The sequence below is a fragment of the Fistularia commersonii genome, chromosome 35 (genome assembly GCF_037954325.1).
Source record: "Fistularia commersonii isolate RoL2024-O1a breed Wild chromosome 35, RoL_Fcom_v1.0, whole genome shotgun sequence".
Classification (NCBI taxonomy): Eukaryota; Metazoa; Chordata; class Actinopteri; order Syngnathiformes; family Fistulariidae; genus Fistularia; species Fistularia commersonii.
In genome coordinates this window covers 980,966-1,049,838 of record NC_141318.1, presented here as the reverse complement: position 1 = coordinate 1,049,838, position 68,873 = coordinate 980,966, and the positions used below count along the sequence as shown (strand labels likewise).

At 48.4% G+C, this 68,873-nt stretch overlaps 5 protein-coding genes across 8 annotated transcripts; 2 read left to right on the top strand and 3 right to left on the bottom strand.

Moving 5' to 3' along the window:
• Positions 1-21,828: 21,828 nt before the first annotated feature.
• mrpl22 (mitochondrial ribosomal protein L22) lies at positions 21,829-28,019 on the bottom strand. Its single transcript, XM_086142948.1, has 7 exons — positions 27,988-28,019; positions 27,855-27,897; positions 27,243-27,369; positions 27,101-27,166; positions 26,867-26,944; positions 25,140-25,209; positions 21,829-22,094 (listed from the first exon to the last, which is right to left on the bottom strand). The coding sequence occupies exons 1-7, from the start codon at positions 28,010-28,012 to the stop codon at positions 21,886-21,888; spliced, it is 618 nt and encodes a 205-aa protein (XP_085999074.1). The 5' UTR covers positions 28,013-28,019; the 3' UTR covers positions 21,829-21,885.
• A 341-nt stretch (positions 28,020-28,360) lies between these two features.
• On the top strand, positions 28,361-41,085 carry gemin5 (gem (nuclear organelle) associated protein 5). Of its 2 annotated transcripts, XM_086142643.1 has the most exons (27): positions 28,361-28,691; positions 30,718-30,872; positions 30,982-31,163; positions 33,235-33,383; positions 33,456-33,533; positions 33,608-33,743; positions 33,826-33,988; positions 34,065-34,277; positions 34,359-34,444; positions 34,530-34,612; positions 34,694-34,830; positions 34,901-34,974; positions 35,047-35,267; positions 36,121-36,432; positions 36,510-36,701; positions 36,781-36,834; positions 36,915-37,037; positions 37,122-37,217; positions 38,432-38,569; positions 38,643-38,790; positions 38,875-38,994; positions 39,073-39,283; positions 39,361-39,603; positions 39,706-39,868; positions 40,024-40,312; positions 40,412-40,493; positions 40,564-41,085. In XM_086142643.1, the coding sequence occupies exons 1-27, from the start codon at positions 28,553-28,555 to the stop codon at positions 40,717-40,719; spliced, it is 4,143 nt and encodes a 1,380-aa protein (XP_085998769.1). In that variant the 5' UTR covers positions 28,361-28,552; the 3' UTR covers positions 40,720-41,085. The 2 variants fall into 2 exon arrangements, with proteins under 2 accessions (XP_085998769.1, XP_085998767.1); XM_086142641.1 differs by having other exon boundaries at positions 33,235-33,533.
• Positions 41,086-41,188: 103 nt separating this feature from the next.
• Positions 41,189-45,784, bottom strand: cnot8 (CCR4-NOT transcription complex, subunit 8). The gene is made up of 7 exons (XM_086142644.1): positions 45,711-45,784; positions 44,251-44,477; positions 43,980-44,173; positions 43,504-43,665; positions 43,261-43,405; positions 43,006-43,116; positions 41,189-42,177 (listed from the first exon to the last, which is right to left on the bottom strand). Exons 2-7 carry the CDS (start codon positions 44,365-44,367, stop codon positions 42,049-42,051), a joined length of 858 nt encoding a protein of 285 aa, XP_085998770.1. The 5' UTR covers positions 44,368-44,477; positions 45,711-45,784; the 3' UTR covers positions 41,189-42,048.
• A 1,002-nt stretch (positions 45,785-46,786) lies between these two features.
• Positions 46,787-56,595, bottom strand: fam114a2 (family with sequence similarity 114 member A2). 2 transcript variants are annotated; one of them, XM_086142944.1, is made up of 14 exons: positions 56,473-56,595; positions 53,396-53,580; positions 52,025-52,124; positions 51,837-51,935; positions 51,657-51,760; positions 49,466-49,600; positions 49,227-49,391; positions 49,019-49,142; positions 48,849-48,934; positions 48,292-48,414; positions 47,894-48,018; positions 47,722-47,794; positions 47,120-47,173; positions 46,787-46,963 (listed from the first exon to the last, which is right to left on the bottom strand). In XM_086142944.1, the coding sequence occupies exons 2-14, from the start codon at positions 53,558-53,560 to the stop codon at positions 46,850-46,852; spliced, it is 1,467 nt and encodes a 488-aa protein (XP_085999070.1). In that variant the 5' UTR covers positions 53,561-53,580; positions 56,473-56,595; the 3' UTR covers positions 46,787-46,849. The 2 variants fall into 2 exon arrangements, with proteins under 2 accessions (XP_085999070.1, XP_085999069.1); XM_086142943.1 differs by lacking the exon at positions 56,473-56,595 and adding an exon at positions 55,567-55,791.
• Positions 56,477-57,722, top strand: LOC147213687 (microfibril-associated glycoprotein 3-like). 2 transcript variants are annotated; one of them, XM_086142946.1, is made up of 4 exons: positions 56,555-56,593; positions 56,664-56,716; positions 56,815-56,909; positions 56,980-57,722. In XM_086142946.1, exons 3-4 carry the CDS (start codon positions 56,828-56,830, stop codon positions 57,579-57,581), a joined length of 684 nt encoding a protein of 227 aa, XP_085999072.1. In that variant the 5' UTR covers positions 56,555-56,593; positions 56,664-56,716; positions 56,815-56,827; the 3' UTR covers positions 57,582-57,722. The 2 variants fall into 2 exon arrangements, with proteins under 2 accessions (XP_085999071.1, XP_085999072.1); XM_086142945.1 differs by having other exon boundaries at positions 56,477-56,593; positions 56,664-56,909.
• The last annotated feature ends 11,151 nt before the right edge of the window (positions 57,723-68,873 follow it).

Sequence of the window (68,873 nt, the reverse complement as noted above, 5' to 3'; positions counted from 1 at the left end):
TATTAAAAGTCGCGCCGTGCGCGGGTGATAAATGTTAATTGCGCGCCGCGTCGTAGCTTTTTTTAATCGAGCCGTGAGAAGGCGGGGCGTCGGATCGCGCGTTATACGTTTTTCGCTAGCAGGAAAACGAAAACCCTGACTTGGCTGTGCTCGAAACTACTCAACCTTTATTGATCCATCCATCTTCCATCGCTTATCTGACGTCGGGTTGCGGGAGCAGCAGCCGGAACAGGGAGGCCAAGACTTCCTGCTCCCTGGACACATGGTCCAGTTCTTCTCAGGGAGACCCTAGGCGTGTCCTGGATCCTCCCTGTGGCCTCCTCTCGGATGGACATACAAGGAATACCTCCCTCAGGAGGCGTCCAGAAGGCATCCCGACCAGATGCCCGAGCCACCTTATCCTGCAACGACTCCACTCTGGCGGACCTTCTCTTCCGATCTCTCAGGGAGAGTCCAGCCACCCTGCAGAGGCGACTCATTTCGGCCACTCGTATCCCCGATCTGGTTCTTTGGCTCACTACCCTCAGCTCGATCTACCGGTAAATTGAGAGCTTCGCCTTCTGGCTCAGCTCCCCCTTCCCGCTCCATCCTCCCCTCACTCAAGACCCCGAGATACTTGAACTCCTCCACTCGGGGCAGGACCTCTTCCCCGACCCGGAGTCGGCGATCTTCATCCCGGCCGTGAACCGCTCCAGTGAGAGCTGGAGATCGTGGACTGATGAAGCCAACTGAACCACATCATCCCCCAAAAAAGCAGAGACTCCCTCCAGTGGCCTCCAAACCAGAACAACCCTTGTTCCGACGTGTAAATCTAAATCTCGCCGGAACAGCGTCAGTCACTTCCTTCCTGCGATCCCGACAGGTTGCGTTCCTCCCGGTAAAAGGTAATCGACAGGAAACAGGCGCTTTGGTTTTCATCATCAAGCATCCAACCCGTCACCCTCTCATTCACACCTACAGACAATTGAGCTTCTCCAGTGTATTCTGGGATCATGGAGAACCTGGAGGAACCCCTCCAGTGGGAGTCCAACCAGGGACCTCCATGCGCCATGCTAATCACTGAGTAGCGCCTTCCATGCTCTCCTGTCCTCTCCAGGTTCTCCATCTTCCTCTGGTCAGTAACAGCAACTCCAGCGGATTAAAATGGAGCTCACGAAAGGGAGCGTGGTGTCGACCACGTCAATCCCACGTGGCTACTGTACTTTGGTGCTTCTGTGCTTTGCCTTGAGCTGGCCAGACACTCCTGGAATAAACATCTCCCCTCTGTCCACGAGCAGTAGGTGGCTCCCGGCCTCCGTCATTTAGTCTCTGCCCCGCAGAACAAAGTAATGTCCCAGTTGGTTTCCATGTGGGAGCCCCTCCTTCTCCACCCGCCCCCTGCAGCGCCGGCCTCTCAGACAGCAAGACTCTGAAAGACATCAAAGATTGGCCGCGGAGGGGGAGTGAGGGGGGTCGGGGGGTTTTGTCGAGGTCCACTTTGATTTATTGGCTCGCATCCGATGGATCCTGACTCTGAGCTCGGGGGGGGGGGGGGGGGGGGGGTTGGTCCACACAAGCACGGCGGGTGGGTGCAGAAACCGCTCTGCGGATGCACAAAACCCAAGGATTTGCACTTGTGGGGGAATCCAGGACAATATGAGGCTGAGAAGAAGACCGTGAGATAGGGAAAGAGGTGGATCGCAGCATCTCTCTACAACTGTTAGACTACATTCTAACCCCACATCTGGTGAAGATAAAGATCACGGATGCAAGAAGCTGAAACAAGTGTCTGGATTCTCCCTTGGAGGTCCAGTAGCCTTGGATGTCCTGAAGGGACTCAGACCTGCTGCTTCTCCAGCATCCAGAAAAGCCAAATGATTTGGCCTCCTGGAGTTCCAGGGAGGTCCCACCAAGCAGGCGAAGACCCAGGATATACCGAAAAAGGGTTTGTCTCCGGGCCGCCTCGGGAGTCCCCCAGAAGGTCTGGACCAGGTGGTCACGGAGAGGGGAGTCCAGACCTCTTTGCCGAGGCCGCTTCCCCAAGACCCCATCCCAGATAAAGTAGCAGAAGACGGACGAATGATACTACAGAGACTGGTGACGGTACAGCAGAGGCTCATGGGAATACTGGCCCTACCCAAGTAAACTTCATGCTCTAGTACTACCAGGCACCTGGGCAGCACTCCAGAAGGTTGGAGTACTGGTTCCTCCCCCCTGCACGCCGAGGTGCCATTAAGCAAGACGATGCTCCCCCTGAAAGTTGCCCCCCGACGGTATGCTTCTCGCTTCTACGTCTGGCACTGGACCGGGCATCATTAGAAAACTGTCGCTCCTCCATAAAAGATGTCCTGCTGTCCCGCGTCCGACCCCAGAGTGGACAGAAGAAGAGGGAGGTCCTCAATCAGACTGGGAAAGAAGGGGGATGAATTTTTAAAGCGAGCCCTTCCAGGGTCGCGGCAGACATGGACCTTCATAAGCCTGGTTTTCATTCATAAGAAATCAGAAGGGCGCTCTGGGCACGGACGCTCCTTTGTCCGAGCGGACCGCGAACGCAGCACCGGGTTTGGATACCAAACGGCGGATGTGACAAAGGACACACACACACACACACACACACACACACACCTCCGTAAACCCAATTGCAAGCCGGTAATTAATTATAATTGCTGCTCATTTTCTCTCTCTATCCGTCGCTCTCTCTCTCTTTCCACTGTTTTCACACAGAGGAAGTGGAAGTTTGGAAAATTCAGCCGTTGTTTTGTTTTTCTCCTTCGGGTTTCATCAGACTACATATCAGTGTGTTTGTTTCTTTATTTAATTACCATTTATTTATTTGCTTGTATTTTTTCCCCCCCATCTATTTATTGTCGGAGATCAATTTATTCTGGTTTCCTGTGTATTTTTTTTTTTTTTTTTTCATTTTATTTTTAGCTTATTTATCAATTTATTTTTTTTTTTTTCGATTTATTCATTCATCTTGAATTATCGGGCTCCTCCGGACTTTTCTGACATTTTTCTTTTTCTTTCTGATACCGAACCTGCCGTCAGGTTGCGTCAGCCCAGAGGTCCGAAGGAAAACAAATCTTAAAAAAAAACAAAAAAAAACGCTCCTCCGTCTCCTCGCCTGCCATCGACGAGGCTTTTCGGACGATCATCTCAACCTCCGCTGGAAACATCGGACTCGGACCAGCGGCCGTCGTGGTCCAGAGCGTCGGTTCAGAACTTCATCTTCCATCTCAGACCTTCATCTTCCACCTTGTCTGGGTTCTCCTGGAAGGACCTCTCTTCTTGGGGGATCTAGTCAAGCATTCCCGCCAATCACAGCTGTCACAGGGACAAGAGGCGGAGCTTATCCGGGTAGCGTCACCTGTCAATCACAGGGTCCGTTTTACCCTCTCATTCACTGACAAATTTGTCTTCAACGGACATTTTTTGGACTATTTGAAGGGAAACCAGTGAACACGGAGGTGCAACTCTGGGGTAAGTGGTGGCCACTTGAAGTCGCACTCCCTTCCATACGAGGCGCTAACCAAGGCCGTCTGGGGCAACTCTGGACTCAGCACTTGCCAAAGGACACTTGGGCATGCAGATGGGAGGAGCATACCGAAGGGAGCGTGGCCCCACGGCGACCCCCAAATGATCTCCGTCATGTGTCGTACTGGGGGCGAAAGTTGTACTCCAGCGCGTAAGCAATATCCGAACTCCAAATTTGGCCGTCTGACAATAGATGGAAAGCCCTCTGTGAATCTGTGAGGGCTCTCCGACAGCGACTCCGTCATTGTTACTCCACTGTCGCCGCTGTCAAAGAGGAAGATTGAGCCACGGGGCGACTGAAGTGGCATCCTCGAATCGAGAAGCGCGGGGGGGCGGTTCTTTCGGAGGGGTGATCTACGAGCCGTCTTCTTCCTAATTGTCTAATTCTCTCTATTGTACTTCATAAGTAGCCCGTTAATCAGAGGGAATTATGCCGGTTTTATTCTATTCTTTTAATTCAGTCGTAAAACATCCATGGGTGGTGTTGTTTTGGGGTATGGAGGGGCGGAGGGGTGGAGGCTCATTTTCACTTTCAGCTGATTTCCATCCGCACACAGCGCAGCATGCGCTTTCTTTTTTTGTTCACTCCCAGATGGGTAATTACATGAAGAGGCAGATAATCCATCCGCCTCGCCGGGGGCCGGGGCCAGCGGCGGCGGACTCGATGATAATCCAAACGTCCCCAAACTCTCTCCTCCTCCGAGTCGCTCTGGATCCACCACGGGTTCTCCGGACGTGCTCGGAATACCTCCGCCCCCCCCAGGAGGCGTCCGGATCGGATGCCGAACCACCACCGACTCCCGATGGGCGACTCCAGCGAGACACATGAAGTCCAAAAAAAGGAAATTCATCTCCGCTCTCGGGGTTGTGATGCAACCTCCGGTGAGCAGGTGAGGTAAGAAAGCTAACCTTCTCACTTCTACTACGACTACAAGCACTACAAGCACTACCACTACTCCTGCGCCCTGATGTAGCCTGACCTGTACACCCTCTGAGAATGGGAGTGGCTTACAAAAGAAGTGGTAGTTTTTCACCTAAAGAGTAGCAGATAGCGGTTAGCCACTCATTCGCACAGTGATGGTGGCAGAGCTAGACATTGCTAACCAGACCGTCGGGAACTGAACCAGCAGCCCTCCAATCAGAGCGTCGCCCACTCTTGCAGGAGCCAGAAATAAGGTGCAGAGTGATTGAAACATTTAAAATATAGCGACAAATTACATCAACAGTTGGAATGGATGACTGGATGACCGGGTGCTCAGCTCAGGACACGGCTTGAAATGTGTGAGAACCACAGGAAGTCCTGTTGTTGTCTGAAGAATCCATCCGGGCAGGAGCGCGGCGGCGGTTTCTCCCTGCAGTCGAAGTGCTATCGACTGCTCAGGTTCCAGGGTTCCTGCGCCGGAGAGTGATGTTCTTCGCTCCACGTGGGGAGCTAATGAGCCGGAACCGATCGGTGGACGATGCGGCGCTCCTGATGGACTGATTCTTGGTGCTGTTGTTTTGTTTGCAGGTCTGGGCGGTGCAGTGATGCAGCACTTAGAACCCTGATTCTGCACTCCTTATGGAACCTCCATGTTCTTCTGCCTGAATGAGAGCCTCTATATGGGTAGCCTATATGGGGTAGCTTATATGGGTAGCCTATATGAGGTAGCCTATATGGGGTAGCTTATATGGGGTAGCTTATATGGGTAGCCTATATGGGTAGCTTATATGGGTAGCCTATATGAGGTAGCCTATATGGGTAGCCTATATGGGTAGCCTATATGGGGTAGCTTATATGGGTAGCCTATATGGGTAGCCTACATGAGGGAGCCTACATGAGGTAGCCTATATTGGTAGCCTCTGGGATTGACAGCTAGCCCGTCCAGTTCAAGCCCTGCCTCTGGAGAGCTGTGATTGGCTCCACCACCTCCTTGACCCTGAGGGCTTCAGATGATGTTGGAGAGAGAATTTGAAGACAAACTCAAAGGAGAGGGGCCTCTCAGACCCTGGATTTAGATCTCCATCCACACTCTCCTTCACAGCTCTTGCTTACGAAGGGAAGGTATGCCCAAAGTCCGGCCCGCGGGCCAAATATGGCCCGTGTTCAAAATGTCCACCGGCCTGCAGCCTCTGCCGTAAAATCAATAAATTCTGGCGACACCTTCTTCTATTCTGTATTTTTGTTCTGAGTTTAAAATTAAAATGATCAAAAACGCTTTTTTCCTTTTAGAGATACAAGGATTCAAACGGCCCGCCATGTTTTGTCCTTCTGAAAATAAAACATTAATGATATTTTCCTCTTCACATGTTTTGAATTCAGAACTTCATTATGAGCATCTAATAACCTCATTTATAGATTTAATCTTTCTTTATTTCTCCTCATTTAATGTGGTATTGAAATATGATTTGGGTCAAAACTTTACATTTGTAATAAAACAAAAAAATGTCATAAAATAGTTTCAATTAGCCCACATTTTCACCTCACCAAACATGGCCTTCTTCGCTTTACGTTCGGAAACCAGACGTTTTCGGCGCCGCGTCTCGCGTTTTTTAAACGACGGCAGTGAAAAAAAAAAACAAAAAAAACAAAACAAACCGGAAAGAAGAATCGATCGTCCCTTCAGCTCGCCGCTAATCTCCGGATCCCCGGAGGGGACGCGGCGTACGACCCTCATCCTCTCACCAAGACGAGGGCTTGAAAAAGACAAACAACCGCGGCGGATGTTAAACCGGCGTTTAAACGGCGCCCGGGGGGTTTGGCGGTCGGGGGGGCGAAGGGGGCGGAGCTACAGGCGCCTTCACGGCGAGTAAATAAGGTCTCGGAAAGGAGGAAGGGGAGCTGAACCTTTGCGCCGAGAGGTGGATTAGAGCCAAATGAATCAATCGGGAGTTAATACCTTACCAGCCAGTCTTAACCCACCTCACACACACACACACACACACACACACACTCACAAACACACACACACACACACACACAATTGCCTACATTACTGCCAGATAACCCTGGAGTCGAGATTGATTCATGAGGCGAGTGTCAAGTTCGAAGCAAGGACGCCGGAGCACCCTGCTTACGGGCTGGCCGGGGATCACACACACACACACACACACACACACACACACACACACACACACACACACACACACGGGGCCGACCACCCGTGTTCATGATGATCACGTTACTCGAGTTGGTGACACAAGTTCATCGCGATACCGGTTTTTGTTTTTGTTTTGGTTGCAGGACAGTCGGGGGTCCAGAGCTGAGCTCGCTAGCGCCCCCTGCTGGATCCGCATCCGCCCGCTTTGCGAAGCCCTCCGATTGGACGGCGGTATTTTGGATTTATTGGCGCTTGAAAAAAACCCCGGCGGAACCCCGGCGGCGCTAAAGGACGAACGAGATACAAGTCTGTGACTCAGCAAAATAAAAGCCTCCCCCAGGAAGTCCGGGGACCTTAACGTTACGACCTCCCGAAGGCCGAGCCGCCGCGAAATTTAGGGTCCCTGCATCTCCAAGTCCAGGAGCATAAAAGTACTTGGAAAAAAATAAAAAAAACTCAGGAGATAGTAAATGCAGCTTCAACCTGAGAGATACTCCTGTCAGCTTGAATATTTACATATTAGCAATCGTGCTAGCATGTGCGCTAACACAAGCGCGAGATCCTGCGCTGAGTGAACCATACATTTCGAATAACGCCTTGAGTGTTGAGATTTGGAGCTACAGAGACATACCGGCTAATAGGTAGCATTCCAGCTTAGTCGGGGAGCTCTTGCTCAAACACGAGCTTGTAAATGTTTATTAGCAAGCCACAATGTACACAATATTGAGGATAGTACCTTTTCAGTTTGTGGATAACGACAGTGAGAACCAATTCCGGCATTTAAATCCACCGAATCATCTGCTATCACCTGCTAGCATAGTGTTAGCAGCATTCGCTCTTTAAAACTTTTGATTTTTATGTTAAAATCATCACTTCAGCCATCCGTAGGACAACGTGTTGGGCCTCGCGGTACCCAAATGCTAACGTGTTTACCAGCAGACGGTTGGAAAGCTAGAAATGTCTCTCACAAGTTGACAGACGTCATGCTAGTCCGTACAAATACGGCTATTAGAAGGCTTCACTTGTGCTAGCACGCCTGCTGCTAGCAAGAGTAGCTAACGTTTTTACGAGCAGACGGTTGGAAAGCTAGAAACGTTTCTCACAAGTTGACAGAAGTCAAGCTAGTCCGTACAAATACGGCTATTAGAAAGCGTCACTAGTGCTAGCATGCCTGCTGCCAGCAAGAGTAGCTAACGTGTTTGCGAGCAGACGGTTGGAAAGCTAGAAATGTCTCTCACAAGTTGACAGAGGTCATGCTAGTCCGTACAAATACGGCTATTAGAAGGCTTCGCTTGTGCTAGCATGCCTGCTGCTAGCGAGAGTAGCTTTTGAGCTCTTGTATGGGCTCCTTGGATCCATGCTAACACGGCCGTAAGAAGCTACAGCTAGCCGACGCGACTCAATTATTTCACTTCCTCGTGAAGCGCTACTCGTTTAGCCTCTGAGCGGAACCCTTGGAGTTCACCAAACAGATCAATAAGAGGAACCGACGGCGATGAAAATATAATAATAATAACTTGAAAACTTTAACATCCCGTGAAGACGGCGCCTTATTACCGTCTTAAAACATCGTAATAATTAAAAGGATTCGCGTCGAAGCGAAGACAGTTTATTCTTAGGAGGCGGTTGCGCCGCCGTCGTGGTTTGAGGAGGAAGCGGCGGGAATCAATCAGCCGGCCGCTGCTCATCCGGCGCCGCCAAACGTCGGGAGCGAGCGCCGCGCGCTACAACCGGCCCTTTAAATCACCGCCGCCGCTTCGGAGGATACGTTTTAAAACCCCTTCGGAGGATTTACTCCGGCGGCGTGGAGCGCCCGAGAGCGCCGGGGGTCCAGCGGGACGGTTCACAACTTTTACGCCCCAAAATAAATCGTCCCGTGACGGAGGAGATGGAGGAGATGGAGGTTTCGTTCGGCTCGGGGTCTGCTGAGGGGGCGGGGCTTAATCTGGTGAGGTCACCTGCCAGCTGTCAATCACAGACCTCCAACCGTTCACGCCTCCAGTGGACCGACTTTGGAGGAAGATGGAGAACCAGGAGAGAACCCAGTAGATCCAGTTCTGAAGAGTTGAGGGTTCTAACCACTCTTTTGGGTCTGTTGGAGGGGAACCTTGAGGGAACCCAGGCTGGAGAACCTGCTGTAGATGAACCCTCTAAAGTGGGCGCCGCCCAGGAGGTCGTCACCTTAGATGAACGAACCTCACAGAACATCAGGACTCCCAAACAGAACGGGCATGAGGACGTCTGGAGAACATCATTTGATGTTCAGGACTCTGACCGCTCCTCGCCGCGTGAACCTTCTTGTTTTCCTATTTTCCACCTCGTGACCTTCTGGAGCTCCTGGAAGGCGAGTCAGCTCGGCTTCTCATTATTTCAGGTGTCTACCTCCGCCGCCGGGGTGAAGGTGGCGAGGTGACGGGACGCCGCCGAATAAGTATGAGCTCATCTGGAATTCAGCTTCCGGTGCCGAAGCGGGAGGAAGGTGTTCTCCATCCATGAACCTCCTCTCTGGAAGCTCCAACCTCAGCATCCTTCTATTCAGATTTTCTCCATCCCTTCAACCCATGTCCAAACCATCTCACTTTGACATCTACCATGTGCTGTCCTTCCTGATCCTCTCCGTCCTCCTCACTCCACATCTTCTCCTCGGTATCTCCATAGCTTCTCTTCACCTCCATCTTCCACAACATTCCTTTCATACCCGTCCATCAGCTCCCATCCTGCTCTGCACTCTCGGGACTTAAAGTCCTCCACCTTCTGTACCTTCGCTCCCTGCAGCATCACCTTCACCTCTCTAGATGTTCCCCCAACCTGCTCCTTGCAGATCACAATGTCATCTACAAAGCTGGTGGTCCATGGAGATTCCTGTATGATCTTCACAGGAAGTGGCTCCCTGCTGCTGTCGCAGTTAATGTAGATGCTATGCTAGATGGCAGAAGATGTCTTACGCAAATCCGATTGGTCGCCTACGATGGTACAAGTCAGCACTCCTCCCGCCAACTGTTTTCTTTTTCTTCTCCTTTTTCCTTCAGGTTCTCCACAGCAAATCAACCTTCACCATCTAACCCTATTCTCTGGATCCTCCTCTCTTACACCAACTACCTTCATATCTTCTCTCGCGACGTCTCTCCATCTTCTCTTTGGTCTTCCTCTAGACCTCCTGCCTGGCAGCTCCACCTTCAGCATCCTTCTACCAAGATCTTCGCCACGGTTTGGACATGAAAAGAGGAGAGTTCATGTCCAAACCATCTCGGTCGTCATTTTGTCTCGGGCATACATGTCCTGCACTCCTGTGACAAAGTCTTCTTCTCCTTTGGGCTTTTCCCTTCAGGGGTCTCCACAGGGAATCCACCTTCTCCATCTCACCCTATTCTCTGGATCCTCCTCTCTCACACCAACTAACTTCATATCTTCTCTCACGACGTCCATCCATCTTCTCTTTGGTCTTCCTCCAGACCTCCAATTCCAGCATCCGTCTACCAATATATTCTCCATCCCTCCTCTGTCCATGACCCAACCATCTCAGTCTGGCTTCTCTGACCTTCTCTCCAAAACATCTAACATGTGCTGTTCTTCTGATGGACTCATTCCTGATCCTCTCCATCCTGGTCACTCCCAAAGAGAACCTCAACATCTTCATCTCTGCAACCTCCAGCTCTGTCTCCTCTCTTTTGGTCATTGTCAGTGTTTGTAGATCATCTAACCGCTGTCTCCTCCACCTTTCCTTTCATTCTGGCTGATGTTCTTCTATCTTTATGTACCCCTGACGCGTTTCTCCACCTCTTCTTCACACTCTCTGGACTGTTGACCCCAAGTACCTGAAATCCTCCAGCTTCTTGATCTCCACTCCCTGTAGCCTCACCGTTCCACCCGAGTTCCTCTCATTCACACACATATATTCTGTCTTGCTGGAGCTACCTTTCATTCCTCTCCTTTCCAGAGCATACCTCCACCTCTCTAGATGTTCCTCCACCTGTTCCCTGCTCTCACAACAGATCACAATGTCATCCGCAAACATCATGATCCATGGAGATTCCTGTCTTAAACCCTTCTTTTAATACCGTCAGAAATAAATCTGCCCACCTCAGCAGGCCGGGGAGTGAATTAAAGTCCACAAAAGGCGGAGCTCCAGGATGGGGTTGGGTTGGGGAGCTGCACCCTCTGGGTTTTGGCAGAACATATCAAGAGCACAAAGGAAACAAAACATCTGGGATCAGAAGAATCGCGGCAATTAGATTCCGACGTCAAAGGACGAGGAAGCTGCCAGTGATGAGTCAGAGCGCATTCAGCTCCTCTCTAAGTGACTCGGGCGAAGGTTTCCGATCATTTCTTCTCCCCGCTGGTCCGACAGAGAAGCCCAGACGTGGCGTCATCCTCGGCGATTCGGTTAGCCGACGACGCTACGACCGCGGATGCTACGACTCGCCGGAGCCCAGACGTCGCTTCGACTTCCTGGGGCGACTCGAGGGGTTCCGAAGTGCAACGTGTTGTGGCCTGATTTAGGCTACATGTCGGTGCCAGGAAGCATCACGCCGTTAGCTTGTTTCAGTGGACGACTTTAGCATCGGAATTGCTTTTCAAGATTTTTCCCCGCTAACGTTAAGATGCCGTGATGCGACCCGACCGGACCAGAGCTAACACGGCATTTCCGTTTCCGTTAGCTTCGGCTGGACACGCCGAACTAGCATCGCTGAGAGGAAGCACGTGAACCCTGCTTCCCTCGCTAGCCGATTAGCATTCACGGCTTCGCTCGAGCGGCATGATAGCTAAGTTAGCGCTCGACTTCGAATTCACGACTTTCCTGGATCCGCCGGGATTTATCATAAAAGTCCGCGCCAGTCATGTTAGCCAAGGGCTACGCTAGCTCCAAATAAAAAAACTTCCCGTCGTACAAATTGTGCAGTGCGGCTTTCTCCAAATTAACACCGTTTTTTTTATCGTTTTTACAACCCTGCTTTTGTTCGTCCGCCGAACTTTGGCTTCTGCAACCGCGGAAAGAGAACAAGTAGATACAACAAATAAAAACAAGGGAAGTGAATAAAAAAGCATCGGTACGAACGAGAGGGAGTGTAATATAGCAACAGTAGAAGATAAGGGAGGCTTAGCTAAGTACATAACAATAAAAACAATAACGATGCTGTGAATCAGAGCGTTATATTACCGTTATATTACCGCCGTCCGAGGGAATAAGTAGAGCTGCTAGCGCGTTAGCTACATCGGTGACGCTACGGCGGTTAGCGTTCCACCGGGAGCCTCTGCTTTGGAGCTCTCGTGAGGTTAGCGTGTCACGCTAGCGGTCATTTGTAGCGGATTTAGCATCTTCTGTGAAGCTTCCTTGTGTGTTTGGACTGCGGGAGGAACCCGGAGAACCCTGAGGAACCTCACGCGGATGTAGGAGAACGTGGAGAATCCACGCTGAAACCAACCATGGACTTTCTGGCCGCGAGGTCCAAGGTGCTAACGGCTAACGGCGAGCGGCTAGCGGCTAATGACATGTTGCCATTATTGTTTTTTAAGGTTTTAATTTTTTTAGCTGCTAACAAACGGACTCTGAGGAAGAGGAGGCGGCCATGTTGGATCAGAGAGGAGAAACATCAGGGAAGATCTCATGAAGGCTGCTAATGGACGGTGGAGGAGAAGATGGAGGAGAAGAAGATGGAGGACAAGATGGTGGGGGAGAAGATGGTGGAGGAGATGGTGGAGGAGAAGATGGTGGAGGAGATGGGGGGGGAGATGGTGGAGAAGATGGTGAGGAGATGGTGGAGGAGAAGATGGTGGAGGAGAAGATGGAGGAGAAGATGGTGGAGAAGAAGATGGTGGAGGAGAAGATGGTGGAGGAGATGATGGAGGAGAAGATGGTGGAGAAGATGGTGGTGGAGAAGATGGTGGAGGAGAAGATGGAGGAGAAGAAGATGGAGGAGAAGAAGATGGTGGAAAAGACCACGGTGGAGAAGTGAGGCTCCTCTGCGTCGTGTCATCAGGTAAGTAGCTTCACTGGAGTGGAGATCCTGGTGGAGCCGGTGTGAGAAGGTGGAGGAGAACATCTCCCTCCCACTCCTGCTCTGAAGAAGACCTTCACGGAGACCAGTATCAGAGGAGGCACCTGCTTCACCTTGGGTTCCTCCTCAGGTTCTCGGCCTGGAGGTTCCATCCATGTTCTCCTGCCCATCGGTCCAGGCTTTCAGAGAAGTCCACCTCCAAAAGCTCTTCTGAAGGATCTTCGAAGAACCTCAAAACAGGACGAATTTGGATTTTTCCACCTTCTTCATCCTTCGTCCAAAAGAAAAGTAAAATAAAAATAAAAGAGTTTGTTTTTCGAGCTGGAATCAAACATTCCAGCAGGAGGTTCTGGGTTTTTGTTTGTTTTTTCTTCAAGGTTTGATCCACATCTTCTCTGCAGGGTTGGACCTCCTGGAGACGGAGAGTTGGGGAGAAAAGACGAGAAGAAAAAAGAAAAGAAAAGAAAAGACGGAGCTCCGCGGCTGAAGATCCTCCAGGATCACGGCTTCAGAAGAAGAGAAGGTCTTCCGTCGGAGAGGAACGACCTCAGCGGGAACGACGGTCGACGCAGGAGATTCTGGAGGTTCTGAGAAGATGGAAGCTTCCGGAGAGTCAAGGAAGCTCTTTGTCAGGAACAGGAAGAGGTCGACGGACACGACCTTTCATCGATGTACGAGGATCAACTCCAAGATGGACCAGAACCTTCTGCACCCTCCAAACCACCAGGAGAACCACCAGGAGAACAACTAGGAGAACCAAGCCATGAGAGGAACCACCAGGAGAACCACCAGGAAAACCACCAGAAGGACCACTAGGAGAACCAAACCACCATGAGAACCAGTAGGAAAACCACCATGAAACCACCATGAAAAACCTCCTGGAGAACCTAACCATGAGGAGAACCACCATGAAGCCACCAGAAGAACCACCAGAAGATCCAAAGCAGCAGCACCTTGATGCTGGTGTGAGTGAAGTCGTGTGCGTCCGCCTTCTGACGGGCGCCGCCACTGATTGGCCGTCTGTATGTGTGTGTGTGTGTGTGTGTGTGTGTGTGTGTGTGTGTGTGTGTGTGTGTGTGTGTGTGTGTGTGTGTGTGTGTGTGTATTTGAACCCCTGTCACGCCAGGCACGGCGGCGGCATCATCATGACTTCGCTCGGCCTGAAGCACAAGTTCAGAGCGAGCAGCACACACACACACACACACACACACACACACACACACACACACACACACACACACACACACACGGTAGAAGATGGCAGATAGAGGCGTGGGGGTTCCAGCTTCTTCACGCCGCCGTCTGATCTTCCATCAGAGCAGGAAGGAAACTCAGAAAGAGCAGCTCATGTTCTCCGTCAGAGGTTCTCCAGAGGAACCAGAGGCTCTCAAGAGGAGCCAGAGGTTCTCCAGTGGAACCAGATGTTCTCCAGAGGAACCAGAGGTTCTCCAGTGGAACCAGATGTTCTCCAGTGGAACCAGAGGTTCTCAAGAGGAACCAGATGTTCTCCAGTGGAACCAGATGTTCTCCAGTGGAACCAGAGGTTCTCCAGAGGAACCAGAGGTTCTCCAGTGGAACCAGATGTTCTCCAGAGGAACCAGAGGTTCTCCAGTGGAACCAGATGTTCTCCAGAGGAACCAGAGGTTCTCCAGTGGAACCAGATGTTCTCCAGTGGAACCAGAGGTTCTCAAGAGGAACCAGATGTTCTCCAGTGGAACCAGATGTTCTCACCTCAGCAGCAGTGACACGCTGATCTCCTGATGGTTTGGGTGAATTCCTTCACAACAAGCTTTCCAACTTCATTTTTGAAACACAGCCAGCGTGTGTGTGTGTGTGTGTGTGTGTGTGTGTGTGTGTTTCAGCCCCAACTCTGATTGTTTTTGCCTGTTTTCTCTTCTCACCTCCATTTTCTATTATCATTAAAACATAATGAGGTTTCATTAGTTGACCCCCCCAACACACACACACACACACACACACACACACACACACACACACACACACACACACACACACACGTGACAGGTGTGGACAAGGACCGGTGGTTCAACGTCAGGAGAAGGTGGATCTGTTACAGCGATCATCCAGCGAGGGATCCAGGTGTGTGTGTGTGTGTGTGTGTGTGTGTGGGCGCCGCCATGTTACAGGATTAGACAGAGGCTACACAGGTGGTGTGTGTGGGTGTGTGTGTGTGCAATGTAGATAACACACACACACACACACTCTTTCCTTTAGTTGCAAAGGGCTCTCAATGAGACTCTCAGACGAATCAATCTTCAGCCATCCAATTTTTTTAGACCGGAGAAAAGCCAGCATCGATCCAGACTGTGTGTGTGTGTGTGTGTGTGTGTGTGTGTGTGTGTGTGTGTGTGTGTGCCACCCCCCCCCCCCACATGGCGGAGGCTCTTGGAAAGATAAATAAAATAAAATAAATAAAAGCGCTCCTTGTAGTTGAGCTTTACAAGCCGCCGCCGCATAATGAGACTGGAGGGCGGCGGGGAAATAAATGAGCGTCATGATTTTCAGGAGCCTTTTTTTTTCTTTAAAATATCATCACACACACACACACACACACACACACACACACACACACACACACACACACACAACAAGATGCTTTCCACCAGGAATCAGCAGGAGTTGGTGGGCAGTGGGCGGGGCTTATCATGAATAGTGGGCGTGGCTTGACAGATATAGGCGTGGCTTGCCGGGTGTGGGCGTGGCTTGTCAGATATGGGCGTGGCTTGTCTGGTGTGGGCGTGGCTTGTCAGACTCGCTGTCAATCCAACTCTTACGAGCACCCGGGTTGCGTGTGCCAAGAAACGAAGCGGCTGCTAGCGCGCGATGCTAATAACCAATGAGAAAGAGGAGGCGGGGCTAAAGGAAGATTAGCAGTTAGCAGTGCTATCAAACGACGGCGGCGGCCATGTTTGTTTACACTCTCGCGCCGCGTTCACGCGACTCCGTCCGCTCGGCCAATCGCATCGCGTGCACTCCGTCATCAACGGCCAACCACGTCGGTTCTACATCCGTTGCCATGGAAACGGTGTCACCAAGGTTTCACGAGCGGGACTGTATTTTTTTGTTTGTTTTTTTTACAAATTTTTATTGAACACAAATAGTATAAACAGATAATTCTGTTTTGTGTGCAATCAATTATCTGGAAGAGTGAACAGGATTGAAGGCTTGTGAGAAATGTGTCATTCTTGAAGAAAGAAAAATAAATTGAAATAAATCAATAAAGATAGATTAAAAAATGAAAATAAGATAAAATAAAATAAATAAATGGCAAGGAGAATACAATATAATATCAGTCATAAAACTGTATATATTTTTTGGTTTTTGGATTTTCCATAAGTTTTAAGGATTTTTTATATAATTCAAAATTGTTTATAAAGAACGTAAAACTAGCGGGTCACATTTCTTAATTAGCATGTGCGCGCTAACTTGGTATAATATAAATTGAACAAAATGTAAATTGCAATTTACACATTTTGGACATTTTATTTCAACTTTCAAATCATGAATGATCATATAAATGTCCCAATATTATTGTGTGTGTGTGTGTGTGTGTGTGTGTGTGTGTCATCATCCAAACAAAATTGAACAAAAAGAAAAAAAAATAAGGGGTTTCGTGATTCAATATTGATTGAAAAAAAAAAAAAAAAACACATTAAAATTTTCAAAGAAAATTGAAATGCCCAGGTCTGCTTGAACCCGAAAGTGTGTGTGTGTGTGTGTGTGTGACTGACGTGTTTGCAGGGCTGGCTTCTCCATGCATGGAGACTCCTGGACTCCTGGAGGTGATTGACAGGTCCAACCTGAGAGGAGAAGCAGATGAATGAATGAATGAATGAATGAATGAATGAATGAGCACAAAAAAAACAAGCCGCCTGATTTGACTTTTTCAGAGACTTTCAGGATTGTTTTGGCGTCTGGAACATCTTTGTGTTCCTTCATTCACGCTTGACTTCATCCCCGGTTCCCCTGTTTCCTCTATTTTCTTCTCGTGGTTTGTTTTGTCTCCCCGGCTTCCGCCCGCCAGACGCCTGGCCTTTTGTTTCCCGGCTCTCCGGCGACCCTCCTGAACTTTACTCGGGTTAAATTTGTGTTCGGGAGGCGTTCCGCCATTTCCCGGTCCCTCCTGCAGAAACTGCGGCGTCCTTGTTTTTCACCGCGACAGCGCTACGTGCTAGCAGCCGTGCTAACACGTAGCGCAGGCGTCACGCTACGACAGAAGTAGAGGTCGCCGGTTACGTTCCCTGAGGAGAAGAACCAAGAAGAACCAAGTTTTACGCTCCTCCATAAAACATACGGGTTTTATTTGAAGGTTCCTGCTTGTGACACAACATAGGCTAAGCTAAGCTAAGCTAAACTTTAATTATCCTCATCGGGGAAATTCTTTTGTCACAGCAGCGTAACACTAAATAAATAGTAAAAAAAAAAAATCAATAGCAAAAGATATCCGCAAATAAATTGACGGCAGAGAAAATAACAACAACAATAAAGATAAAAATGGACAATAGAATGGAAAATAAAAAATAAAATCAAAAAAAGCATGAAAACAGAGAAAAAGGATAGGAACGTAAACAAAAGCGATGACAAAAAAAAAACAAAAATAAAGAGACTGAGACAAAATATTAGCAAATTTTAGATAAATATATTAGCTTAGCGTTAGCGTACAGATGAAAACTTTTCTTCAATGCGCCTTGGGAGTCATCACTCGAAGCCCCGCCCCCCCCGAAGCCCCGCCCCCCGAAGCCCCGCCCCTCCAGAAGCCCCCCCCCGAGCGTCCAGGTTCTCTCGGCTTTCGCCCGGCACCGGAATCGGTCCCTCGATCAGATTTAAAAATCGCGGGCCCATTTATCTTTTTAAACCCCCGAGGCGGCGTCCCTAATCCAAAACAAACTTTCGGGCTCGACGTTCCCAAACCAATTAGGGACGTAATTAACGAACCCCGGCACAATCGGCGCAGGGGGGACAGTGAAAAATGTGGCAATCAAATTAATCAGGCGAGAAAAGGCCGATTCCTCCCAGAACACGGAGCGGCGCCCAAAACAGGCGATGGCTATCAGAAAATTGGAGGGGCGGCTGTGGAGAACAAGGAGAAGCTCAAGGAGAGCTTCTGGAACGGACCGAAGAGTCCACCGAGAGGAACCGACAGGAGGCCTCGGAGCTTCTGTTGGTGTCACCAAGTGCAGCTTCCTGGAGGAAAACGCTGAGCTGGAAGGTTCAGAAGAAGAAGAAGAAGAACCACCAAGAACCCCAGTAGCCGTTAGCTAGCTCAGGACGCATCCTGGTCCAAGATGCAGATGTTCCTCTGCGAGCCCTTCTGAGGTGAAGCAGGCCAGAAGAACTTCTTCGCCGCTCGCCGCTTCTGAACATTTTGTCCCAACAAAACATCCGACCAGCAGCACGTTCTTCAAAATAGCACCTCAATCCTCAAGGAGTTCACCGATCGCCTACGAGGTCCCGTATGAAGACCCTCGGAGAAGAAAGGGCCTCCTTCTCGAGAAGGTTCTGCAAGAAGCTCCTGTGGAGCGACTGCTCCAGGAGAAGTGACCATCACTTATTGGAGCTCCTGAAGAACCTCCCCGCTGGAGAATCGCTTCCGACCGGTTTAACAATACCGGGGATTTCACGCCTCGGGGGGAAGAACATCGATCCGCCGCCGGCGTCGTACCTTCTCGCGGGAGGAGCCGCAGTCCAACGGAAACATCCCAGCTCGGCGGCGGCGTCGGACCCGAGGAGATCCCCGGCTCCGACCGCCGCTCCATCAATCATCGTCTCCAGAACCCGTCGCGAGAAACTAATTGCCCGGCGAGGACCGAAATTTGATTAAGGCTCCTGACAGAGCGGCGGCGCTCTGGCCGGGTCCTGACGTGAAAGCAGAAGAGGCCGTGCGGGCGCCGCCGCCGCGCCTGCGGGCGCCGCCGCGCATTTCAATGGCGGCGCGCCGGGACACCGGGCCGCGGCGCTGATTAGTCTGGACATGTGTTACGGGGTTTCGGCCGAGTGGAAGCGGCTCTGACGGATGGCGCGTAATCAGCCGCGATGACCTCCCGCTAATCCTGCGCCGCCGCCTCAGGGAGGGGGAAGTCGGCGCCCGGAGGAGGCCGGACGCTCGCCGCCGCCGCCGCCGCACGCCACGACCACTTAAAACTGACGCTTTCAAATTCACACCGGCCACCAAACACAACCTTGGAGCGCAGAATGCTAGCAGCATTAGCGCCCGCGTCGGAGGGTAATGCTAGGAGATACAGCGGCTGAGAGCGAGGAAGCTAACCACCGCGACAGGAAGCTAATTGGAAAGTCGTCGCAGGCAGGGGGTGATCGCTGCCCCCTAGTGGTGGGCAGGGGAACTGCAAAATAACGTGCTAATTAAACAACACCGCTGAACATATTGGAATTTGTGTGTGTGTGTGTGTGTGTGTGATCAGTGTGTTTGGCGCGGTGGTAGCAGGAAGGCGGTGCGACTGTGGAACCCAAGCAATTTAGCGGAAAACAAAGTGCAGCGAAGGATGGCGTCCGCCGCCGCAACGGTCACTTTAAACCACCGCTGACCTCGCAGCCAATCAAACAGCTTTTAAGGAAAAGGTCACACACTTACTTTTTAAGAGGCTGGAAATTCTCAGCGCGCGGCGCGTCGACGCTTTGATTCCAGCGAGCGCGAGGGAAACGCAGCGCCGTAAACCCGAAAAGCCAGACGGAGGGCGAGGACCAATCAATCCGACCCAGGACTACAGATGGAAATTAGCTTCGAGCTACAATCTGGGACAAACAATGGAATTGCACACTGTCCTAATAAACTTTTTAAACAAAAACGAAGGGCTAACACGTGAAAAAGAGGGTGAACGGCGGTCGTGTTGATGTGCTAGTTAACACAAGATTTAAAAAAAAACATCACAATGCTACTGTGGTTAGCTCATTCGACATTAGCATCACCGTAGCACACGTTATGTTGCGATTAGCCGAGCTCCTCGCTAAGGCGATGCTTCGGCGATGACATCGCCCGGCTAATTCTGCTCAAGCTAGCACCCCGGCATTTTATTAGCATCTGCTAGCCTTTTTTTGTCGGCAGATGAGGACCAGGAGGCCGAGGAACAGAGCTAGCGCTTCGAGCTAACTGTTAAGAAGGCCGGCAGTGAATCTACCGAACCGAAGAGAAGGCCTATTTTTAAAACGGGAGGTTACAACCACCTTCATCTCCGCGGGGGAGGAGGTTTCGTCGCCGCGGTGACGCTCGACGACGCGGAGAGAAACAAAACGCCGCTTTCCAGCGCAGAGATTCCAAAATAAACGCAGGCCGGGCAGCAGCCGGCTGAATTTGCACGGGATTATTCTTTATCTGGAGCGCACAGACGGATCCCACCGCCGGCACGCATTCATATTTCTGTTTTTTTTTTTTGTTTTTATTTGTCTAAAACTTGGCCCCGGGCCCCCTCCCTCCTCCCCCCTCCCTCCCCAGGGGGCCTCGGAGACCGATTGTACCGAGTCGGGGCCGAAAAGGCGCCTTATCGGGCCCGTCTGGGTGAAACGACGAAAACGGGAAGGGGGCGGGGCTTCATCGATGTTGTGAAATAACATCATAACGTAATGGCGGGAGGCGCCGGTCGAGAGCGAGCGCTTTAAAAGCCCTCCGACGCCGTGAGACGCCGTCCGCGGATCAATATTTCATTAATGGGAAAGAGGAACGCTGCTCCTCATTAAGACCTGGGGGCTGTTCCACCTGGCCTTCCAACACACACACACACACTCGTCCTCCGGCACTTACGGGCCGTTTTATGACCCCGAGAGCCTTCGGTGTCCGCGGCGTCCTCGCCAAAAGGTGCTGGAGGTGTTAGAGGAGGAGGAACATCTCCGTTCTCGCTCTCCGACGTCTGCTTCGAAACCCAGACGCTTCCCTTTCCCCGCAACTTTGGGATCATTTTCGCAAAGTGAGTGAGCGGCGACGTTTCCTGCCAAGGAGGAAGGGATTTATCGGACGGCGTCGTATTATCGGGTGTATTTTCGGCTGCCAACACACCCAGAAAGTAATTATTCCATTTCTGTATGAAATACTCAGGAGGACGGCGCGTCACTGGCAGGGTGTAGTTCCACTTACGGCCGCTAGAGGGCGCAAAAGGACCGAATACCACAACATACTGTGATGGCAGCAAAGTGTGTGTGCAAGTGTGTGTGTGTGAACTGCAGAAAAACAAGTTTGTATTTCGAAGACTGCAGAATAAAAGGGTTGGGAGTTGTCGTCCGATGGGACTTTTTTTTTTTTTTTATACGTTGCTCCTCGCAGCCCTTTTGAAAGTGTGTTTTGGGATCTTCGCCACTGTTTTTTTTTCCACGAACCCACGACTAACCAACCCGCAGACCGCTCTCGGAAGACGGCAGAACCAGGGCGGGCATCGGGAGAACATGGAAGACTCCTCCTCCTCCACTGCAGAGGAGGGAAAGCGAAATAAATAAAATATATATTTTTTTTAAAAAGGTGAAGAGCAGCATGGCCGCCCCTCCCGTGTGCTTGTGTTGATTTCAGCAGCCATGAATAATGGAGTCCGGACTGTTTGAATCTTCCTCCCGACGCTGGACGCCTGTTTTCCCATCTCCTCAAGCTGAAGAGGAGGAAGTGTGTGTGCGAGTGTGTGTGTGTGTGTGTGTGTGAGGAGGTGGTGGTGGTGGTGGTGGTGGTGGGGGGGGGTTACATAATTCACTTCCTGTAACAACCCGGCTGATTTACGGGTTGTCCGAGCCGGCTTTCTCCTCATCGTTTAAGATGATGGAGGTTCTCCAGGGTCTCCCATCCCTGGAGAACCTGCACCATCACCTCCACATCTCCTCTCCTGGAGGAACCCCCCGCTTTGGTTTCGTTCATTTCCCGCTGATTTATATCTGAGCGGGTACAATTTATTGATAGCAACAGCGGGTTTTGGTGAAGAACACGAAGGCTCACCTGTTGAGATGAGAAGGTCCAAGAGGAGGATCACCTGGTGCTCCGGCGTGGTGACCTCCGGGCTCTTGTGGCGCCGACGGAGAAGAAACCGTCGGACCGGGTGGCGGCGCGCCGGCGCCCCCCTGTGGACGAGCAAGGAAAGACAGACGACTTCATAATCCGAATGAAGAAAACGGCAATTATCTCCTGGCGTCTGGTTCACCTGGTCCAGAGGGGTTCCACCAGACGTGCTCCTCGGAGAACATTCACGGACCTCCGGATGATCCGCGGGAAACAAAACCAGGCCACGCTCGTGAACTCCTTTATTTACGTTTCTTTATTTACAAAGGTCACGAGGGAAGGGGAGGCGGGTCTACAGACTGTGGATGATGGTCCTCTTCTTCAGGGTCTCCACGTACTCCTTGGCCTGGTCCAGGCCGGTCTTCTCCGTCTTCCCCGGCGGCGGGCCCTCCACCAGCCGGACGAAGTAGTGGCAGTAGACGCGGTCCATGATGCCGAACATCCCCCTGCCGTGGTAGCGGATGCGCTTCAGGTACATCCCTTTGCTGGAGTACGAGTCGGCTGCAGGGACGAGGAGAAGAAGGAGAAGAAGGAGGAGGAGATGTTGATCAACAAGAGACGCCGTCAAAGCCGTGAGAAGAGAAGCTCCTTAACTGAAATGAAATCTGCCGCTTTTTAATCAAACCGCGTGGCGGCGGAGACGAGGAACTGAAGGGCGGCGGAGGCGGCGACCAACTCCTCCTCCTCTTCTTCTTCTTCTTCTTCTTCTTCTTCTTCTTCTTCTTCTGGAGAAAGGAGGCTCCAGGTTTTGCCCCAGGAAGTAACCCATTACATCAGATCACACTCAGCAGCTATTGATTATTATTATCATTACTGTTATTGTTATTGGATACACCTGGAGCTTCAGTGCGACAGATGCAGGTGTCAAACTCCCCAAAAAAGTACTTAAAGCGCTAATAATAATAATCAATATCATAACAACAATAATAATCACAACAACACTATTTCAACTAACAATAATAATAATAATTGTAATCATCATCATCATCATAACAATAATACTAATGATACTACTACTACTAATAATAATAACAATAATAATCAAAATAATAATCAGAAACACTACTTCAACTAATAACAATAATAATAGTAATCGTAATGTTCATCATCATAACAATAATACTAATGATACTACTACTACTAGTAATAATAATAATCACAATAATAATACCAATCCTTATAACAATAATAATCAAAATAATACTACTTCAACTAACAATAATGATCATCGTAATAATCATCGTCATAACAATAATTCTACTGATGCTAATAATAATAATGATAATAATCATCATCATAATCACAATAATAATCATAATAACACTACTTAAACTAACAACAATAATAATAATTATCACAATAATCATCATCATAACAATTATACTAATGATGCTCATAATAATAATAATAATAATAAAAAAAATTATAATTACAATTACACTACTTCAACTAACGATAATAATAATAATCGTAATAATCATCGTCATAACAATAATACTAAAGATGCTAATACTAATAACAATACTGATCATAATCACAATAATAATCACAATAACACTACTCCAACTAATAACAATAATAAAAGTAATCGTAATAATCATCGTCATAACAATAATACTACTGATGCTAATAATAATAATAATAAAAATCATAATCATAATCACAATAATAATCATAATAACACTACTTAAACTAACAATAATAATTACCACAATAATCATCATCATAACAATTATACTAATGATGCTCATAATAACAATAATAATAATAATAAAAATAATAATCACAATTACACTACTTCAACTAACGATAACAATAATAATAATAATCGTAATAATCATCGTCATAACAATAATACTAAAGATGCTAATACTAATAACAATAACAATCATGATCACAATCACACTTACACTACTCCAACTAATAATAATAATAAAAGTAATCGTACTAATCATGATCATAACAATAATACTAATAATACTAATGATACTAATAATAATAATAACAATAATAGAGGGTGAAATCCAAGATGGCGGTTTAGCTAACTGGGTAACTTTAGCATGGTTGTGGTTCCCCCTCGGAGTCTCTTCCGTTATTTCCAAACTAAAAGACGCTCATATTTCCACACGCTTCCAACTCTGCGGCTCAAACAACCGTACGGCTCATTTATGGATGTTTTCGGCGCCGCCAAAACATTTCACCGATGAAACGACGGTGAAACCCTGAGGACGTTCAATTCCGACACCGAAAAAGACGACTTTTAACAATTTCAGGAGGAGGAAGATGGAGATCGGCTGGAGGAGGACAAAGAAAATGGATGGACTTTTCCTCGTCTAATTTATTATTCATCTTTTTTTATCAGCTGCGTTACAGGCGAAAAAAAAAAGAAAAAAAAAAAAAAAAGGCATTTCCAGTCGGTACAGGTTTGTGTGGATGTTACCGGTTTGTATTTAATTAAAAAGTAATATGCGGAATGTAAGTATCTCATGTTACACCTGCGGCCTTTATAGGTACATATAGATTTATTTTGTTATTTTAATTTGCTGCAGCTTGTATTCAGGTGCGCTCAATTGTCCGGAAATTACGGTAAAATAAAGGGAGAAGGAGAAGAAGGAGGGGTTTCTGGAAGTTGAATCCCCCCCTGAGAATCAATCTGCCGCGGGGCGCCGCCGCCTGGTTTAATAGATTTAATTATTTCATTTCATCACATGAATCAAACGGCGCCGAGATAAGAGGCGGCGGCGGCGGCGGCGGCGGCGAGGGGGAGTAATTAAAGATCTCATTATTGATTGGACCCGACGTCCCCGCCTCTTCTATCGCCGCCCTCGGCTTCTGAAGGACCGGCCCGCTGCGACACTCCACGCTTTTATTTATTTTTTCATTTTGCATCTTAACTTGTTTATCATCCGACCGGGAAGCAGCCGCCGGGACGTCGATTCGGGGGGTCAGTGGGGCGACGGCGCCCCCTAGTGGACAGGGGGTGTAACTGCAGGGGTCGGGAAACTAACTCCCGGGAGTGATTTTAGTAGAAATACCGAAAATTCCCAAAAATGCTTCTACTTTTACCCCCAACCACAGGTGTCCCCGTTAAAATATGAGATATCAATGCAGCAGGATGCTCCAGGATACTTTTTTTTTTACTTTTAATTCAATAAATGACACCTAACTTATAAGCAGCAGCTGTATTTCCGTCTTCGTTCAATTTAAAAGCCGCATCAAATGCATTTCTGCGTGTCTTTTTGGTGACGGGGTGTCCGTACGGATTAACGTAAACGGAAGCTACTAGCATTGTTGTAAAAGCCGTCGTTCTCAAAGCGTGTGAAAAATAAAAACACTTATATTCGCTAATTATGTCGGCATTCATCCACTTTTGGACGATTCAGCCTGTTGAAGCTTCCAGCTGAGTCCCTGCATGCCTTTTTTTTTCTACATTTCTTCATCGTCATTGAGTTCCCAGGCAACCGGTTATTAATATCGGACTGAAAACCAATTCCAATATCTTTTAATTTCATGATGAATCCGCTCAGCTTTGTTTTTTCCACTCACCGACGTAAAGGTTGGACTTGTATTCCACGTTGTGGTTCTTCACTGCCATCTCCTGGGCCTCCAGCAGCACCTGGACACACACACACACGGAAGTGTAAAGAGCTGGGTGATGCGTGGATTTACGTACCGTAAGCCGCAACGGCTAAAAATAACGAAATAAATCTGTGTGCATTTTTAAACCGTGCTTGTGTGTCCACATTGTGTTATGAGATATTTACACACTAACTTTTGGTAACAACCACAAATGTGAACCGGAAGTGCTTTTTTTTCTGAACAGGCTGATGAAAAAGATGAATTAACACAACTCTGAACCGGCCAGAGATGCATCATTTTTTATTTTTATTTTTTTATCCTTGTTGTTTTTCTCTCTGCTGTCTATTTATATTCATATTTATTGATACTGAAACTGTTAATTTCCCCGATGGGGATCAATAATCTTATCTGTGCTGCCACGACCGTCATGTCATATTTCCGTTATCTATCTTATTTTAATCCTTGTTTTTTAAACCTTTACCCTCTTTTTTTTTTCATTCTGTTATTTCTTTTTATCCTCGCTGTTGTTGTCGTCACTGGTTTCTCCTATTTTATATCCGTTATTTATCGATATGGTTATTGTCGCGCCGCTGTGACAACGAATGTCCCCTTTGGGGATCGATAAAGTAAATCTTATCTTAATAATAAATAAGTTCATGAATAGATAAAAATAAATAAATAACACAAGGAAAAGTCCATCCGTCCATTTTCTCTATATCGGTCTTCCTCCTGCGCACTAAAACCGTTAAAGTCATAAATTAGCGATAATATATTAGCCGTAATAAATTAGCCGTGTCGTTGTTTAAGCGGAAAAAAGTAGCGTCTCATTGTTCGGAAATGACGGTTTTATTCCTGAATCGTTTTAAATCATAACATTTAAACTTAAGGTTCTTAAAAAGAAAAATCCTCCAGTCGAGATACGAAAATAGAAAACAAGACGAGAAACCACTTGGAAATCTGGAAAACAGCTTAAAGACACTAAGGAATGTTTTGAATCATGGAAGTAATGATTTTTAATGACTTGACTAAAATGTGGAATTAATTTTACTCAAACGATTAAAAGGTTATAATAAGAATAAGAACAACTTTATTTATCCCGAAGGACATTGTAGTGCTGGAGTTTCTAGTAAAACATAACAATAATAAATAATAGGAAAACAGTAAAAAAAAAGGGAATAAGAAATACAAATAAAACTATAAAGTGTCAAAGTCAAGGCTATAGAGTGTTTTATGGTCTTAAATACAATATAATATACACTGCTCAAAAAAATAAAGGGAACACTTAAAAAACACATCCTAGATCTAAATGAATGAAACATTCTTATAAAATACTTTGCTCTTTACACAGTTGAATGTGCTGACAACAAAATCACACAAAAAGATCAATGGAAATCAATTGTATCAACCCATGGAGGTCTGGATTAGGAATCACACTCCAAATTAAAGTGTAAAAACAAACTCCAGGCTGATCCAACTTTGATGTAATGTCCTTAAAACAAGTCCAAATGAATGTGTGTTGCTTCCTGAGTGGACACTATGATTTCACACAAGTGGGATTGACTTGGAGTTACGTTGTGTTGTTCATGTGTTCCCTTTATTTTTTTGAGCAGTATATTATAATATTTGCCATGTAAGCTAATATCTAATATCAGTGATTTTCTGAGAGGCGGTTTCCTGGAGGAGGATCTACACACCTCCTTCATGATCTTGGCCCCTTTCTTGTCGTTGAACTCCAGCTGAGCGACGGCCTCGTCGATGCTCAACCCGCGGATCTGCGAGGGAGGAGAACCAAGAGAACCACCTCAGGTTGGTCGGAGATGAGAAGAGAGAAGATGCAGATCTCTAGCTCGCCGTCCGAGACACGACCTCATGACCTCCCCGGAGGCTCCGCCGGCTTTCGGAAACCAAATCGCTTCTCCGCTTCTCACCATTTTGGCCAAGTACCACATCTTGTCTTTGCTGTACTTGATCTGTCTCCTGCAGTGATGGATCTCCTGTGACGAGAAGAAAGAAAGAAACATCACAAGGTTGATAATGTTGCAGAGACACAAAGGCTGCAGGAGGACTCACCGCTGGACGTCTGGGCTCGTCCGGCAGCTGAGGAGGAAACACCTTCAGGTTCTTCTTCTCCCACAGCTTGGACTCCAGGCAGGCGGTGGTGTGGAGATCGGTAATCTGGGAAATCGGGCTCGATAATCTGGGAAGGAATTTAAGGAAGAAAATGCGTGATGAAGGTTTGCGATGTCTTGTATCGGGATAAAAAGCTGATGTTGGCCTGAGCAAAAATACGGATTTGTGAGACGTCCGCTTTTCAGTTTGACAACCCTGATCTAGATTGAGACGGGATTATGATTCGCAACTTCGTTATATAATTAAACAAATAAGCTATTTTTTTTCCCGATCTGCTTTTTCTGGGCGACTTCACTTTTCTCAATAATAGTGTGTAATGAGTTTGCCACTATCGACTTCGCTCGTCTGCTAAGTCTCATTACCTATCAACTATCTGCCCTGGTATTTACACACATAAATGTATATTTGTACTTTACGAGTGATTTATTAGATTTAAAATCATGATGAAAGCTGGTGTTGGTGTGAAAGAATACTCTTCCACGCCGCTGGTGATAGCATGTTAGCATCGATGCTAATATACGAACCACGACTAATACTGTTTCCGGGTCTTACCGTGGGTGTAAAAAGCCGCAGAGGCCACGAATAAAACCGGCGCCTGTAAAAGAAAGCGAAAACATCGTCAGCTCCACAATTTAGATGAAAACGGCGGCTAATTTGTGGATACTTATGGTGACATCGCTCTTACCGCGACCGGTCATGGCGGCGGCCATGTTGGAATTTACGACACATCGATTTACGGCAGCAGAGTTTACGATGGGTTTTTTCCTGAGCTAACTTTACTGCTGTGGCGGGCTACATAAAATCAAGAAAAAGAGCAAATTCGCAGGTATAAATGAAAGCGTTTAAGAGTATTTTAACGGTTTAATAAACTAATACGAATAAGAACTTCGAGAGTTGCGAAAAGGGTTTACTCGTCATTGTTAAATTTGAGATCGGAAGTGGTTTTGCGTTGGTTGTATGCGATGTGCTCATCCAAAATCACCTAAAAATATAACTCGAAATAACACCGTTTTATTATTTTCAAAATGCTCTCGTACTTTTAGTCGCCGCCCTGATTTAAAAACTTTAGAAAAGTTAAGCGAAGCAGCACGGTTTGACTCAACGAGCGTCCTGTAGTTTTTACGACACCGAGCTACTTTACGGCAGTAGCTTCAACCTCACAGGCTAGCAGGTACCATGTGAGAACTTCTTTCTGGGGATTTTCTTTTCAGGATTTTTCTTCAAAATAACGGAAAAAACCGGGAGACGCCATGCACGAACGGTCGCTGCCCGCCTCACCGAACTGGTACTGTTCCCGGTGCAGTGACGTCAACGGTGCCGGTTTATTAGGCGTCGGAACCAAAAACGTCATCTGTTTGATTGACATCTCAGCCTCCTGCAGGGTGCTGGGTGAGTCCTGTGTGTGTGTGTGTGTGTGTGTGTGTGTGTGTGTGTGTGTGTGTGTGTGTGTGTGTGTGTGTGTGTGTGTGTGTGTGTGTGTGTGTTTGAGGAGGGGGTACACTCAATAACCCCCCACCCCCAGGTGTGTGTGACTAGCCGTCATTCCTCTAACACACACACACACACACACACACACACACACTCACAGTTGCACAGCTTTACTGTTGTTTAATAGTACTCTTTTTAAAAGGGGGCGAAAAAAGTGGTATTCCTTTTTTTGTCTTTATTTTATTATGATTTAATATATTTATCTGTTGATTATTATTTAACATACAATTATTGATGATTATTTAATTATGTATTAAAAGTCATTGAATGTCAGACACATTTATTGATGTATTTTTTTTCCAAATCAGTATTTTTTTAGCCAAATCAGTGAAACTGATAATTCTGCAGTGGTCTTTTAATTTTTTTCAGAGCTGTGTGTGTGTGTGTGTGTGTGTGTTTCAATAATCTATGATTTACAAAAAAAAGCTGGATTCCCCAAAAAATCCATCCAAATAAGCCGGATTTAAAAAAAAACATCAAAAAGGTGGATTTCCCTCCAAAAAACAAAGAAAGATGGATTGCTATAAAAACAAAAAATCCCCCCCCCAAAAAATGAAAAGTGATTGTGTGTGTGTGTTTTTGTGGGGTACACTAAATAACCACCCCCCTTGGTGTGTGTGATTAGCCGTCATTTCTAACACACACACACACAGTTGCACAGCTTTTGTTTAATAGTACTCTTTTTAAAAGAAGGCAAAAAATAGTGATATTTCTTGATTTGTCTTTATTTTATTACAATTTAATATATTTTTCGATTCAATATTATTTAACATACAATTTTTGATGATCATTTAATTATTTATGAAGTGATAGAACGTACGACACATTTATTGATGTATTTTTTTTCTTTATAATTCATTTACTGATTAGTATCCAGACATTCTATACACTGGAAAAAAGATCAAAGTTTTTGGAAATGTTGAGTTATGTTGTCAGTAGATTATCGTAAAAAATAAGCCAAAAACATGTAAAGACAAATAGCCAAATCCAAGAAACTGATAATTCTGCAGTAGTTTTAATTTTTTCAGAGCTATGTGTGTGTGTGTGTGTCTGTGTGTGTTTAACGATGATTAACAAGAAAAAGCTGGATTTCCAAAATATCCAACAAAATAAGCCAGATTTAAAAAAAAAAAACAACATAAAAAGGTGGATTTTCCTTAAAAAAAAACAACAAAAAAAACAAAGATGATTGCTAAAAAAACAAAACATATGGATTTTTTTAAAAAAAAGAGAGATTTTGTGTGTGTGTGTGTGTGTGTTTAACGATGATTAACAAGAAAAAGCTGGATTCCAAAAAAATCAACAAAATAAGCTGGATTTATAAACAACATAAAAAGGTGGATTTTCCCAAAAAAAACAACAAAAAAAAAGAACAAAAATGGATTGCTAAAAAAACAAAACATATGGATTTAAAAAAAAAAAAAACTAAAAGAGATTTTGTGTGTGTGTGTGTGTGTGTTTGTTTCAATGATCGATGATATACAAGAAAAAGCTGGATTTCCAAGAAATACAACAAAATAAGCCGGATTTAAAGAGGTGGATTCTCCAAAATAAAAAAAAAAGAATAACAAAGATGGATTGCTGAAAAAACAAAAAATGTGAATTTCCCCCCCAAAAAAACTAAAAATGTGTGTGTGTGTGTGTATATCTTTTATGAAGACTCCTCTGCATGTCGAGGTTTCAGAAAGCAGGCAAACAATATGATAATATATCCAAAAAGAATCCGTTTTCCATTCCGAAATTCATTTAATTTCTCTTCGATTTTTTTTTACGTCTTAAGCTAATTTCATTCTATCAACACGCCGCCGCCACACATTTCTTACTTCCCTTTTGGAAACGGAAAACATTCCCCGACGTCAGACGAAGGAATCGGCGTGTCGGAGCGTGATAACGAGAAGAAAATAACGGCGACCTTTGGTCCTCGCAGGCGAGCTGTCCGGCCACCGAGGCCTGGTGTCGGGCTTCTCCTTCTGCCGGCACGACGGCCTGGACCACCTGTGCGTCAGCTCGGCCAACGACGGCGCCGTCATCTTCTGGGACTCGGAGCGGAGGGCGGCGCTCAGGGAGGTCGCCGCCCATCAGGTGAGAGGAAAACTAGTCGGACGTCTTCATCCTGGAAGTACAGAAAAACCAAACGGATGAAGGGGGAAGTCGCGGAAAGCGCCGGAAGGTAACCGTCTCCGTCCCTCAGGCCGCCGTCACGGCGCTGCACTGGTCGCCGGCCGACAGGAACCTGGTGGTGTCCGGCGACGAGAAGGGGGTTCTGCTCTGCCACTGGTATCACACCGGAGACTCGGCCAGCTTCTTCCCGGAGCCCAGGAGCATCTTCTGCCTGGCCTGCTCGCCTCACGCCTGGAGCTGCGTGGCTGTGGGGTGAGGAGATCCACACACACACACACACACATATATTCGCAAACACTACCCCATTTCACTTGTAATCGTTGGAATTTACAGAAAATTAAAAGTGAATGTTAAATATCAGAAGGAAAAAGGGGGATTTGGAAAAAAAAAAAAATTGAAAACAAGCTGGATTTCCCCCCCCCCCAAAAAAAACTGGGAAAAAAAGAATAAAAACAACTTTATTTATCTCGACAGAAATTGTTGTGCCAGTTTCAAGTAAAACAGAACAATAATAAATAATAGTAGGAAATTGTATGAAAAAATTTTTTTTTAAAACTGGAAAGGCTGGATTTCCCCAAAAACAGGGAAAAAAAAAGAATAAGAACAACTTTATTTATCCCGAAGGAAATTGTTGTGCCAGAGTTTCAAGTAAACATAACAATAATAAAAAAAAAAAATAGGAAATTGTTAAAAAAAAAAAAAAAAAAAAAAGCTGGATGTTTAAAAAAAAAAAAAATGAAAAGGCTGGATTTCACACCAAAACAGGGAAAAAAAGCTTTATTTTCCCCAAAAAATAGAAAACAAGCTGGATTTCCCCCAAAAAAACTGGAAAAAAAGAATAAAAACAACTTTATTTATCTCGACAGAAATTGTTGTGCCAGTTTCAAGTAAAACAGGACAATAATAAATAATAGTAGGAAATTGTATAACAGTATAAAAAATTTTTTTTTTAAAAACTGGAAAGGCTGGATTTCCCCAAAAACAGGAAAAAAAAGAATAAGAACAACTTTATTTATCCCGAAGGAAATTGTTGTGCCAGAGTTTCAAGTAAACATAACAATAATTAAAAAAAAATAGGAAATTGTTAAAAAAAAAAAAAAAAAAGCTGGATGTTTGAAAAAAAAAATGAAAAGGCTGGATTTCACCCCAAAACAGGGAAAAAAAAGCTTTATTTTCCCCCAAAAATAGAAAAAAAGCTGGATTTGCCCAAAAACTGGAAAAAAAAGCTGGATTTACAAAAACTAATAAAGCTGGATTTCCCCCAAAACAGGAAACTAAAAGAATTAAAACAACTTTATTTATCCCAAAGGAAATTGTTGGGCCAGAGTTTCAAGTAAAACATAACAATAATTAATAATAGTAGGAAATTGTATAAACAGTGTGAAAAAAAAAAAAAAAATATAGAAAACAAGCTGGATTTCCCCCAAAACAGGAAAAAAAAATAAGAAAAAGAATAAGAACAACTTTATGTACCCTGAAGGAAAGTGTTGTGCCAGAGTTTCAAGTAAAACAAAACAATAATAAATAATAGTAGGAAATAAAAAAAAAAAGCTGGATGTATTAAAAAAAATGAAAAGGCTGGATTTCCCCCCAAAACAGGGAAAAAAAGCTTTATTTCCCCCAAAAAACTAGAAAAACAAAGCTGATTTCCCAAAAAAACAGGAAAAAAAGCTGGATTTACAAAAAACTAAAAAAGCTGGATTTCCCCAAAAACAGGAAGAAAAAAAAAAAAGAATAAGAACAACTTTATTTATCCCGAAGGAAATTGTTGTGCCAGAGTTTCAAGTAAAACATAACAATAATAAATAATAGGAGAAATTGTATAAACAGTATTAAAAAAAAAAAAACAAAAGGCTGGATTTCCCCCCTAAAGAGTGGAAAAAAAAGCTTTATTTCCCCATAAAAACCAAGAAAAAGCTTGATTTCCCAAAAAACATGAAAAAAAAGCAGGATTTACAAAAAAAGTAAAAAAAAAGCTGGATTTCCCTGAAAAAAAAAAAAAAAACAAAAAGCTGGATTTACTCAAAAGCTGGATATAAAAACATCTGGAATAAAAAAACAAACAAAAAAAAGCTGAAAAAAATTAAAAAAATATATATATATATATTTTTTTATTTTTTTTAAATAGCTGGATTTCCAAAAAAAAAACACAAGCAAAGATCTCCTTCCAGAAGAAGTCTTTCCAAATAAAACCAGATTTCAAACTGAATCTTCATCTTACCGCGATGCATCTAAGAAAACGTGTGTGTGTGTGTGTGTGAGTACTGTAATCTTAACCCGATCAGTGTAATCAGATTACCGGACGTTCCTCCTCCATCTCCAGCTACAAGGACGGGATGATCGCGCTGGTGGACGTCAGCAAGAAAGGCGAGGTGACGCATCGCCTCCGCGGCCACGAGGACGAGATCCACTCCCTGGCGTGGGCGCCGCGGCCCGGCGAGGCCGCTCTCCACCGGCAGGAGAACGGAGAAGGTACCCCGGTGGAGAACCGTTCCTCCGCCGACGGAAACGCGGTTCTTCTCGCTCATCATCTTCTCGCCGCAGCGTCCGACGGCGGCTGCTACCTGGCGTCCGGCGGCCGAGACCAGACGGTCCACATCTGGAGCACGGCCAGGGGAAGAGGTGAGCTCCGGTTTCTTCTCTGCGTGGAACCTCCAGGTTCTCCCGGCTCCAAACGCACGAACCTCCTCCTCCAGGGGTGTCCACCTTGAAGCTGCCGTACCTGAAGCGGCGAGGTTCCTCCGCCGTGGACCCGACGGTGAAGGAACGTCTCTGGCTGAGCGTCTTGTGGCCGCGAGGTCGAGACACGCAGCTGGTGACCAGCTGCTTCAGGTGGGTGCGGAGAAGATCTCCGCCATCTTCTCACGAGAGGTTCCTCTGAGGTCCGGCTCTTCTGTGTGTGTGTGGGATCCAGCGGGGAGCTTCTGCTGTGGGACCTGACCAGGACGGGGAAGCAGAAGTGGACGCTCTTCGGTTCCTCGGACGGGCAGAACCACAGCAGGATCGTCTTCAACACCTGCTCGGTGGTCCTGAGGGACGGCAGGGAGCTTCTGGTCAGCACCTCCATGGACCGAGAGGCGAGTGGTCGCTCCCGCTCCTCGGACGTTCTCGATTGTTCGAGCCCCGGCTGAAGGATCTCCGCCGGTTCCTCAGATCAAGTGCTGGGACGTGTCCTCCCTGGAGTGCAGGTGGACCCTCCCCACCTTGGCCGGCTTCGTCTACGCCCTGACCTTCTCGCCGGTGGGCGCCGGCTGCCTGGCGCTCGGCGTGGGCGACCACATGATCCGCATGTGGAGCACGCTCTCCGCACGCAACCAGTACGACACCAGGACCTTCTGGCAGGGCATCAAGTCCAAGGTCACGGCGGTAAGGACGCCTCCCGGAGAAGATCCTTGAGCAGGTCCGGGAGAGCCGTGGAATTGAGCGTCCGTTGTGTCTCCTGACCAGCTGGCGTGGCACCCGACCAAAGAGGGAACCCTCTCCTTCGGAACCGAAGACGGGAAGGTCGGGATCTACGAGGTCTTCTCCAACAAGTGAGACAACGTTCCTCAGGACCTTCTTCTTCTTCTTCACCTTCTCAGCCTTGATGAAGCACGGCGACCTTCTCCTCCTCCTCAGGCCGCCGCAGATCTCCAGCTCCTACCACAGGAAGACCATCTACGCTCTGTCTTGGGGGCCCGCCGTCCCCCCGCTGGCGTCTGGTAGGTTCTCGCCGGTATCCATGGCAACACAACCCCACACACACACACACACACGTCACACACACGTGTGTGTGTGTGTAGAAGCATCCGAGGGGAGGCGGAGCTTCAGCTTGTACAGCTGCGCCGGCGAGGGCGTCATCCTGCAGCACGACCCGGCGAGGCTGAGCGGCGAGGCGTCCGACATCGACGGGCTGATCAGGGAGACCAACCGCGTGAAGGTGAGGGTTCTCCACCGGGTTCCTCGAGGTTCTTCACCCGGTCGGACTTGAAAACATCTCCGTCCGACAGCACAAGCTGGCGCCGCACACGGATCTGAGCTGGAAGCCGGACGGGAAGGCGGTCGCCGTCGGTAACGAGGACGGGTGAGCGAGTCGACGGCGGCGTCCGCCCGGCGCGGGATCTTCTCGGTTCCGCTAGATGTTTCTCCTCCGCAGGTCCATCGAGGTGTACGCCGCCCCGGACCTGAGGCTGCTGTGCAGCATCCAGCAGCACCACAAGATCATCAACGCCCTCAGGTGGCACCACGACCGCCGAGGCCTGGACCAGGACCTCCAGGACCTCCAGGACCAGGGCCCGGCGCCGCGGCTGCACGGCCTCCTGGCCTCGGGGTCCAGCAACGCCATCGTCTTCGTCCACGACCTCGGCCCGCTGATAGGTGAGACCTCACCGCCAGGAGGTCCTGATCCATGGGTTCTCCACATTTGCTCGTACTTGGGTTCCCCTGCTTGGGTTCTTCTGATGTTCTCCTGCTTGGATCATCTGCTTTCTCTCCATGGATTCTATCCATGTTCTCCAGCCTCTTCTCCTTCCTTGATTCTTCCCATGTTCTCCTGCTGGTTTCTCCACGTTATCTTACTTGGGTTCTCCACAAGTTCTCCTTCCTGGATCCTCTCCATGTTCTCCAGCTTCTCCACCTTCTCCTTCCTTGATTCGTCCAATGTTCTCCACATGTTCTCCTGTTTGGTTTCTCCACGTTATCTTACTTGGGTTCTCCCCATGTTCTCCTGCCCGGGTTCTTCTGATGTTCTCCTGCTTGGATCATCTGCTTTCTCTCCATGTTCTCCTCCATGGATTCTATCCATGTTCTCAAGCCTCTTCTCCCTCCTTGATTCTTCCCATGTTCTCCTGCTGGTTTCTCCACGTTATCTTACTTGGGTTCTCCCCATGGTCTCCTTCCTGGATCCTCTCCATGTTCTCCTGCCTTGGTTCTGTAAACCATCCATAGGAGTAAGAAGTTGAAAGGTCACCTGTCCGATATGTGTGGACCCTGTGATTGACAGCTGACCTGTGATTGACAGCTGACCTGTGATTGACAGCTGACACTATGATTGACAGCTGACCTGTGATTGACAGCTGACCTGTGATTGACAGCTGACACTATGATTGACAGCCCCGCCCTGCGGATCAAACCCCGCCTCTCACCCCGCCGTCAGCCGATTGGCTCCGCCCCCTACTGAGCCCTCCCTACCTTGAATCTTAAGGTTGCTCTCCATGTGTGTGTTCCTCAGAGAACCCTCCTGAGATCCCCCTGGTGGTGACGGAGCCGTTCCGCCGTCTGTGCGGCCACACGGCGAAGATCACGTCGATGGCGTGGAGCCCACATCACGCCGCCCGGCTGGTCACCGCGTCCTACGACGGCACGGCGCAGGTGTGGGACGTCCTGCAGGAGGCGGCCATTTGCAACTACCGCGGCCACGCGGGCTACCTTCTGAGCGTGGACTGGTCGCCCCTGGACCCGGACCTGGTCTGGACCGGCGGGAAGGACTTCACCGTGCAGGAGTGGAGGATCTCCAAGCAGGAGTTCACCAAGCCGCCCAAGGGTGAGGCCGCCAAGCGGGAGGCGACGATAGTCCGATGTTTGGCGTCCTGAGAACCGTCCGCTATCTCCGGCCTGCAGGGAAGAAGATGATGGACCTGAAGGAGAAGATGAAGACCAACCCCAAGCAGAAGAAGAAGAACAAGAAGGTGGCGGCGGCGGCGGACACAAACGGGGAGGCGGTTCCGGATGGAGAGGCGGCGCCGGAGCCGTCCGAGGACGAGGAGGATGACGGTTCTCCTCCTCCAGGAGACCTCAGGAAACATCTGCCAGGTTCTTGAATCCTTTCAGAAGAAAAGAAAAGTCAGCGTAAAGACGTCCAGACTTTTATTTTGAGGTCTCTCCTCTCCAGCCGGCGCGGAGTCGCTGAAGAAACCCGCCGTTTTCGTCGTCAAGGACAAACCCGGTACGTCGGAATCTTCCGGAAACCTCGCCGATGGGAGTGTTTCCATGGTAACCCTGTTTGTTTTGATTTGAACTCCCCAGAACCGACGTCGCTGAGGAAGAAGAAGCCGCGCTCCATGCTGCCGATCAGCACCTGCATGGACCACCGGCCGCGGGAGGAGCTTCTGCAGGACTGCCTCGCATTGGCCGCCGTCACACACGGCGGTGAGGCCACCGGACCGCCTGATTGGACGCTTCCAGGAACCCGCGGTGAAAGCTCTCTTATCTACATGTGTGTGTTTTCTCCAGCGCCTCCTGCCGGCTGCGTGCCGGGCCGAGGAGACCACGTCCACCTCGGGCTCTTCTCGGACCGCCGGGCGCTGCAGCAGATGTTCCAGGCTGAAGGTACGGTTTCTCCTGTAGAACCTGGACGTGGGAGTTAAAATGAATCCAAGCCTGCCTTTCGATTTTTAAATTGGAATAAAATCCTTTTTTTTTTTTTTTCATTTTATCATTTAACTCACTGGCTGCACACTTGATGTTGCGTGTCCCTGGAGGTTCTCCGTGGTCCAGGTTCTGGTGTATTCCTGTCTGAATCTTCTCATGGTGGCCAAACCAGATCCACCATCAGAACTTCCCCCTTAGCTTCAGTCCATGTGATCCAACACGTTCCACTCCTTAGCTTAGCTTCAGCTTTTCGCACTCTAATCCAAGTAGCTCTTTTGTCCCATTAGCATAACAACAGCCATTAGCATAACAGCTACCATTAGCATAACAACAGCCATTAGCCCATAACCTGGAACCGGCCAAAACCCTGGCAGGTACCTTCAGATTCAGACGAGAAGATCCTCGGTGACGAAGGCTGAAATGTCTTCAAGTGCAGTTTCAATGCTACATGTTGCTAAATACAATTAGCACGTTTTCCGCCGCTTTACGAAGCCGCTCCTCTTTTTAAAACCATCCAATCGTCCTGGACCAGCTTTGATTTGTATTCAGTTCAATAAACCAAATCCACTTCCAGTTTACCAAGCAAAAATCTTGTCAAATAAAATGGTTTCTTACTTTGTGCCACACGTCTGGCTACGAGCTAGCTAGCTTTCAGTGCACGTTTAGAGTTCCCAGTCAGTGACACCATCCATCTTTTCTGCTTCTTTTCTCTTGAAAAATTCCACCGGCGTTCCCACAAGCGTCGGATGCTTGGTCTGCAGGCGCCGCTGTAGCTTTGACGGCTCCAGTGCTTCGTTAGCCGACGCTAACACACACTGCACACACACTGGGTGCTACCTCCGTTTACCAAGCCGTACTCGCGCAAAGATGTACTTTTTGGCGGGGGGTCGTCTTCATTTTTTCCATTTAAAATATTTCTCCATCTTGTTTGTTTCCAGCTAGCCGAGCGTCTCCTTATTTATGGAGCTGGTTAAAGTAACAACTGACTGATGCGTTAGCGCCGCTACTAGTCGGGAGTTGTTATTGCTTCCCGCGGCCCACGAGGTGGCGCTATCACTGGGCTAGGCTAGCTAGCTAGCGGCGCTCCTGAATCTAAAGTACAAAATCTCAGCAAACTCCGTCTCCGCCGTGGAAAATTGAAACAAAGTTAGCGACGGCGTGTTCTCCTGCAGAGCAGGGCCACCTGGAGGCGGGTCACTTCGACTCCCTGGTCTACCTGAGGCTGTGGAGCGGCGACCTGGAGGGGGCGCTGCAGCTGGCGGCGGCCAGGGGCGAGCTGGACGACCACCTGCTCTCCATGGCGCCGATGGGTAACGCACTGTTTTCTAAGCCGCTAACGCGTCAAGGATGGTGTTTTAAAAGTGTGTGTGTGTGTGTGGACAGGTGGTTTCGGAGTGTGGCGGCGGACGGTGGACGCCTACGTGAAGCAGCTGTGTCTGCAGGAGCAGCACCTGAAGGCGGCGTCGCACCTGCTGTCAATCAACAAGCTGCCGGACGCCGTCGAGCTGCTGCGGACGCACAAACTCCACAGGTGTCTGCAGGGAGGAGGAACATCTGAACGTTAGCAGGCCTGGAGACTGATCTCCATGTGTGTGTGTGTGTGTGTGTGTGTCAGGGAGGCGGTGGCTCTTGCTAAAGCTCGGCTGCCGCCCGACGACCCCGTCCTGAAGGATCTGTACCTGGGCTGGGCGTCGGCGCTGGAGAAAGACGGACACTTCGCCGCCGCCGCTAAATGGTGAATCCTCGCCGCGTCTCCTTCCTCCTCGTTCTCCCGAAGCCCGCAGAGATGATCCTCCTCCTTCTCGTCTCGCAGTTACGTCGCCGCCGGCGCCAGTTTCGACGCCGCCAAGGTGATCGCCAGGAAGAACGACACGGTGTCGCTGGGGGCGGCGGCCGCCCTGGCGAAGATCGCCGGGGAGTCGACGCTAGCCGAGTGTTTGGCGCTGCGTTGCGCCAAAGATCTGGCCGCCGCGCACGACTGGGTGGCGGCGCAGGAAGTGCTGAGCTCCCAGGGGACCATGCAGGTCGGTATCCACCACGGCGAGGTTCTCCGGCGCTCCAGGAGAACCCTCGGAGAACATCTCTGGCGGGTCGTCCGCAGGTCCACAGGCTGCACCTGTGCGCGGCCGAGCTGTTGACGTCGGCGCTGGCGAACGACGGGGTTCCGCCCGCTCAACGCCGCTCCGCCCACGCCTGGGCCGAGCCCGGCGCCGCCCTCCTGGACCGCGTGCGGGACGTCTGGGACCTGCACTTCGGCGTGCGGCGCGAGTCCGCGGAGGACCTCCTGCGGGAGATGGCGTCCGCGCAAAGCCCGACGGCGAGCGCTAGCGTCCCCTTCGGACAGGTCCTCCCTCCTCGTCTTCTGCACTTTGCCGGATGGTCCAGGCTAAGCTCCGCCTCCCACGCCAACGTCTAAAACGTGATCGTCATCACCATCTCCATCCAGGTGCTGCTGCAATCTTCTCTTCACCTGACTCGGGCGGCGCTGAGCCGGTTGCTAGGCGACGACGGCGGCCTGCTGACGGAGCTGTGGCGAGCGGCGGCGCTGCTCCGGGACGCCGGGCATCTCGCCGCCTTCGCCGACTTCTGCAGGGCACTGTTCCCCGACGGTACGTCCGAGAACCTCCAGAGCATCTGCGTCCACCTTCCATTCAACCCCTCTCTGGTCCTTCACACCTCCACCTCTCTAGATGTTCCTCACCAGACGTCCCTATGTTCAGAAAAGCCAAAATTCAAAGCTAAATAAAATGTCCTTTCTCCTCAGGTGACGTCCGGGTTTACTCTGAGGAACGTTCTGGAACACCTGACGTTGAAGACGCCGCCGCCGCCAGCCTGCAAGCGTTCGTGCTCTACCACCGTCTCTACCAAAGATGGTGGACGTTCCAAGACGGCGGTCAGAAGACGGACGCCTCCTCGCTGCCGCTGCTGCTGTCGGAGCTCCACGCCTCCTTCCAGGCCGACCAGAGGAACGTGGCGGAGGTCCAGGAGCGTCTGGCGGCCATGATGCTGCGGCACCGCCAGGGCGGCCAGACGGACCGACGCCAGGACGCCGGGTGAGGAGAGCAGAGCCGGAGGACGTCGGTGAGAAGATGAGATGGAAACTCACTGGGTGTTTTCTCATGTGTGTGTGTGTGTGTGTGGTCGTCCCTCAGCGAGCAGGAGAACCTCCTCTCCCTGTCCACCAGGATGTCCCAGCACCAGAAGAACCTGGAGGAGCTGCCCGAAGCCATCAAGGTAGAGACAGAAGGTTTTGCGAGAAGAGTGGAACGTGGTCTGAGAGTTGGACCTGCACTTTGCTCCTCAGACGTTCCCCCGGCCCGACGTGCTGGAGTGCTGCCTGCTCCTCCTGCACCTCGGCGACGACGTCCCGGAGAGCCTCCAGAACCGGGCCAGGGATCTTCTGAGGACCTACGGCACCAGCCCGTCCATCCTGAGGGCCTCGCGGAGGTTCCTGACCTGAAGATCTTCTCCTGTACAGACTTTTTTTTTTTTTTTTTGCCCTTTTTTTTTCACCGATCTGACGTTCTGTTGAATAAAAAAAAAAAAAACCCAAACTGACAGAAACACTGGTTTTCCTCAAAACATCTGGCTGTGGAGCTGAAGACCACGCTGGGTTCTCCTCCTCTCCTGAAAAACCCACAACTCCCCGATGTGTCGGAGGCGCTAACGCTAACCAACATTTCTAGCCGTTTTGTTTTCTCCAAGATGTTCTTCTGACTCAAACCTCCTGAGATCTAAAGTTTTCCAACCTGTTGGATAACTTCTTAATATCTTCACGGTTAGAAGAAGAACCGAGGTTCTACCAACTTACCGACCCTGGTAAACAACTCCTAGCTTGAGCGAATAAATGCATGAGCTGCTGCTGGACCTGAGCGTTCCACCCGTGGAGCCGGACCTCGGACCAGAACCTCGGCGAAAGACCAGAAAACTTCATTTTTCAGTTTTTTTTTTTTTTCATTTTTCAGTTTTTTTTACATTGAAAATACAAAACAATTTAATATACAACGTTTTTAAAACAAGGTAGGATGTAAAAACAACAGCAACCACAACGAGGAGGACGAAGAGTTTGGCTTGGCGAGTGAACTATACAGAACCACAGTAGTTTTTAGGGCGAGGAGGGGGGACATGCAGGGCGCCGCTCGCCGGTTTGCTTTTTTAAAATCCTCCCTCCGGTCGGGGGGGAAAATAGCTAAAAGGTTTTTTTTTTTTATTTCCGTCCAAAAAAAAAAAAAAAATGCATTTGTTTTGTTTTTGTTTTTTTTTTTTTTTTTTTTTTTTAATTTACAGGCCCGTCCAGCATTGGCTTAAAAATAAAATTATAAAAAAAAAAAAAAAAAAAAAAAAAAAAATGGATCCCTGCAAGAAGAAGCGCGTCCCCGCTGGTGAGAGCGACAGTTCGAAGGGTTTTGGTCTCAAGTCACAGTTTTGGGGTTCAGGAGCTGGTCCCGTTTGGGGGGAGGGAGGGGTGACGCTGTAACAATGACGAACTTAAAAAAAATAAAGAAAAAAAAAAAGAGTCCTGAATAAACGTCATACCCGGTAAAAGCCGCTAAAACGAAACATTCCACCTGCCGGGCGCCGACGCGGCCGCCGCCGTCACTTCGACTTTCGGAAGCGACGTCGAAAGGAACCCCCTTTTTTTTTTTTCTTCCTCTTTCATCTTGTCCAGGGATTGTGTGTGTGTGTGTGTGTGTGTGTGTGTGTGTGTGTGTGTGTGTGTGAGCGTTGAATCTCTGCTGGTCGGGTTTTAAAACAAGTGCAGTTCCCACTTGGAGAGTCGTCGTCGCCGTCAGTGCTTGTTGTTGGTCTCCTCCGGACCCGAGCTGGAGATGCCGTTCTGCGGCTGGCTGGAACCCGAGCCCAGGCCGTACAGCCTCCCGCAGTACTTGGCGTCGTCGATGTTGTCTTCGAAGAACAGCTGAGAGGGAAAAGAAGGGATTTTTACTGTCGTGTACGGAGATCCTTTGGCGGCTTCTTGTCCCAGGAGGGCAACATGCTAGCAGCTATGCTACCATCTGAAAATGGCTGGTCTGATTCTCGCGTGGAGCACGATCGCCTTGTTTGACGTCATGTTTTTAGCATCTGCTAAAGCAGGTTCTGGAGAAGCAGAGGTGCCTGCAGCAGGAAGACAACAGGTCCAGTTGAGTTGTGCCGGAATTGAGGAATTCTACAGCTCCGCCTCCAGAGGGCCGAAACCAAAGCTCCGCCTCCCTGAGAGCCAATACCAAAGCTCCGCCTCCCTGAGTGCCAATAAAGTAGCTCCGCCCCCCTGAGTGCCGATAAAGTAGCTCCGCCTCCCTGAGAGCCAATACCAAAGCTCCGCCTCCCTGAGTGCCAATACCAAAGCTCCGCCTCCCTGAGTGCCCATGAAGTAGCTCCGCCTCCCTGAGAGCCCATACCAAAGCTCCGCCTCCCTGAGTGCCAATATCAAAGCTCCGCCTCCAAGAGGGCCAATACCAAAGCTCCGCCTCCCTGAGTGCCAATAAAGTAGCTCCGCCTCCCTGTTCCAATACCGTAGCTCCGCCTCCCTGTTCCACTACCATAGCTCCGCCTCCCTGAGGGTCAATACCAAAGCTCCCCCCCACAGCACCAACCAGAGTTCCGATTTCACAGCTCCGCCCCTCCAGAGTGCCGACAAAAGCCCCAGATCGCCCTTCCCGAAGCTCCGCCCCCAAACTCGGGTCAAGCTGCTTCCAGAGCTGGCTCCGCCTCCCAACCAATCAGGACAGAGTTCGGGTCTCGGTACCTCTTTCATCCTGAAGAAGGCCATGCCGGTGAGGAGCGAGTCCGACCCGGCCTGGTGCTGCCGTCCGATCCTCTTCAGCTCCAGCTGGTCGGCCACTTCCTGTAGACCTCCCTGACACACACACACACACACACACGCACGCACACACACACACACACACACACACACACACACACACAGAATGGGTTCAGACCTGCTGAGCTGCAGAACGTTCTCCATCTGACGTCCCCTCGGTGGAGGCCTCCCAGGCTTTACCTTCAGGTTCTTGCAGCTCTTCATCAGGTACTTCACGTCGTAGATGGCGGGGAAGAACAGGTTGAGGATCTGGAAGAACTCGTGCTCCTCCTCGGGGAGCCGGGCGTCCGTCAGCAGCTTCACCAGGTAGCCGAAGTCGTAGCCGCTGAGGGCCGGTCAGAAACATTTCAAGTTCTGAGACGTCCGAGGAGGAAGGACGGCCCTCTTCGAGGTTTCTCCTTTCGCGCTCCAGACGGAACCCACCTGTGGAAGGAGAGCCACTTGACGTTCTCGCAGAGGACCAGGCCGGAGGTCATGAGGAGCTCGGCGAAGTAGAGCGTGTCGATGCCTTCTTCTTCGTGCTTCTTGAACTGCAGGCCCGAGTTCTGCAGCAGGTCGATGGAGTCCTGGGAGTACATGTCCTCTCTGCGACGGGAAGAGGTTTCAGGAGTCAGTCGGCGGAGGAAGGCCGGAGAAGCTATCAGGAGAACATCTCGCGCCCCATCGAGGAGACCCGACACAATGAACCCACCCGAGTGTTAGGAACCACCGTTTCTCCTCAAATACAAGGACTGAATTTAAGAGGGAATGAATTGAAAGCCCTCCCTCCTCCTCCTGCGGACGAGCAGTTCATCAGGACATCTGGGTGTGAGATGGTGGACCCTGACCTTCTTCATCTGTGTGATGTGGTGATGAGGAAAGAGAAGAAGAAGCAGCAGGAGGAGGAGGGTCAGGCTTACGTGAGGTTGAACTTGAAGTTGAACTGCCAGGTGGTGGTGCCGGGAGGGTAGTCGCCGTCCTCGTTCATGAAGGTGAGGCCCAGCTGGATGATCTTCAGAAGGTCCACGTTGCAGCGCAGCAGCTGGTACTGGTAGTCCACCGTGCTGCGGAACTCGCCGATGGGCCGGACGACCACGCCGGGGAACTCCGTGTCCTGATGGCGGGAGACACATCGCCGGGGTTACGCTTCGCTCCGTCCGGCCCGGTGACCCCCCCCCACCTTCTTCTCACCATGGCGATGTAGTTGTAGCTCTGGATAATCTGCCGGATCTTCCTCATCTCCTCCTCCACGTTGCTGGCCCAGACCTCACAGATGATCTGGCTGGAGTCTGTGAGAGCAGCTGGCATGGCGGCGGGTCAAGGGGGAGGGAAAAAAAAAAAAAACTACGACCCCGACGGTCCTGCGGCGCTGGTGGCGGGCGACGACGGAGGGGCGGCGAGACGAGGAACCGCGAAATCTGGAGGAGGACGAGGAGAAGTTAGGATCACGGAGGAGAAGGTCGGGTACAATCTTTGTAGCGACTGCTAACAGTTAGACAATTCATATTTCATTATATTTCTTATTCTTCCTCCTTTCTACTATTATCTATTACTATTGTGTTTTTTACTTGAAACTCCTTCAGGATTAATAAAGTTGTTCTCATCTCATCTCATCTCCAAGGCTTTTGAACTTGAAACGCGGCGGTTTCTCTGCCGATCTTTTAAAACCTTATAGAAGAACCTCAGGTTTCTTCCCCGCCATGTCAACCAGGCTGCCCCTTTATTGATTTTAAATCAGAGGCGCCACACAAGAAGGTTCGGCCTCCCTGGAGGAGAAGATCCAGGCTGCACTGGGGGGGTCTAGGTCTTGCAGCTGGCTTGGGGAGTCCACCAGAAGAGCTGGACAGAGCTCCAAAACCACCTCCCGCTGACGGTCCGGTTGCAAGATCACCCTTGACCCGTCCATCCAAACCCTTCTGAGCCGGTGCGTCGCATCAGCCTTCTCGTCTAATCCCGCAAACGCTTCCTCGAGCAGTGTCAGGTGATTTTCAAACACACCCCACAGGAGAAACAGTGCAGAAACAATAAAGTGTGATATTTCCGGGGCCGTGAACGCAGCACCGGCAGGAAAGTTGCATTCTGTTAAGTTAGACTTTGAACTCTCATTGCACCTCCTCAGAATTCAAAGCAACGTACACTTTTCTTTGTGCAGAAATAGAGAGGGTGGAGCACGCATTTCTCTTTAAAAAGCCAGGAATTGCGTGACTGTCGCGTTTAAACGCACCGAACCCGCCACCGCACACGTTATATCTCTCAACACACACAGGCGCTTGTTTACAGTTCCTAGCATGCTTGCTAAGTGGCACCGCTAACAGCGGGGACGCGTCTGTTTACGAAGACGCGGCCGTCATTCCTGTTATTCCACCCCCTAAATATATTGATCCGCCTGAGATAATCCTGCAAAATTTCCAGAATTAAATGCTATTTAGCGACGTTGCCCTGTGAGCGACGCACTCCCAACATAGCGTAGCGATTAGCAAGGAGAAGCTAACGTCTGCTAGCGCAGCCGGGCTGCTCAACCGTAGCGCTAGCCGCCATTTTTTTGAATTAAACCCTCCCGCGTTCGACTTTGGCCCGCAGAAAAGGGCTCGGTTGCGAACGACACCGCCAGGAAAGACGTAAAAAACACCCGAAAGCGCTTTTTTTTTTACCTAAGAATATCCTCGCTGGAACCTGCCAAGCTAGCTCGCCGAGGCGCTGACTTCTTCTTCTCCTTTGCGCTTTCTTCGTGTTAATTGGCAGGTGAACGTTAGTGGGTACATTGCTCAACAGCGCCACCTAGCGGACGGGAGGACTCAAAGCTGCAACATGCACTGTTTTGAATTGTTAGTTCAAAAAAATCTTTCACGTTTTACCTAAAAAAAGCAGTTTCTGTTGTTTTTTTGCGTTTACTCCATGTATGAGAGAGTGAATCGTTGTATGTGTCTGTATGATGCGTGAGTGAAGTAGTCAATGGTTGTCTCTGTCATGGGAATGATGTCTAAAAAATGTGTGAATGGTTGTGTGTCTTTACTATCCATGCATCCATCTTTCGCTGCTTCACTGAAGTGAGGTCGCAGAGGCAACAGCCACATGGTCCAGCTCTTCTGGGGGAACCCCAAGGCGTCCCCAGGTTGTTTGGGTCGCTACCCACAGCTCGTGACCATATATATGAGGGTGGGAACAAAGATCCGCCGCTAAATTGAGAGCTTCGCCTTCGGGCTCAGCTCCATCCGTTTCCCGTCGAGCGCCACGGTCGACAAACCGGATCCCCTCGACGCCCTGGATGTACCTAAAAAAATCTGCCCATAAAAATTATGAGCAGAATCGGTGATAAAGTGTGTCTTTGCGTGTCGCGTTGCACGTCTTTATATGACAGCCTGACTGAAGGATAAGGGTTGTAAATAATAATGAGGAAAAAGGATGACAGCGACACTTAGAATCAATATATCATAGATATTATAACAGCACATATCCACAAAAAAACACCAGTTATTGTTGTATTTATTTAAAATTCATTATATGGCATCTTGTGGAGGACATTAAAAACATACTGGTGTGTTCCACCGGCCTGGCGGAGGACGGACCAACAGTTCATCACCGAATAACGGCTTCTGTTGGATCGGGACCTTCTTCAACACTTTCCTCCCGCTGTTTGCATCAAATACAAATTTAACACTGTTCAGTAATAAAAAAAAAAAAAAAAAAAAAAAAAAAAAGGAAACATTTCCCTCCAGGCGTGAAATTGGTTTTGTCCTGAGCCGAGCTCCGGGCAGGAGCTGATGGAGGCTTATTTTTATTTTTTTTTTTTTCAGTTCGAGCGAGGCGTCGGCTCCGAGCCGGCCCTTCGCTCGATGTGGGAGATCTCCAGGATGGGCATCAGGAGCTGGAACGCGTCCTGGATGTAGGAGGCACTGTTGGACGCCTGTGAAGGAGGGAGGAGGAGGAACGTAGCACGTTAGCATTGCTCTGAAAAACTAATAGCGCACATTTTCTTCAAAACACACCACTTTGGACTTTTGAGGACATTGATAGCAAAAGCGTATGTGTGTGTGTGTGTGTGTGTGGACATGGTACACACCTCCAGAAAGACTCCTGTTATCAGTGGGTTTAGGACGTCTCCCTTCTCATTTGTCTGCAAAGAAAAACAGAAAAAAAAGCATCGGGGTGAAGTTTTGATTGACAGCCAGGTGAGGACACACACACACACACACACACACACACACACACACACACACACACACACACACACACACACACACACACACACACACACACACACACACACGGCCCAATATTGGGAAAAAATTATTAACTTTATAGCCTTGACTTGTTACTTAGACACTTTATAGTTTTATTTGTATTTCTTATTCTCCCCCACGGCCTTTTTTTTTTCTAATTGTTTATACAATTTTCTACTATTATTTATTATTGTTATGTTTTACTTGAAACTGTGGGCCAACAATTTCCTTCGGTTGGTCTTATTTCTTATTTATTGTTAAACTGTTTGTATTCTATGAATCTGCATTTACTCTGGTATGACAGACGTGATTGAACGTTGGCAATTACAATGAAATAGAAATAATATCTGAATTAATTTGCACAAAAGAAGATCTAAAGCGGTGGGAGTTGCACTAAAGGTGTGTGTGATTGCCGCGCGGCGCGGCGGGCCGTCACACTCACCCCCGCCGCCGTCAGGCAGGAGGTGAACTTCTTGGAAAGCAGCGAGATTTCTCTGCACAGTACGACGGCGAGCCTGTGGACAGGAGGGAAATTAAAACCAAACAAAAACACAAGACGGCGAGGGGCGGAGCCACCCCGGCTGTCAATCACCCCCGCGGGGGCGGAGCCTTACTGCGACAGGACGCCCGGCGCCGCGCTGCCATTGGAGAAGAGGATCATCTCGGCCAATTTGTGGAAGAGCTCGATGGACCGCGCCGTCAGCTCGGCCAGACTCCTGATGGCGGCCGCGTTCACCTCCTGCAACACACACACACACACACACACACACACAGAGTGATTCTGGATCAATGCGACAGCAACAGAGCGCCCTCTAGTGGACAATATGGGAACTGCGCAAAGTGTGAATTCTTTTTCTTTCTCTGTCAACCGGATGGTTATCTGGGTGAATGTGGAGGGAAAATAAAGAAAAAAAAGCATTTTAAAATCTCTTTTCCGTCAATCGTTTGTGACGTAAACGTGATTCTTCAGCGCAGACTTTCTGGAATGATCGACACGAGAGAGTCGCAGCACCTCCACCGAGAGCGATGGCTTGACGTGGTCCTTCTCCTCCTCATCATCATGAAGTTCCTCCTGCTGCTGGTCCTCCTGAGGTCTGGTCATGTCTGTGATCTGGCTGCAGACGTTCTTGCAGGCCTGTTGTGAGGACAAGAGGATCAATACCTGAAGCCCGGGAGGGAAGAACTGCTTTATATTCTCAAGATTAGCGCAGTTTTTCCAAGATTTTGATCGAGCGCGTCAGTCAAATTAATGGACTTCTCTCCACGACGGTGCACGTGTCTGTTTCACAACATCATCTAGCATCTGGCTAGCGTTAGCCTAGCACCAAGCTATGCGGCCCTTCATGACCTCGCATCTTCTCCCCCGGCGGCGAGGCTGGACCTGCCGCATCTTCACCCCAGGCGTCCTCCATTGTTACTTCTTTACCAGCGACTCATTGTTATCGTTTCGGCCGTTAGCATGTAGCTGTTAGCGCTACCGGTATCAGTCGTAATACATCGTTCGTGCACGTCACCAGCCCGGCTCTGGAGGGAGATGGAGAAGGTCACGTTCTGCGTTTCTTTCGGTACCTTGGTGAGCTTCTCCGCCGTCGCAGACACACTCAGACCCTGCAGGGCTTCCGTTAACTCCCTCTCAAAGTCGCCGCCGTCTTTGTCTGGAGGTTAAAAAAAAGTGCAAAACGACAAGGTGGGACGGGCGTCCGAACCCCCAGCGGGTCTCCTCCTCCAGATCTCCCCACCTCTGCCCTCGTCCACGTCCTCGTCCTCGAACTCCACCAGCGAGAAGGAGTCCTTGATCTGATCCAGCTCCCCCCGGAGGTCCCGCAGCTCCTCTCCAGACAGAGTCATCAGCACCGACTTCACCTGCGGGGACACCGGACCACCGCCGCAATGTCGGCCTCAACGCCAGGAGGACGCGTCGCAGAGAAGAAGAAGAAGAAGACAAACCTTGGATTCGCTCTCCCGAGACAGAATCTCCAGAGCCTCCAGGTGCGACAGGCCCTGGTACTCATCAAACAGCATCCCGTAGTGAGCCACCGCCTTCTTCTCCGAGTCCGACGCCTCCTGCTCCGCCGTCTGCAGCTCCTCGCGCTCCTTCGCCTCCCTCAACACCTGAGACGGGCGGCGAGGGAGAAGGTGACAACCCGACACGCCGTTTTCTTTCCCGTCACCTCTCCGGCGCCCACCTGAGACAGGGTGGAGTTCCTGCTCATCAGGCCTTTGGTTTTCTTGAAGCCCGGGTCGCCCTCGGCGATCACGTCCATGGTCTTCTTCCCGATGAACTCCAGAGCGTCCAGGCCGCCCGTGATCACCGTCTTACCCTGCGGAGGGGGTGGACGTCATTTCGAACATCATCTCGATGCTGCTCGGAGACGTTTGATTTGTTAGAATAATGCAAAGTGGTTGAAAGTGCGAAGGGACGCCCTGAGGGACGCCACGCCGCACATGGTGACTTCGTTGTTTTGAACCCCGACTGTCTTTCAGAAGCGAAGGGATCGGTCATCCTGGATGAAAACTCGCTGTGTGAAAGTGAAAACTCAGAATGTCCTCCCAAACAAAAACTGTGCAATATGTCATTTCATGACAGCTACGCTACATTTTTTCCTTTTATCATACTATTGTGCACTCCTTACCTCACTTGTTACTAAGACACTTTATAGTTTCACTGAGACACTTTATAGTTTATTTTTATTTCAAATTCTGCCTTTTTCTTTTTATTATTTATTACTGTTATATTTTCTGTAACTCTGGCACAACAATGTCCTTCGGGATTAATAAAGTTGTTCTTATCTTATCAAATATTCAAGTGAATAACCATAGGAGGTCAAATATCTAGGTGTCATATTGGACCCTTTACTTAGTATTAAAAATCATACTAAAAAGACCTGTAATGGCTTGAAGTTTAACATTTTGAACTTTCCACATATCAGGAAGGCGCTATCACTAGAAGCTGCAAAGTCCTACCTTGATGCCGTTTTATATTGCATATCATCTGGTCTCAGGCTAACCTAACTTCCCTAAAATCTCTCTAACTACCCTAAAATTATACAAATCTGTCTATGCGGCGCTATGCTAGCACAATCTCAACAGCACTATACCTCAGTTCTCCGTGCATCGGGTTGTATTTTTCACCACACCGAGCACGCAGGTTTCTTATCAACCTCAGCGAACAAATAAAAAATGGTCCATTTTCCTCATAAAACCCGACACTCCATGTCCGCTTTTGTCTTTTTTGAGGACGACATCTTGCCGATGTACATTTCTAACAAGAAGTAAAAATGCTATTTACAGACCCGGAAGCTGCGTTGCTGCCATCTGTGGAAGTTGTGAGTCACATAAAGTTGTTGCTAACACACTAGCTAAAACAATGCAACCCTAGCATTTTTATTTAAAGTAGTAGTTCATGATTTTTATGAATATTTTCAAATTTAATTTATTCCATGGCCCGGATCGGACCCCCTGGTGGGCCGGTACCGGCCCGCCGGCCGTACGTTTGACACCCCTTGACACCCATATGGAGCTTAAGTGTCAAACTCCGGCCCGCAGTGTGATTATATTTGGACCACGAAGCCAAACCCAATGACTCTTGGAGCTAGCCTGCTGCTCTTCTAGCCTTCAGCACATGCACCTCTGATACTACAAATCCCAGAATGCTCTGCTGGTGTTTTAGCAGGAAAACCACAACAGAACCCATCAACGCCCTCATCTCTGTTGACAGTAGTTTGTTTGTTTAGAAGTTTATTAGGACAGTGTACAAATACATTACGCACAGAGGCAGAGATGTTTGTACCAGATTATAGCTAATTTCCATCTGTAGTTCTGGACAATACAAATATAAAACTGTATAAAATAGACAATATATATAAAATATACAGATAGGCAATGAAATAACTATACAATATATAAACAGGCAATAAAATATGCATTTTGCAAGTTGAAAGTCATAGCGAGCTTATGCTAATGGTGCTAGCCTTCGGAAAAAGGGGCGTCAACGTGGTTCAAACCGAGGAGTAGAACATCAGACGCCACTACGAACCCCATGGACATGACTCAGAGGAGCCAGAAAGTAGAAGAGAAGAAAAAAGGTTTGGTTTCATGGTTATATGGCATTAATATGAAGCTTTGTTTGTTCCAAATTCAGTTTTTAAGCAGAGCGTGACGGGTCCATAAGCAGAGGTTCATTGTTATATCTGAATATCAACGTTAGCCCACGACTGTCCCGGTTTAGAGTTTTTTTTTCAGTTTAGCGTATTTGAGTTTATGGACACGTCGGTGTCTCCGGTGACCCTCCATCACGTGAACTCCACGCCGACACGAGGAGAACGCGCGGACTCCACGCTTCCGGCTGCGAGCTAACGCGCTAACATCTCCGCTTACCGTGCTCTGGACGACGCTGCTTAGCGACGTCAGCATCCCCATGGCGCCGCCCACGGCCGACGAGCCGTCCCGCTCCGACCCGTCCGCCGCCTCGCCGCTCCCACCTGCCGGGACGAGGATCCAAAGGTTAAGACGCGAAGGTCCCGCGGGCGCCACGGGCCGATCCACCGGCTGTTTTACCTTCCTCTTCCTCGCCCGCCGTCGCTGCCGACAGCTGGGCGGGGCCGGGGATCCCCAGAGACGTCTCCGCCTTCTCCATCACCTGGGTGAGGCCCTGGCCTGGAGGACGGGGACGGAGATGGTTCGGACCGCGATCCGCCGCGTCCCCTCCCCCCCCCCCCCCCCGCCGGACGTGAAGGTGGACTCACCCACGGTGGCCACGGTGGCCGAGGCCGAGGTCAGGATGGATTTGCCCCAGCTGCCCCAGTAGCCCCATCCGCCCTGAGCCACCGCCGACCCGCCGGACACCTGCCAGGGCGAGGATTTGATTCAAACGGGTTTTATTGTTTGTTTGTTTTTTTTTCAAAAATGTCATTTTGATTTTGAAGATTACGGCGATCTCGTCGCGTCTGGATAGAATACTTGTCGTTCTTAATAAGCGCCAGTAAAAGGATGACGGTGCACGGGGTTTTTGTTTTGCTGCCGCTGGATAATTTAAGTTCATAAATACAAGGTCAAATAGACGTCGAGTATTTCGCTTAAAAGTAACCGCCAACCCAACGTCTGTCGTTTGAATTCAAACTGTTTTGTTGCATGCGGAAATCTCATTTTGCTTTCTTTGCAGTTGTTTCAAAAAATTGCGACACATATTTTGTTTATTCATAGCATAAAGGCAGAAAAATGACCTTATATACCGTATTCATTCATTTTAAATTTCAAAAGAGTTGTGTAGCTCCCGTGCACGCGGCCTCGAACACCCGGATGTTTACATCTAACACAGTATCGACCGTCACCTGTGCGATTCAGGTCAAATTCAGGAAATGGAATTAATAACAACAGCTTTACTAACGTCACCATGGAAAGGCATTACTTCAGACTGCATGTATTATTTTTAAATACTGTATTTTCATGAGTAGAAGACGCACATAAAAGTCTTAGATTTTCTTCAAAATGTTCAGCGCACCCTGTATGTGTGTGTGTGTGTGTTGTTGTAAAGCCGACGTAGTAGAGAACACCATGAGAACGTTAAAGGGGGAAGTGATTGTCGATTGTATCTAAAACAACAGGTATGTGTTGTATGTGGCGGATCATCGGGCGAAGAACGAGCGGGAGAAGCGATTGGACGGACGCCGTTCGACTAAAAGCGCTAACGCTGGCGGAAGAAACGAAAACCGAGCATTTCCGAGGAGGTCCGTCTCGGTGCTTTGGTTTCATGAAACGGGAGCAAGGAAACTTCCAGCGGATTATAATGAAACGCTGTCCATCTTCCGCTTCTACTGCAACAAACACATCACACACACACACACACACCAGCCCAGCTACATCACTAACATGGACGACTAGCATCAGAACATTAAAATAGGAAGCGTGGGCGCCTTCTGGTCGTGAAAATACAGTATTTCCCCGTTTCATTTACCTGCTCACGAAGCCATTCGTTTGTCAATTTCTTGTCTTTTTAAAACCAACGATCCTAAAAACTCCCAATCAGCAACCAGACTTTCTCCTCCTCCACTCGTCCCTTCACCCTTCGCCCCCTCGTAGCGCCCATCGCTCCTGTTTCCGTCCACTCCCTCCGTTACCTCCGGCTGCTCCTGCTCTTTAGCCGTCGCCTCTACGTCGGCCTCCGGCTTGGCGTCGGGCCTCCTCCTGGCTTTCCGTGTGGGGGCCACGTCCGTGGAGCTGTCCGGCGTGGATCCTCCCTGCGTCCGGGGCTCCTCGGCTGCGGCGGCTTCGCTGTCCGACATCTTGGCGCCTTAGAACATACCTGCGGCGTCGGAGGAGTCAAATGAGCGTCCGCACGTCCAGACAATATCGGGCAGGGGTGTCAAACTTATTTCTCATGGAGGCCACATACGGACTGGGTAGATGTCAAGAGGGCCGGACCGTTAAAATAATAGCGTATTCAACAATAAATAACCAAAATATCATGTCTTTCCTCTGTTTTGGTGTAAAGAAGTACAAGGACATGAGGAAAGTCTTGGAATTTAATGACCAACCCTTTACAAAACATTTCGTGAAACACCTCATATTTCCTTAGACAAAAGTGCAATTTACTTTTATCATTCACATGTTTACATTACAATCATGTGATCATGTGATCCCACTGATCGTACAAAGGCACAAAACTTTAACGAGTAATTGGTATTGAAGAATATAGTAATGCACTTTAAGATTAAATGAGACTTATAAAGAAAGGGACTTTTAAACCATTTCCACATGTGCATATAAAATCTAAATTGAATCCCTGCCTACACCTTACAAACTAAAAAGAGTGCTATTAAATGTGTAAGGATGATAATATTCACCTGTAAATGTGTAAACTTCATCCATGAAACATGCAAACACACACAATACATACTGAAAATGTATGGAGTTGCATGAACAGTAGAATTCCATCATACTAGTTTGTAGTGAAGCTGCTGACTTAACTTTAAATTGCACATTTTAACTAGCAATTAGCTAGCTGTCTTTTACCGCTGCTTCACTGATTCCTCAGCTCTGGGTGAAAGTGGACGCTGTTTCCTCAGACCTGCCAGCAATTCAATGATCTCATCTCTTCTCAGTTTCCTTGCAAGCTGTCATATTTTTCACTGTGATGAGTCTCGTCGTGGCGCCGAATATTATATTCTTTAAATACCGAAACTTGTTGCAAACACGCCGAGCACAAAGGTTGACGCAGTCAATTTTTCTTTGAAAATTCGACACTCTTTAACTACTTTTCTGTTTTGATAACGACATTTTGGCTAATGAGGGCGTAGCAGGAGGTGGAGAACAGGGTGGAAACAACGTCATAACAAGCAGCAGGTGGTGCATTGATGACGTCTGCTGAGTGGTCCGTCTCACTGATGCCGATTGTCTTCTACTCTGACCAAAATAGTGCGCCCTCCTAGCAGAAAATTCTCCAATTGCACTTAATTTAAAAAAAAAAAATCCTTGTCTTTTATGCATTTTTTTCACTTTCAAATGATCCTGCGGGCCTGGTCGAATCCCCTCGCGGGCCGTATGTTTGACACCCCTGATATAGGGTCTCCCATGAACTTCTTGCATGTGTTTGGACTGTGGGAGAGCATGGAGACTCTACACAGAAAAAAACACCAGTGGGAATCCAACAGGAGAACTTCTCAGAAGCTGCGTAACCTTTATTTGTTCATTTTTTCAGGGATGAAACGCATGAGTTTTGCCCTCAAGAGGAACCGTCAACAATCTGTTTCGAAGTGCATCTTTTGTAATAGCAACAGCTGATGGTGCAGTAACAGAAGGAAACGATGTCATAAACACAGATTCCTGGGTTTTGTCATCTTTACGTGAAATTATTATTTGACATTTTTTACAATGAAACTAAAGCCTGGTTTGTGACGTCACACACCAGGCAGAAGCTAACGTTTAGCAGATATTTGGACATTTCTTTAAAGAGATGGACAGCGCTGCACACACACATACACAAACATTTTAAATCCATGCAGAACATGTTCAATTAAGATCAAACGCATATCTAGGTTTGTTTTTAATTTAAATCAATAATAAAAAAAGTGGTGCAGTCACTTAACACAGTGAATGGCTGGTATTAAGTGAGTAACATAATACCGGTTTCAACGCCCGGAGTTAGAAAAATAAACGTTAGCTAAACACCAGTTGGCGTGTTTTATTCGTGATTACGACCGAGAAAAGCGTTATTTAAATATAATTCACAAGGCAAAGCTAAGCATCAAACTAAAAACAGCATACGGTTTTAAGCTAACGTCTAACTCACCTCGTCTAGCTGTCAGTAGCAAGATGCTAGCAGTTCGGTTCGCGTCACGGCTAACTTTCCTCAAAAAAGGTCGACGACGAGCGGTTTACTTTATTCTATTTTATTTCTGTTTTTGTTGACGTTCATCCCCACACCGTTAGACACCCCACGACGAAATAGTCGCTTTTCTCCCACGGGTGGAGGATTAGCCACGTCACATTTGTTTTTACCAACGGGAGCGCGTCAAGCACGCGAGGTTTAGGAAGTCGCAACTTCCGGTTTGTATTTTCAAAATAAAAGAAAACTATCTTAGCTCACAGCACCTTTCGATTTTAAAGAACCAAAGAGAAAATTTATATCTTACAGAGGCGAAAATTGATTAAAAATTACGCATTTTACAACTTCAATTTTTTTTAGTAACTCCATATATTTAATTGTATGGACAAACAATTATTTAAAAAAAAAATAGTCAATCTGACGATTCATATGTCAATTCTTAGCTCAATATTCAAATTAAAAAAACAAAATAAAGCGTTGAAAGGCGATTGTTTAAGATGAGCCGAATATTTAACTCCGATTCGACTTAAACGTCGCAACGAACGACGACATTGTTATTTTATTTTGAAGCCGATACAGCTGCCGGAACTCCGTGCGTGGTAACGCCAAGTAGCTTGATTACATGTGAGGTGAGTCATGCGGCGAAAATACACTTCAGACAAGATTAAAAATGAATAAACATCAGAAAGTAAGATTTAATCATCTTGATTTTGCTTATGACAGTGCGGGCAAACGTCCGTAGCATCACTTGTTGTGCTTTCAGTTCCCTCCCATTCACCTCACCTTGCAAAGTGCACCTGTTGCGAAAACAACGACGAACGAGCCAATCAAATGCCTCGGAGCGGACAAGCCCCGCCCCCTTGGACTCACCTGAACGAGGAAGGAGAGCCAAGAAAAAGCTTCTCCCGCTTTGTCGCGGCTTCCGTCGTTTTTATTCGCCGTCGCTCCGAGCGTTTGGTCCCAAAGGTCACTTTTGAACCAAGACCTCAAGGTAAAAGATCGTATCCAGGGGTTTTTCCCGCCTCGCCGTGTCGCCGCCGCTCTCACTTCCTGTTCCGCAGGCCGGGCTCGCTCCGCCGGCTTCACCATGACGATGCCTTACCGCCTTCCACGGTTGCTCCTCGCCCTCCTGCCGTTGGGCGTTTGGGCGGCAGAAGCAGCGGAGAACGGGTCGCTAACCGCGACGGCAAACCACCTGGTGGCGAAGGAGGGATCCGGCGTGCAGATGGAATGCAACCTGACCGGCGGTCGTCATGGAAACGTGGAGTGGCACACCTCCAAAGGACCTCTGCCGCTTGAGCACCAAGGTAGGAGACGCCTCCGTCGATCGGAAGAAGACGACGAAGGTTCGATCGCGTTTGCTCGCTCTGTCTCCAGGCGGCAGGTGGCGGATCCAGGAAAACGGCGTCCTGAACATCACCGCCGTTTCCTTCGAGGACCGCGGACGCTACACCTGCGTGGTCACCGATGGCGGCGTGCGGCGAAACTACACCGTCACCCTGCGGGTCGCTTACACCCACAGCGGTCTGGGGATCTACTACGTGGCGGTCTGCTTGACGGCCTTCTTCCTCACCATGATCCTCAACGCGGCGCGGCTCTGCATGATGAGCGGCCACGTGAAGAAGACGGAGGGCGCCATCGAAGCGTTCTTCCGCACCGAGGGGGCGGAGAAGCTGCAGCGCGCCTTCGAGGTGGCCAAGCGCATCCCCATCGTCACCTCGGTGAAGACGCTGGAGTTCGCCAAGGTCACGCAGTTCAAGACCATGGAGTTCGCGCGTCACGTGGAGGAGCTAGCGCGTAGCGTGCCGCTACCGCCGCTAATCCTCAGCTGCCGCGCGTTAGCGGCGGCGGAGGAGGAGGAGGAGGACGGCGTCGGGGGCGGCGTCGGACGCCGGCAGGAGGGCGAGGACGACTGCGAGGAACTGTCCGTCCGCTCAGGGCTGACGGAGGACCTCCACCAGCCTGGACTCATGGTCTGAGGAACCCATGCACCTTCACCTCGCTGGACTGCATGGAGGAACCTGGACAACTCATGATCCAGAATGAAAGGGTGAATGAAATGTTTGGATATGAAGCGTGAATGAGAGGGTGAACGTCTGCATGTATCCATGTGAGGTGAGAGGATGAATGGAAGTGAATGAACGGATAAATATCCACATGTCTCAGGAGAACATGTGAATGAAAGGGTGAATGGTTGCATAGCGATATGGTGTTTGAATGAAAGGATGAATTTCTGTATTTCTACACATGACGCGTGAATGAGAGGGTGAATTTCTGTATGCTTCGATGTGACACGCGAATGAGAGGGTGAATGGTTACATGTCTATATGGTATTTGAATGATAGGATGAATTTCTGTATTTCTGCATATGATGCTTGAATATAATGATGAATTTCTGTATGTATCAATATGACATGTGAATGAGAGGGTGAATTTCTGTATTTCTACACATGACTTGTGAATGAACATCTGTATGCCTTGATATGACGCGTGAATGAGAGGGTGAATGGTTGCATAGCGATATGGTGTTTGAATGAAAGGATACATTTCTGTATTTATACAGTGACGCGTGAATGAAAGGATGAATTTCTCTCTGCCTCGATATGACGCGTGAATAGTTAAATTTCTCTATAAGTGAATGAAAGGATGAATGTCTGCATGTCTTGATAATGAATGGATGAGAGGATGAATAGTTGTTTTTCCCAAATGACGCTTGAATGAAGGAGTGAATGTTGGATGTCTCCATGTGACGCGTGAATGAGTGGGTGAATGGTCGCATAGTGATATGATGTGTGAATGAAAGGATGAATTTCTGTATTTCTACATGTGACGTGTGAATGAAAGGATTAATTTTTGTATTTCTACATCTGACACGTGAATGGAAGGGTGAATTTCTGTATTTCTATACATGACGCGTGAATGAAAGGATAAATTGCTGTATGCTTCGATGTGACGCGTGAATGAGAGGGTGAATGGTTGCATAGCGACATGACGCGTGAATGAAAGGATTCATTTTTGTATTTCTACACATGACACGTGAATGAAAGGATGAATTTCTCTCTGCCTTGATATGACGCGTGAATAGTTAAATTTCTCTATAAGTGAATGAAAGGATGAATGTCTGCATGTCTTGATAATGAATGGATGAGAGGATGAATAGTTGTTTTTCCCAAAAGACGCTTGAATGAAGCCGTGAATGTTGGATGTCTCCATGTGACGCGTGAATGAGCGGGTGAATGGTCGCATAGCGATATGATGCATGAATGAAAGGATGAATTTCTGTATTTCTACACATGACGTGTGAATGAAAGGATTAATTTTTGTATTTCTACATCTGACACGTGAATGGGAGGGTGAATTTCTGTATTTCTACACGTGACGCGTGAATAAAAGGATGAATTCCTTTATGCCTCGATATGACGCGTGAATGAGAGGGTGAATAGTTAATTTCTCAATAACTGAATGAAAGGATGAATGTCTGCATGTCTTCATGATGAATGGATGAGAGGATGAATAGTTGTTTTTCCCAAAAGACGCTTGAATGAAGGAGTGAATGTTGGATGTCTCCATGTGACGCGTGAATGAGAGGGTGAATGGTCGCATGGCGATATGAATGAGTGAACCGGATCTCCAGTAGGTAAACGTGTGTGGAGAAGATGTTGGTTTACCTTCTTGAATAAAGATCTCTGACCTTCTCCCGCCTCCTGTGGATCCAGCTCAGGTTCCACGCTCGGTTCTTCTCCGAGCAGAAGTTCACCTTCTGCCTCCGTTTACGGAGATTCTGCAGGAAGTGAGAAAACCTCCATGGCTTCTCTCTGAGGGTTCTCCACTTCTTCTGGTTCCTCTCCTGGTTCTCCTCATGTTCTCCCCATGTTCTCCTACCCGGGATACATCCAGGATCTTCAGCCTGGGTTCTCTGTGTGCCTTCTCTTCATCTTCTCCTGCCTGGGCTCTCCAGGTTCTCCTCCTTGGGTTCTCTATGGGTTCTTTATGTTCTCCTCCCTTGGTTCCCTCTAGGTTTTCCAGGTGCTCTCCAGGTTCCACAGGTTCTCCTCTCCATGTTCTCCTCCCTGGGTTCTCCAGGTTCCACAGGTTCTCCAATCCAGGTTCTCCTCCCTGGGTTCTCCAGGTTCTCTTCCCTTGGTTCTTGATAGGTCTCCGGGTTCTACTCCAGGTTCTCCTTCCTGAGTTCCCTCTAGGTTCTCCAGCTGCTCTTCAGGTTCCGCAGGTTCTCCTCTCCATGTTCTCCTCCCTTGGTTCTCGATAGGTTCTCTGGGTTCTCCTCTCCAGGTTCTCCTCCAGGTTCTCCTCCATGGGTTCTCCAGGTTCTCTTCCCTTGGTTCTTGATAGGTCTCCGGGTTCTAATCCAGGTTCTCTTCCCTGGGTTCTCCAGGTTCTCCTCCCTTGGTCCCCTCTAGGTTCTTCAGGTGCTCTCCAGGTTCCACAGGTTCTCCTCTCCATTTTCTCCTCCCTGGGTTCTCTGGGTTCCACAGGTTCTCCAATCCAGGTTCTCCTCCATGGGTTCTCCTGGTTCTCCTCCCTTGGTTCTCGATAGGTCTCTGGGTTCTCCTCCAGGTTCTCTTCCCTTGGTTCCCTCGAGGTTCTCCAGGTGCTCTCCAGGTTCCACAGGCTCTCCTCTCAAGGTTCCCCTCCCTGGGTTCTCTAGGTTCCCCAGGTTCTCCTCCCTCTCCAGGTTCTCTTCCCTGGGTTCTCCATGTTCTCCTCCCTTGGTTCCCTCTACGTTCTCCAGGTTCCACAGGTTCTCCTGTCCATGTTCTCCTCCCTTGGTTCTTGATAGGTTCTCCGGGTTCTCCTCTCCAGGTTTTCTCCAGGTTCCCCGCCCTGGGTTCTCCAGGTTCCACAGGTTCTTGAATCCAGGCTCTCCTCCCTGGGTTCTTGATCGGTTCTCCAGGTTCTCCTCCCTTGGTTCTTGATAGGTTCTCCAGGTTCTCCATCTTCCTCCCACAGTTTGCAAATCAGTCAGCAGGTCTGCTGAGGACTCAAACCTGGATGATCAGATGATCAGATGAACAGATGGAACCTGTGATTGACAGGTGACCCGTTTGATTGACAGGTGACCCTGTGATTGACAGGTGACCCTGTGATTGACAGGTGACCCTGTGATTGACAGGTGACCCTGTGATTGACAGGTGACCCTGTGATTGACAGTTGACCCTCCTCCCTCCACAGCGGAGGAGAAACACCAGCGAAGTTCTGGCTTGTAAACTCCAAAGGTGATTAACAACGACGTAAAAACCTTCCTGAGGTTTTAAACACACATTAATGACAATTTAGTTTTTCTTATCTCCTCATTAATTAAACCTTCTCTCCTCCACCAGGAACCCGACGACAGAAGCGGCTCGTATTAAATATCTTCTGGGATAATTAAACCTCTTTCTCCTCGGTGCGACCACAGGGTGGCGCTGTTGCGCAAAGCATCCGCTTCCGGACGGACGAGATGTTTGGAGACGGAGAAGACGAGAAGCTCCGGAGGAGTTTATTTTTATGATTATATTTTCAGCGTGTTTTCACGCACAAGATGCACGTCATCGTTCGGTTTCTTCACCAAGAGGCGGAGTTTGACCCGGTCACCTGTCCATCCTTGGACCTGGAGAGAACCTGGGAAGGAGGACAACATCAGCATGCTAACATCAACATGCTAACATCAGCAGGCTAACATCGGCGTGCTAACTCCTTAGCTGTTCAGGCTAGCCGACCCCGGGGCCGCGCCGCCGGCAACCAGCTGATTTTTTTTTTTTCCTTGCATAATTAATCAGCAGTTTAAAAAAAAAAAAAACTTCTTCTACTTTGTTCCTTCAGGTTCCTTCAGGTTCCTTCAGGTTCCTTCAGGTTCCTTCAGGTTCCTTCAGGTTCCACTAGCACAGATGCTGCTAACTTCTGGTCCCGCTTGTGAAACATCAAGCTGGAGAGCATCCCAAAACCACAGTAACCTTGGGCCTGTGTGTGGAATAACTCGAAAACACACACACACACACACACACACACACACACACCCTCCTGGGAGTCCAGCTTATCTAAATAGAATTGATTGGCTTGAGCGCCCATTCATCATGCCAAGCAGAGGCAGACGTTTGAGGGGCGAGGGAAGGAAGAGTTCTCAGAGTGGGATTTTCAAACACACACACACACACACACACACACACACACACACACACACACACACACACACGCCGCGTCATCGAGGTAAAACTAAAGAAATGGATGAAGCTCAACAGGGAGGACGATTGTTTTCTGAGAGAGGAAATGAAATTATAAGCTAATCAATATCTCATATAGATAAAGGACACGTTCAGATCAATGTGTGTGTGTGTGTGTGTGTGTGTGTGTGTGTGTGTGTGTGTGTGTGTGCTTAATTATACTCGCTTGTACAAATGTAGTCGTTGCAGGCAGTAAATTTCTTTGAAAATAAAAGCGTGCATTAAAAAGGAGCCGTGTGTGTGTGTGTGTGTGTGTGTAGTGGAGGTTGCTAATTCCATTTTATTTTCCAATCAGCTCCAAGGAACAAGACACGGTGGAGGAAGGCAGCCAAGGACAGGAGACGACCAACCAGCCGCTGAGAAGGTGCGGATGCTAGCAACTCTGATTAGCCGTTTGCTGTACATCCACATGTGTGTGTGTGTGTGTGTGTGTGTGTGTTTACTTTTGTGATTCCCTGGCATCACCCCAAACTCGCGCTCGTCCTCTTTGTTCCTCGTCTCGAACATCGAAGGACAAAGTGCCTCCACACTCTTCGCCCTCCAGCAGACGAATGGCTAGCGGAGGCTCAACCTTCCAAAACGTTAGCGAAGAAGGTCGACCCGACTTTGACCTTGAGCGAGTCGGACGCCGCCTGATTAACGAGCGAGAGCCGAGGATCGTAGCGCAAAAGGCCGGAGGGACTTTGCCCCGGTTCTTCTGGTCCACGGCTGGAGCTCGTGAAGACCGGTCGGAGGCGGAGAAGCTGCTAGCAGAGGCCGAAGCTAACGTCACCGCTTTTCCGCACCTCCGGCAAAATCACCTGAGGGTTTGTAGCCCCTCCCCCAAATGTGGGCGGAGTCAACATGGAAGAAGTGCCGTGACTTACGTGAGTAGACTATCTGCTCCATACCTGGCTGACTGTCCCTGCAAAGCAAGGGAAGGCTACATGCTAGCATGGCTGCTAGCATGCACGAGCATTTTTTTCCTTCAGTAATGAAATACTCCGGCCGATGGGTTCGCCGACGTCACCTTCTTGCATCTGCTCACCAAAAGTACCTTGTACCTTGGTATCGTCCCCTGATGGACATCCAGAAGGAACCAAGTTGTGCGGGAGTTGCAGCATGGAGAAGATCCAAATCAGACAAAAAGAAAAACCCTTCCGACCGTCGAGTTCGCTGTTAAAAAGCTCCTCTGAGTTGCTGGCGGGGGAACGACGGCCGACGTAAATAACCGGAACATTTCCTTTTGTGAGCCGCGGCAGATGGTATCTTCTCCGTCCCCCCCCTTGTATCTTCAGGGGCCGTCCTTCTAGATGGATTCAGATAAAGTCCAGCCCGTGCGGGTGGGGAGTCGGCTAACGGGGAGGCAAAGAGGGCGAGAGTGCGACGAAGCATTAAAAGGAAAAAAAAAAGAAAGTCCTGCGGCGGTAGGTAGGGCGCCGTCTCCAGGGTGCAACTTGTATTTGGCACAAAACCCTGGAAACTGCCAAGAACCTCTGACGGTTCAGCAGGGGAGTGTTCCGGTTAGCGACCCGACGGCTGCCCTCAACTAAAAGCACGCCTTCGCTTTCACCGACAGATCTCTTCCTTCCTGTCAAAGCGCTATTTACGGAAGTGCAACCGTCTCGGAGCTCATAACCTGGAATCGAAGAGGACGGTGCAGCAGAGGCCCATTAGACCCCCCACTCCACCTCCCGCCCACCGCCGGATGCTATGCTAACAAAGGGACGAGGGCGCCGCGGCTGACCCGGTGCTCAGCGGGTCCCGCCGCTACAAACGACCTCGCCGCCGAGCGCTAATGGGAAATAATCTCAGCGGCGGCAGCGGGACGGAGGTGAAGGTACCGGGGTCACGTCTTCCAACCTCCCCCGAAGATGCGCAGAAGGAAAACATCTGCAAGGAGCGACGACAAGGGGGGCGTTGAAGGTCAAAGATGTGACCTGGAAAGGGTCGGCCAGGTCAGATGAAAGTCTGAAAGTAACCACCAAACGTTGCTACGACAACAAAGCGGACCCATCAATGCTACGCTTTAGCATACCGACGGATACGGCACATCAGTATCGCCGGTGGAAGTATCAACCAGTAGGATCCAGAGAGTAGACAAGAGGCAGAAGATGGATGGACACTTGCCAAATGGATGGTGGAAAGCAGCCACCTTCACCGCTTCCTTGTCACTCACTTGCTACCACCGAAGGGTTTTTTTTTTAGAAATCGCAAGGAAACGTCCTCACATCTGCAGGAGTGGCGAGGTTGGAGGGGTGGCGGGGGGACAAAACGCTGTCATATTTTCTTTATGGGAGATCTTTGAAGCCTCCATCTTCAGTTGTCTGTAACAAAAAAAAAAAAAAAAAAAGTAGAGGAAATTGCTCGCAGAGCTTTGCTGGAGAGCAATTCCAGCCTCAGCTCGTTCCGGGCTGTAATTTGCTATTATTGTGATGCCAGTCGCTCAGATGACTTTGAGTGCCTGAAATTACAGCCTTGGATTATGGAAGAAAGACACATGAGGGTCCCTTCACTAACATCACGGATCTTTAGAGCATTGACAGAAACCAGCGGGTCTCAAACCGGCCATACCCGTCAGATGCTGCCTCCCCCCCCGACCCTGACCCACAGTAACCGCATTTCCCTGCTGTTTAACCGCCCGTAGCTTCTAGCGGATGAAATGAGCGGTAAAAAAAATATTGAACAAGTGCACAATATCATTTCTGGTCATGTGGGGAACCACATAGGTAGAACCATACCGGCCATCGTGGTCTCACCAGGATGCCTCGAGGCTTCTTGTCACAAGAAAGCAAGAGAAGGCTACATTCTAATAGCCATGCTAACATGTAGCGCTCCAGCAGGTTCTTTTGAAACGTGACGGTTGGGTATCTGCACATCGTGACGACACTCCTGACATAATCATATTAGTATCTGCTTGGTTCACTTGGAACCTCACCAGAGGAGCTACTGAAGGAGTAGAGGTACCGGATACTATCCCTGATGGACACCCAGGAAGAACCCAGAACAGCAGACTTGTGCTGAAACTGTGGACTGCCATACTTAAGCAGTATTGGGTTCCAAGTACAGAAGAAGTACCAGGTGACTCCGGGTACCATAAAAAAACTACAGGGTACAAGGTACTATCCCTGATACACTCCCAAAAGGAGCCTAGTCCAGTGTAGTGGTGCAGAAACTGTGGAGTGGAGAAGCGCCAATCGTACAGGGTACGAGGTCCTGAAAAGGAACCCAGTCCAGTTGAGTTGTCCCTGAAGTATGGAGTGGAGAAAGTGGCATACTAAAGAAGTACTAGGTACGAGGTATTAAAGAAGTACAGGGGTCCAGCTACCAAAGAAGTATGGGATACAGAGTACTATCCCTGATGGACACCCAGAAAGAACCTAGCACAGTGGAGCGGTGCTGGACCTGTGGACTGGGGAAGCACCATACTAAAGAAGTACCAGATGCAAAGTATTAAAGAAGTACCGGGCACCAGGTACCAAAGACGTATGGGGTAACGGGTACTAAAGAAGTACAAAGTACAAGGTACGAAAGAAGAACGGGGTACCAGGTGCTAAAGAAGTACAGGGTACCAAATGCTGAAGCAGCACCAGGTAACAAGTATGAGAGGAGTACAGGGCGCCATGCACTGAAGAAGTACAGGATACCAGGTACTAAGATATTACAGTGTACCAAGTCCTAAAGAAGTACAGGGTATCAGGAATTAAGGAAGCACAGGGTACCAGGTACTAAAGAACTTCAGAGCACCAGGTACTAAGGAAGTACAGGGTACCAGGTACTAAAAAAATACAGTGTACCTAGTACTAAAGAAGTACAGGGTACCAGGTACTAAGGAAGTACAGGGCACCAGGTACTAAAGAACTTCAGAGCACCAGGTACTAAGGAAGTACAGGGTACAAGGTACTAAAGAACTACAGAGCACCAGGTACTAAGGAAGTACAGGGTACAAGGTACTAAAAAAATACAGTGTACCTAGTACTAAAGAAGTACAGGGTACCAGGTACTAAGGAAGTACAGGGTACCAGGTACTCCTGATGTAGTGGTGCTGGAGCTGTTAGTTGGATTAGACTATTCGCAATTTATTTCCGCCTTCTGTGAAACTGAGTGTGTGTGTGTGTGAGTGTGTGTGTGTGTGAGTGTGTGTGTGAGTGTGTGAGTGTGTGCGTGAGTGTGTACTAGCATCCTCTGACAGGTACGTCCACAGTATCTTGGAAAGAAATGTTTTTCTGATTTCAAAGCGCTGTTAAGTGATGTTCGGCGTGTCATTTGGCGGCGGCCTTGAGGAGCTCCATCTACTTCCTTTCAGCCGGAGGTCACGGAGGACGGCGGCCGAACCCGCGTGAGGAACACGCCGGACCGTCACACTCGTTCATTCACGGCAGAAGAACAGGAGAACATGGAGAGAACATGAAGAGAACCAGGACAGGAAGTGGAGTTTGTTTTCTTCTTCGATTTTGTCGAGGCGCTGCATCTACTTCCTGTTTGTCCTCCGTTCACCACAACATCAGGCTCGTCCTGAGGAACCATCGGTCGTTCCTCCGCCGTGAATATTCCTCCGGCGCCATGAATATTAAATCGTCCTCCTCCGTCTCCACGCTTCATCTTCCCTACGACAGGTGGGACTCGCCGCCGTCCCGCCGGTCGCCGTCGGCAACGCTCTGCTGATGTTGACGTGAAGAACCGATCAGAGGAGCTCCACGCCGCCATTCCGGGGCCTCGCCGGCATCCGGCAGGTGCGGCGGATTCAGGTCACGCCGGTGTGTGTGTGTGTGTGTGTGTGTGTGTTGACGGTTGGAAGCCGAGGAAGCTGAGGTTCTTCTTGTCCTCCTGCTCTGACCTGAGGAGGTCAAGGGGGCGGAGCCTATTTTGGAGGCGGGGTCCAGCCTGGACCTCTCATTGGACGGCTGACTAACATTCACCCTCTCATTCACAAGTCAAACATTCACTCATTCACACAACAAAGGGACACATGGAACCGTTAAACCTCAAATTTGCATATCGGGGTTCCATCACATTCACATTCATTCATTCATTCACTCATTCACACACTACATAGAGACATGCAACCATTCACCCTCTCATTCACACAGCAAACCATTCATTCACTCATTCTTACATAAAACCATTCATTCATTCATTCTCACATCATACACAAATATGCATACATTCACCCTCTCACTCACACAACAAACCATTCATTCACTCATTCACATGTAATATGGAGACATGTAACCATTCATTCACACGTCCATACATGAAACATTCATTCATTCACAATACGGACACATCCACTCTCTCATTCACATGTCAACATTCATTCATTCATTCATTCACACATCGTACACATATATGCATACATTCATCCTCTCATTCACACAATGAACCATTTGTTCACTCATTCACACATAAAAACATTCATTCATCCACTTGTCACAGAGACATTCATCCTTTCATTCAAAGGCAACCATTCGTTCATTAATTCATTCATTCATTCTCACGTCATAAATAAATATGCATACATTCACCCTCTCATTCACAAAAACATTCATTCTTTCACACATCATACACAGATACGCATGCATTCACCCTCTCATTCACACAAAAACCATTCATTCACTCATTCACATGAATTATGGAGACATGTAACCATTCACTTGCTCATTCATACATAAAACCATTCATTCATTCATTCATTCATTCATCCACTTGTCACAGAGACATTCATCCTTTCATTCACATGTGAGCTGTTAATTCATTAATTCATATGAAATATGGAGACATGTAACATTCATTCGCTCATTCATGTATAAAACCATTCATTCATCCACAGAGACACTTTCAGAGACACCCACCCTTTCATTCACATGTCCACTATTCATTCATTCTCACGTCATACACAGATATGCATACATTCACCCTCTCATTCTCACAACAAACCATCCATTCACTCATTGATAAATAAAACATGCATTCATTCATTCATCCACATGTCACAGATACATTCTCCATTTCATCAATATGTCAGCTAATCATTCATTCATTCACAAGTCACATCTAAATATGCATACATTCACTCTGTCATTCACAAGTCCAAAACACATTCACTCAATCACACATCTAACCATTCATTCACTCATTCACATGTAATATGGAGACATGTAACATTCATTCACACGTTCATGCATAAAACATTCATTCATTCACATAACGAAGACATTCACTCTCTCAAGTCAAAAAAACATTCACTCATTCACTTATATAAACAATCATTTATTCATTCATTCATTCATTCGCGTGTCCCAGAGACAGCCATCCTTTCATTCACAAGTCAACTATTCATTCATTCATTCATTCATTCATATGTCACACATAAATATCCATACATTCACTCTCTCATTCACAAGTCCAAATAACATTCAGTCATTCACACAACAAACCATTCATTCACTCACTCACATGTCACATTGAGACATACAAACACTCACCCTCTCATTCACACAACAAACCATTCATTCACTCATTCACATGAAATATGGAGACATGTAACCATTCATTCACTCGTCCATACATGAAACATTCATTCATTCACAATACGGACACATTCACTCCCTCATTCACATGTCAACAATTCATTCACTCATTCACACATCAAATAGAAACATTCATCCATTCACATCCCGTCGTTCCTCCAGAACAGCGTCCTCAGCTGAGAACTCGATGGGAAAAGAACGGCGTTCTGCTAAGTTGGACCTTGTGTGTGTGTGTGTGTGTGTGAGTGTGTGTGTGTGTGTGTGTGCTCATTTGGCGGTTTTTGAAGACGGCGCGAGGCCGCATGGGAACGGCAGCTTGTGTAAACAAACGCATTAAAAGTAACTAAATAAATAAATAAAAGTTAGCGATATATATAAAGCGGCGGTTCAAAGATGGCGGGCCGCCTTCGCCACCGAGCGCCTCCTGATAGACTTCAAACCGGAGATCTTATGAGGAGACAACCGCCCCGGATCGTCAAATCAATTAGGGCCGTGGCAACGGAGGGATGAGACGGCGAGCGTTCTCCGGCTGCGCCTGAAAATT

Excerpts from the sequence above, each read along its gene's own strand:
- LOC147213687 (XM_086142945.1), top strand. The coding sequence starts at position 56,690 with ATGACGATGCCTTACCGCCTTCCACGGTTGCTCCTCGCCCTCCTGCCG. Across the intron at positions 56,910-56,979 it reads TCTGCCGCTTGAGCACCAAG|GCGGCAGGTGGCGGATCCAG; the intron begins GTAGGAGACGCC and ends CTCTGTCTCCAG.
- cnot8 (XM_086142644.1), bottom strand. The coding sequence starts at position 44,367 with ATGCCAGCTGCTCTCACAGACTCCAGCCAGATCATCTGTGAGGTCTGG. Across the intron at positions 43,666-43,979 it reads AACTTCAAGTTCAACCTCAC|AGAGGACATGTACTCCCAGG; the intron begins GTAAGCCTGACC and ends TTCCCGTCGCAG. Across the intron at positions 43,117-43,260 it reads AGAGCTGCAAGAACCTGAAG|GGAGGTCTACAGGAAGTGGC; the intron begins GTAAAGCCTGGG and ends TGTGTGTGTCAG.
- gemin5 (XM_086142641.1), top strand. The coding sequence starts at position 28,553 with ATGCACGAACGGTCGCTGCCCGCCTCACCGAACTGGTACTGTTCCCGG. Across the intron at positions 28,692-30,717 it reads AGCCTCCTGCAGGGTGCTGG|GCGAGCTGTCCGGCCACCGA; the intron begins GTGAGTCCTGTG and ends TGGTCCTCGCAG. Across the intron at positions 36,433-36,509 it reads GTTCACCAAGCCGCCCAAGG|GGAAGAAGATGATGGACCTG; the intron begins GTGAGGCCGCCA and ends TCCGGCCTGCAG.
- mrpl22 (XM_086142948.1), bottom strand. The coding sequence starts at position 28,012 with ATGGCCGCCGCCATGACCGGTCGCG. Across the intron at positions 27,370-27,854 it reads TGCGGCTTTTTACACCCACG|ATTATCGAGCCCGATTTCCC; the intron begins GTAAGACCCGGA and ends ATTCCTTCCCAG. Across the intron at positions 27,167-27,242 it reads ACGAGCCCAGACGTCCAGCG|GAGATCCATCACTGCAGGAG; the intron begins GTGAGTCCTCCT and ends TTCTCGTCACAG.
- fam114a2 (XM_086142944.1), bottom strand. The coding sequence starts at position 53,560 with ATGTCGGACAGCGAAGCCGCCGCAGCCGAGGAGCCCCGGACGCAGGGA. Across the intron at positions 48,935-49,018 it reads GGACGTGGACGAGGGCAGAG|ACAAAGACGGCGGCGACTTT; the intron begins GTGGGGAGATCT and ends TTTAACCTCCAG. Across the intron at positions 47,795-47,893 it reads GCGCCGGGCGTCCTGTCGCA|GCTCGCCGTCGTACTGTGCA; the intron begins GTAAGGCTCCGC and ends TCCTGTCCACAG.